Source organism: Lactuca saligna, chromosome 7 (assembly GCF_052625555.1).
Source record: "Lactuca saligna cultivar CGN05327 chromosome 7, ASM5262555v1, whole genome shotgun sequence".
Taxonomy (NCBI): domain Eukaryota; kingdom Viridiplantae; phylum Streptophyta; class Magnoliopsida; order Asterales; family Asteraceae; genus Lactuca; species Lactuca saligna.
This window is the reverse complement of record NC_136423.1, coordinates 150,939,513-151,011,601: the sequence shown is the minus strand read 5'-3', so window position 1 is coordinate 151,011,601 and position 72,089 is coordinate 150,939,513. Positions and strand designations below refer to the sequence as shown.

At 35.0% G+C, this 72,089-nt stretch overlaps 3 protein-coding genes and 1 long non-coding RNA gene across 5 annotated transcripts; 3 read left to right on the top strand and 1 right to left on the bottom strand.

The window, feature by feature from the left end:
* Window positions 1-418: 418 nt before the first annotated feature.
* LOC145005508 (uncharacterized) lies at window positions 419-2,005 on the bottom strand. The gene is made up of 2 exons (XR_013662588.1): window positions 1,277-2,005; window positions 419-934 (listed from the first exon to the last, which is right to left on the bottom strand). It is a non-coding gene; the product is annotated as an uncharacterized LOC145005508 (long non-coding RNA).
* A 30,279-nt stretch (window positions 2,006-32,284) lies between these two features.
* LOC145004788 (aconitate hydratase, cytoplasmic-like) lies at window positions 32,285-39,437 on the top strand. Its single transcript, XM_078963777.1, has 20 exons — window positions 32,285-32,750; window positions 33,278-33,382; window positions 33,504-33,664; window positions 33,760-33,852; window positions 33,981-34,166; window positions 34,340-34,501; window positions 35,428-35,572; window positions 35,639-35,781; window positions 35,876-35,932; window positions 36,021-36,100; window positions 36,180-36,255; window positions 36,358-36,543; window positions 36,655-36,722; window positions 36,823-36,941; window positions 37,179-37,300; window positions 37,586-37,684; window positions 37,774-38,253; window positions 38,362-38,460; window positions 38,535-38,777; window positions 39,095-39,437. Exons 1-20 carry the CDS (start codon window positions 32,468-32,470, stop codon window positions 39,164-39,166), a joined length of 2,979 nt encoding a protein of 992 aa, XP_078819903.1. The 5' UTR covers window positions 32,285-32,467; the 3' UTR covers window positions 39,167-39,437.
* Window positions 39,438-41,002: 1,565 nt separating this feature from the next.
* On the top strand, window positions 41,003-43,743 carry LOC145005675 (putative GPI-anchored protein At1g61900). Of its 2 annotated transcripts, none has more exons than XM_078964793.1 (8): window positions 41,003-41,261; window positions 41,785-41,924; window positions 42,015-42,602; window positions 42,683-42,928; window positions 43,037-43,048; window positions 43,131-43,268; window positions 43,349-43,387; window positions 43,471-43,743. In XM_078964793.1, the coding sequence occupies exons 1-8, from the start codon at window positions 41,224-41,226 to the stop codon at window positions 43,527-43,529; spliced, it is 1,260 nt and encodes a 419-aa protein (XP_078820919.1). In that variant the 5' UTR covers window positions 41,003-41,223; the 3' UTR covers window positions 43,530-43,743. The 2 variants fall into 2 exon arrangements, with proteins under 2 accessions (XP_078820919.1, XP_078820918.1); XM_078964792.1 differs by having other exon boundaries at window positions 41,781-41,924; window positions 43,471-43,742.
* Window positions 43,744-46,182: 2,439 nt separating this feature from the next.
* GLR5 (glutamate receptor 5) lies at window positions 46,183-50,448 on the top strand. The gene is made up of 6 exons (XM_078963631.1): window positions 46,183-46,709; window positions 46,969-48,239; window positions 48,682-48,959; window positions 49,037-49,068; window positions 49,155-49,561; window positions 49,749-50,448. Exons 1-6 carry the CDS (start codon window positions 46,454-46,456, stop codon window positions 50,169-50,171), a joined length of 2,667 nt encoding a protein of 888 aa, XP_078819757.1. The 5' UTR covers window positions 46,183-46,453; the 3' UTR covers window positions 50,172-50,448.
* The last annotated feature ends 21,641 nt before the right edge of the window (window positions 50,449-72,089 follow it).

The window sequence follows — 72,089 nt, the reverse complement described above, 5'->3', positions numbered from 1 at the left end:
TCTCTCTCTCTCTCTCTCTCTCTCTCACACACACACACAACCTTGAACGGTTAAATATTGTGTGAATGTAATGATGCTTTGTGGTCCAATCATTTTTTGTTATTTAAAAAGTTATTATACGATTTAATTAATAAGCTATAAACAATTTTAAGGGTAATTATGTCAATTTGATTAACAATCAAATAAGACATGTAAGATATTCTTGCTACTAACCAAACAATCACACCTGATTTCTATAAATTCAGGATTAAATTTGATTCTCATGATTATAGAGTTAAAAGTTGATAAAAAAACCATACATGATTTTTTTTGTTATGTATTCTTGCAAGAATGAACGTACATAACTTAAAAAATGAACGTACAAAAAAATTCGTATTCTGATAAAATAAAAATATAATATCATGACTTTACTAATGAATGAACATTCAAAACTTTTTTTTTATTATGCATTCTTACTAGAATGAACATACATAACTTTAAAAACCAACATTAAAAATACATAACTTCAAGAACCAACAATAACAATGAACATACAAGTATCAACATAAAAAAAAGTCCTTATTCTAAAAGAATTAACATACAAGAACAAGACTTTACTAATGACCATTAGTGTCATGCATGCCCTTACTCCAACAAATCCAGCACCAACTAGAGCATCAAAGGTGGCACCCATGCAACTTCTTTTTATTTAAAATTAGAGTTCATTCTTAAAGAACAAACATTATCAAATAATAGGTATTCTTAAAGAATAAAACTGAAGCTTCCATTCTCTTTCTGGTTATTTAGGGTTGATCGATTTATAGGTCTACATGTGAAGAACATCATCATTCCTAAACTATGAAAGAATATTTGCCTTCCTCCTTCTGGAAAGCATATTGGCCATCTTTATTCTGAAGTCTTCATCATTCTGAAAGAATATTGCTTGACTAAAATTCTAAAAGAATCTCCACGTTTAAAATAACATGTATTAGGTAAATCAAATAAATTACATTACTAATAAAAATTATAAAGCCTGAAACCATTGACTAGACATAAGGACGTATCAATCAAGTTTCTAGTTACCAAATTTAACTCATAAACCTGCTTTCTCAATTGCTACTATTCAAATCAATGTTGAATTAGGTGAATAGTTTTAACAAGAAAACATAAAAAGTTAGGTTTTGAACTGAAACATAATAAGAATTCGTCTTCCTATCACTTGAACTTTTCCAGTTGAAAATTATTAAACCAAAATCCCAGGAATCGGTCCTTTAAACTAATTGGAAAGGGAACATACCTGGGGAAAATTAAATTTGAAGGAGCAGCATATGTTGAAGGAGTAGAAGACATCGAGATTGGGACATAAGATTTCAATAATGAATCAGATTGGTTGACAGAATAAGAATTCGTCTTCCTATCACTGGAATTGTTCCAGATGTAAATTATTATACCAAAATCCCATGTATCAATCCTTTAAACTAATTGGAAAGAAACATACTTGGGAAAATTAAATTTGAAGGAGCATCATATGATGAAGGAGTAGAAGACATCGAGATTTCAATAATGAATCAGATTGACAATTTGACATCCTCAATTTGTGACTTTGCTTGATTTATTGATTAATTTATGCTCGATTAGAATAAACATATCTTAAAACATAAATGGAAGATGTTATTCCATATACAAAATCAGAATAGTCGGCATAATTGAAACGAAAATTGGGAAGATGTAGGTTGATTGCAATGGTCGAGATCGATGGCAGTAGACGAAAGTAGTCTCGGCTGAGAGTGTCCGATCGCACATAAAAAAGGGGTAGGGATCTCCTTTGATCGACACCATCATGGCGATACAAGAGGCAGCTTCGACCCTAATCTCTTATGCGATTGTAGGAGGCACATAGAATAAGTCGGCTGAATCTGGACCTTAAACCCTAGCGATCGTCAAGCACTGAAGCAAGAATTGTATAAATGAGTGGGTGAGAGGTGAGTTTTAATTGGGTAATTTAGGAACGAATTGTGAAAACAAAGGAATTTCAATTCTTAAATTTAGAGATATTATATATATATATATATATATATATATATATATATATATATATATATATATATATATATATATATATATATATATATATATATATATATATGGAAAAGTGAATATACCCTTGAGGGTATATAAACTTAGGTACCCAAACTCATCATAATACGTTGTTTTGTTTGATATATTTATTATAATGTTCTTCAACTTCAATCATTAACTTAATTACTTTTAGGATTTTTAAAATTTCATTATTATCTTCATCTTACATCACATCTTTTTGATGAACATCAATTAGGCTATATATATTATAGTTGAAAATGAAAATTTATGTAACAGAAAAATAAATGTGAAATTTATAGAAATCTTTGAATGAAATCAAGTTAGAAGTTGAATTATAAGAACATTAGACAATTACAATGTATATATATGATACAAAACGACGTAGTATGGTGAGTTTGGGTACCTAAGCTTATATATCCTTAAGGGTATATTCACTTTTCCCATATATATATATATATATATATATATATATATATATATATATATATATATATATATAATATTACAAATATACCCTTTTTGATTTAATTAATGATTTATTGTTTACTAAATTTTGATTGGTTCCTACAACTACACAATAGTTATCCATCCATATTTGAACCTAGCTCTCTCTCTCTCTGTATATATATATATATATATATATATATATATATATATATATATATATATATATAGGATGAGGTTCATTTGAGACCAAAGGTTTTTTGTGAGACACGAGGACAACATCTTAGCCATTGATCATAACTGATCATGTGGCACGTAGAAAAACATGATTAAGACTTATTAACGTACATCATTTGTTAATTAGGGGTAGATTAGTCATTATTAGGTTAAATATCTCATCAGCACATCTGTTACAGAAATTAGGGTCATATTCACGTAATCAAGATATTCGTCTCTATCAATCTTCAAGTCTTTGGCCAATTCATCGCTGATATAGGATCATCATTCATTGATTGATCAGTTATCCTCTTGTATCAAAATCGTCATATTCTGTATAATCATGATCTTCATCTCCTTCGATCATCAAGTCTTTCTACCAGATTGTTGTGATTTTGAAATCAAAAATCGTTGATCGATTAGATTATCCTCTCCTATCACAATCTCAACTATTAAATTCGCGATTTTAGTGATTTACCGGTTCATCTTCTTCACCATTCTACATCTGAAAGTGATCATTAGATTGAGGTTTAGTTTTCTGGCATATGTAGTTCTTTTTATAAGTTGTGGTTAGCAATTTCTGCAGATCTTAAACATTTATAGTTGTCTATGCACTTTCAAGTTTTGATTTTTACTCCCTGATTCGTTATTTTAGAAATTCATCAATGTATGATAACTTTCATCACTTTCGTTGTTTGATTTCAGCACTATTAAGCAATAGAACATCATACTGATTGATTTATTTAGTTTATGTTAATTGTTTTTAACCTAGAAGAAAAGTTAACATAGGATATGTTTTTGAGAAATATATCAACTATTTCAATGTTTGAGTTTAAACTTTCATTCAATCAACAATTTTTCAGAAACCATACATGCACTCTACTTGTTTGATGAAAGTCCTAAATGAATTAAGAATTTGATGTATCTATCACTCGCTTTTTCCTATGACTAAAGTTCTCTTTAAGAATTGGAGTATGGTTTGAAATTTGATGTCAAAATTGGTGTAATATGATTTAATGTTACTCTTACTAACTTTATGATAACTCTGTGGAAGTATGCTTTTACTCAAACACAAAATGTTGGAGATGTCCCTTTTACCATAGTTTTGTGTAAAATTATTTTTTTCTTCAAACAAAATTGTTTTTTTAGCAATATTTATTGCTCTTATAAACATGCAATAAGGGGTTGCTCTTACTAATATGCAATAAGGGGTTTTAGAAATATTGACTGCTCTTATTAACATCCAGAGATAGGAAAACTGAGTGCTTCTATGCAATATATTAATAATCAATTTTTATCATTTTCATGTACTGTAAGCTTCTTTTTTGTATTTCATACTCATTCTCAAAATTGGAGCTTTATGTGGTATATTTTAACTGAAGCAATACGATTGTAATAATATAAGTTCATCTTCTATATTAGAGCATCATATCATAGCATATTGAAGCTTTTGTTGATTTTGAAAAAAAAAATCAATAATATTTTGATTGAATCAATATGATTGAAGAAACTTATCATCTTTGTTTCGCATGTCACTAAAAATATACATTATTATTTTAAGAGAATATTCTACATACAAGAAAGGCCATCTTTGTTTCTTTTGTCACTAACATAGAATATTATTCTAATAGAATACATATAGACAAGAATATAAAATATATAATATTAGTTTAATAGGAAAGAACATAGAATATCATTCTAATAGAATTTCCTTTTGGTTCGTTTTAGTTGAAGCAATACAATTATAAAAATAAAAGTTCATCTTCTGTATTAAAGCATCATATCAGAGAAAATTGAAGCTTTGGTCGATTTTGGAAAAAATAAAGAATAATTTAATTGAAGCAATAATATTTGAGCAACAAATCATCTTTGTTTATTTTTTTCACAAAAAATATATCATATTTGTTTCTTTTGTCACAAAAAACATATAATATTGTTCTAATAGAATATTCTACATACATACAAGAACATAGAATAAAAATTATTATTGTAACAAATAATAACAAATGATACTACTCTTACGTAATTTATTTTGTAAATCAATTCATGATGATCAATAAGAATACATTGTATATATATAGTATTTATTTCAATTGATTTATGACTATATTTATAAATTATTAACTGAAAATTCTTTATTTGCAGGTCAATGTAATGATATTGCAGAAGAATCTCGTTTAATTGTCATTTTGTTGATTTTTATTGAAGCAACACGATCAGAGTTTGACATTGATCATTAATCAGTTACAGAAATTGGAAGCTTTATTAGCAATCGACCATCCATTTTTATCCTTTACATATCGTCTTATCTTTAGTAATTGCATGTAATATTTGATTTCAGCAAACAATTAGGTACTTTTAATATGATTTTCATTGTTCTTTGAAGCAATACACAAAAAAATTATTCTAATTAATATGTGGAAGGTTGTATTAATGGTAGATGTTAATGAGATTTTATACAATATTCGACATAAATACATTAACGTCAACTATGATATTGATGATGGTATTAAATGGTTCTTTATTTTGCAATCTAAGTATTGTATCTAGTTTGATTTTGTTTTCTATTTCATATTATTAGCCATTTAAAAGCTTTGATTTTGAGCATTATATGACCTTACTGTGTTTTAGTGCATCATTCTAATGATAATAGTAAAGTTTAATTTTTATTCTATTAAAATATTATATGTATAAACATTTATACTATTAGAATATTACACAAATACACATTGATTTTAAGTTAATGCCAGAAAATCTCGAATATTATCATAATATTATTCTATTTGGTTATTTTTTTTGTAACTCAAAGTAATGATGTTGTAGAGAAATCTCACTCAAGTAACATATTCATTGTAGCTAATGGTTCTTTAGTTTACATTCTAGATGTTGATTCTAGTCACACTTGATATAGATACAATATTTAATGATATTAATGATGAGGCTATGATTCTCTACAATTATATTTTAAATGTATCAAAAACATTGGAGTATATATGATTGATTACAATATTGCAAGAAAAATATTTATCATAAGTACATCATATTTCCAACCATACCTAGTATTTTATTAAACATAACAAGGAATTTGAACATTCAAAATGTAACTATTATCCATACATACTTTGTTCAAAATACAAAAAACGTAAGAAAGAAAATGATTGAATGTCATTCACAATCTCACATTTCCAAACTTCCATTAATTCTATTTTTAGATCCCTTCCGATGCATTCTTTTTCATCAATCCATTCCCTCGTCATATTATGCTAAGTTTCTTTATCAAGATTTTCATATTACTTAGGTTCTTCAATAATCTTTTTTCTTCTTATTTGATCTGCATCAAATTATATAGTATAAATATGTTGGAAAAAAAAACATATGCATTATTTCATAACCTAATATAAAATCGAATACAAAAATATGTACATTCTAAGAATAATCAACATGGTAAAAAGTAGAATATAACACTTCATAATACCTTAACTTAGAATATTTATGTCAGATCTTCATATATATTAGTGTGTTTAATGTTATACCTTGTCGTTTATTTCAAGCTTTGATGAGGACCTATCAGTTGAACTATCATTAACTTTCTTAGCTTTAGTATCAACATCATATTTTGCTCTTGACTTAGTAATTCTTGTCACTTGATTTGCATAAAAACATATACCATGCTTCAATTAGGAAAATAAATACAAGAAGATTCAGGCCACACATCATAAACTAAAATAATACATGGATTTGTTTTTTAAATACTTTACAAAAACTAGAATATTGACATTCTAAAGCATAAACTACAATATAATAACAATCAAAATCATATAGACATTAACTTTACACAATAAAGTCATTGGTGTATGATTTAAATTTCACTTATCAAAGTAGGAAATAGAGTCTAGTTAATCAATAGAATAAGATCTTAAACCAAATTTATGAAGTAACATCTAACTTATCAAATAAGAATACCTAGAATATTATATTATCAAATACTAATTTACTAATCTTTTTTACCGGACCATCTATTTAATTAAGGAAATAACATCTGAAATCAAATTATAACGTATTATATAACTTATCAAAATAGAATACCTAGAATATCAAGTTATCAAACACCATTTTACCAAATTTTACTAAATCGTCCATTTAATAAAAACATACATATAAAATCAAATTAGGAAGTACCATATGACTTATCAAACCAAAATAGCTAGAATATCAAGTTCTCAAACACTATTTACTATATCTTTACTAGATCATCCAATTAATCAAACAAAATAACATCATTAATCAAATTAGGAAGTTAGGTATGACTTATCAAATCAGAATATGTGGAATATCAAGTTACCAAACAATTATTTACTAAATTTTCACTAGATAATAAGATAAATCAAACAAAATAACATTTGGAATCAAAATATATTTTAAATACCTCGAACATCTCAACATATTTTGCGAATAACTTCATTTAGGCATAATAGCATAACATGAATACTAGAATTATCAACATTGGAATTGTTAGCAACCAAGGATGATTCAATGACATCTACTATTACCTGATGAGAAGAATCCACCCGCAACTAAGAAACATGAAAAGCAGTACTAGTTGAAGGATTAGTAGAAATATGTATGTGATGAGGAGTTTTTTTTATTTCTTAAAATAGCAACATTCATATAACATTAAGTTATAATTTTAAAATATTACATAGCCTAAAATCAAAATATGACACATAATTTCAGAATATTTCACATTACTAGATTGTTAATCAAGTACTATCAGAATATTACATATTACCTCACATCAAGGTCCAAAATATGTTGTTTCTAACAAAATCAGAATGTATAAAGTCATATATTACACATTACTTAACAAAAAGTTCAAAACAAGATGTTTTCAACAAAATCATAATGTCTAAAATCATATATTATGTATTACTTAGATTGAAAGCAATTTGTTTCTAACAAAATCATTGTATCTAAAATTAAAATATGAAACATAATTCTAGAATGATTCACAAAAGTTTATGGCATATCAAATATTATCATAATATTACATAGTACTCCACCAAGTGGTTCAAAGCAAGTAGTTTCTAACAAAATCATAATGTCCAAAATACTTTTCCATAACTGATTGTTCATTATTGACTTTATCTATTGAACCTTACAATTACATTTTCATTCAACCTTTGTCTATAACTGATTCATTATTGGTTTCCAACAAGATCAAAATGTCTAGAATATTCTTGGTATTAAAACTTACATCATTATATTTGTACTGTATCATCTAATTAAACAACTCAATAACACTTGACCTTAGATTATACTAATAAGAATACATAGAATATTAAAATGAAAAACCACGTTTTACTAAATTCATACTAGAAGATAATTAGTCAACATAATACCTTAAATAACTTGTATATGATCCTTATTGGAATTAGCTTGTTACTTTGTTTGAGAACTTTGCTTTTAATTCTTTATCCTCAACTCTGTTACTTCTTCGAAGCAGAGTAGATAAGGGTTAATATTGTTGTTTTGATTATAATCACTAGATGAAAATAGAAAAAAAAAAAAAAATACAAGATCTTTTACTGGAAACAATTGAAATCGAAAACATATGTCTGAATACGGTTTTATCATAAACGAGATTAAATCAACTTCATTTGTAATCTCATAATATTACATAGAAATATCATAATACTACACAAAATTTTAGAATAGTGTGTATCAACACATAGTTTAGTAAATAATATCACAATCTTACCAAACCAAAATGCCTACTTTATTAATATTTGTACTACCTCATCTAACTAATCAACATAACAACGTCTGGACATAAACTTTACTAAGCATAATACTTAAAATACTCAGATCTAAAACCCTATTTAAACAGAATTTATACTAGAAGCTAATTAATCAAACAATACCTGAAATAACTCTTTTATGCTCTTCATCATAATCATGTATTTCAATTGGAGATGATTTTTTTGAGAGATTCATAATGAGATTTAATCAAGATTTGATTTGAGGTAGAATGAAGTCGTGATTTCCAGAATATGAATCGAAATCAGTTTTTAGGGCTTTTTTTACGGTTTTAATCAACTGTTTGGGAAATTTCTCTAGATTTAATCAAGAAAGTTTCTGAAAAAACTTTTAATCAGAATCAAAGGTAATCATAAATGAAAATTTTAATTTTAATCGATGGACTTTTTCAAAATCGAAGATGAATCAGAATGAAAGGAATTAATTGACAAATTTCAAGGGGGTGCGAGTTCTCGGGTTTGAAAGAGAACTTTTTGTTTGAGGAAGAAAGATGTAAAACAGGATGCGACGTGATTCAGGTACCAGGTAACTAAAGCAAATTGACAAGAATAGCCCTCCGTGTCCATGAATTAATCTTCAACTTTGAAATAATTTCAAAATTGCCACCGTGTTCCACCAGCTTTTTTGTTTTAATCTCAACCCTAAATTATTTATAAAGAGTGGTTCAGATCTTGTCTTCTTGTCTTACAAAATTTTATTGTCTCATATGAACCCAACCCTATATATATATATATATATATATATATATATATAATGACTTAAAAGTGTAATATATTTATCGATTTGTACACATTTGGTCCTGAATTTTTTTTGTCTACATTTACCCCTTCAACTTGTTAAATTGTACACATTCAGTCCTTATGACCGGTTACTCCAAGTTAGCTGGAAAAAATAGCTTAATAGAATAATATATTTCTCATTTTGTACACATTTAATCCTTAATATTTTTGTACACAATTAGTCCTTAATATTTTTTTGTTTCAAAATAAGTCATTTTTGTTTTTGTACTCAGTACTTATGAATGATTTCTTTAGATTTTTTCACGAAGTTTAAAGACTAAATGTGTACAAAATTATTAACAAGTAACCAATGATTCAATCGTGAACGTCAAAATTTAAAGCGATCAACGTCCAATGGAATGAATGTACACATGTACATTAAATGCAGATACACCGAATTATATAAAAAAAACTCACATCTTTTTTCGTTTAATTTTTTTTAAGGCATGTTTTTTATCTATTAAAAAAAACCCGAATATATCGTTGTTCACAAATTTTCATCATCTTTTCATAGAGATCTATGTTGATATATAAAAAATAGTTTTTTATTTTCGAAAAAAATAACGCTTTATTTTGTTGTTTTTTTCAATATTTAAATTTATTTTTATGTAAAAAACATTATACCAAAATTTTCAATTTTTTGTTCTCTATTAGTAAACATCATCATCGATTAAAAAAAATACTCGATTAGTTCAGATTCATATTGTAAATCTAAACTATAAATATTTAAATTTTAACATTTTCAATGTGAATATGAATTACTATTATTCACATTATGAATCCAAGCAGATTCACAATGTGAATCTGTACTAAAATTTAGTTTTTTTTTAAAATCAATATAAATATATGTTTAAAGAGTACCAAAAAATATGAATTATTGATATTTCAAAAAAAAAAAAGTTGGTTTTTTTGGAAAAAAAAACTATTTTTTGTATATCAATATAGATCGCTATTGAAAGAGGATGGAAATCATGAACAATGGTCTATTCGTTTTTTTCCGATAAAAACATGGTCTAAAATATTAAACGAAAAAAAAAAGTGTTTTGTTATAATCCGGTGCATGTGCGTCCATTATAAAAGTCTATAATTGTTCCTATTGTCGTTGCGCAACAAGGTGGTATCTTTTGTTAATGTCTAGTGGCAGAATCAGAAGGGTTCCGAGTGGGCCTGGGAATCTGAGGTAGAGATGAGGGAACATTACCCATAGTTGTTTGCAACAGTGAATTTCGAGGATAAAGTCTGATTCAAGTGGGGGAGAATTGTTACATTCAGATTCTTGAAGATATTGTAATTTATTATATTTTTTAATTTTATGTAGTGTCATGTTGTGGTGAAGGAATCCCGCGACGTGGCAATGGTCGTTGTATTGCAAGTTTTAAATGATCGTCACAGCGTGGCAGCCTATGGCCACGACGTGGCAACTGTTTAATGAGAAACTCTAATTTCCGGGATTTGTGTCGTATTTAAGGGAATGTGAGGGCTAGGGTTGTTCCACCCTGAGCCTCCACCACACTCTCTAAGCCTCCAAGCAAACCCTAACCTCCATTTTTTCTCTAAGCCTTTTGTGTTGATTTTTGGGGATTTAAGATGAAGGTGGCAACTTTTAGGCCTGGATTCAGCAAGCAACTTTTCTCACCATCTTCTTGCGCATCCTATGGACTCTTGTAAGGCCCCAAGTTCCAATATTTTTCGTTTAAAGTGCATAGATCTAGGTTTCTATGCCTTAATCTTCATGTCCATGATTATTGGGCGACAAAATCTCATAAAGTTTGCAACTTTATGAATCTCCTGGTCATTTTTGACCTTAGATGCTTTGGATCTAGAATACATTAAGTTTTAGCATCATTCATGGAAGATTTAGCAAAAACCCTCATTTTGACCTAATAGAGTCCAAGACATGCGTTGGACATGCATGTCTAGAAAGTAAGGATTTTATGTTGTTATTTAATGCTAGAAACATTCTGGAAATGGGGATCTAGTTATCTTCAAGAGAAAGTGCTTAATGGGTTAAGTCAAGTTGTGTTCTTTCCCTTTTAGGTTTAGAAATAAGGATATCTATCCCTTAGAGAGTCTAAAGGGGTAAAGTTAGATACTTTATCCACTTGGACCTTAAAATGGACCAAATCTGGGCTTTGGAGCTCTTACGATCAAGGAAATCGACTTAATCCACTAAGTTGTTTAGGAGCCCAGTGCCAACGGCAAGGTTAAGGTCCCCACGACGTGGTGGTTGGGCTAAGTCTCGATTGTATTGTCATTTAGTAGCCACGGCGTGACCAAGGATGGTCAGGACGTGGCAACCAGTTGTAGTTGACTTTGGCCAAGTTTGACCTAAGGGTAATTTGGATATTTTGAGTGGTATTTGAGAATGGTCACTATTTGATGAATAGGTGACGGGTAGAGCTGAGATTTGGAGCAGAGACCTATTCAGCTATTTGTTCAAACTGAGAGGTGAGTTTTCCTCACTGTACTTGTGGGTCAAATGCACTAAAGTCGGCCCTTTGGATATCATGGTTTATTGTATGTTGTTATATGGAGATATGTGTTTACTGGTTATGTGATTAGACGGGTAGATCTGTAGGACTACCTGTGTTGCTGTTTATTGATTGATAATATCTATAGATATGTTATGATTTACCGGGTTGAGGTGGACCAGCTGGTACTGAAGGCCAAGATACCCAGGGTGGACCGAATAGACTGAAGGCCTGCGAGGTGGTCCAGTCAAGCAGTAGGCCGGAAGAGCGGTCCAGATAGGCTGAAGGTCAGTGCGTCGGTCCAGTCATGCTGAAGGCTTTGTATTTATGTTGTTGTTGTTATCTTGTGTGGTGGTACTTCGGGGAAACTCACCAATCTTTGCCTTACAGTTTCTATTTATTGTTTCAGGTACTTCAGATGATTGTGGCAAGGCGAAGGCGTGATCGTGCACATCCTTTGATTTTATGTTATTTGGATTTTGGGATACTCTGATTTCGGAAATACACATTTGAAACAATGATTTTGTAAACATTTATGGTTTTGGGTTATTTTGAAAAGTTAAAATTTGTTGTAATTTTGAGATGCATCATAATAGTCATAATTTAAGCGATGGTGTCATAAGATCTGTGGATTTGGCATGCTTTATTTGGTTCTTGTGGTTCGATTACTGACATCAATGTTCTTAATCGTTCACCTATATTTAACAACATATATGATGGTTCTACATTATATTCGTCTTTTAAAGTGCATGGAATGTCATATCAGTATAGTTATTACCTTGTTGATGGGATCTATCTTGAGTATGTTTTGTTTGTTAAATAATTTTCGTGTCCACATGGTTCTAGATGGAAAAAAGTCAAGAGAGATCAAGAAAGAACTAGGAAGGATGTCGAGCGGGCCTTTGGAGCTCTTAAGAAACGTTAACACATATTGAAAAAACCAGCATTTTTTTTGCAAGGGAATACTTCAAGAAATTATATATGCATGTATCATATTGCATAAAATGGTTATTGAAGATGAATGAAGAGCAATATGTGCGTATGACGAGCATGAAACCATCCTAGAGACACTACGAACAGAAATTGATGGCGATGAGTTCATCGATAGGAGAGTAGTGATACGTAGCACTGAAACATTTCACAATCTTCGCATGAACTTGGTAGAACACATTTATGGGATTTAACATATTAATCTCAATTTAGATCCCTTGGATGACTCAGAAGACAAGTTTTCGGATGAAGACTTCATAGAATTTTTTCTAGTTATTTTATTATGTTTTTTTTTTTTAAAGTTTTTTGTATTTTTCATTTTAAGTTTTTTAAGTTATTTTATTTGTTTTCTTATGTTTCTTTTGTTTTTACTTTTTTTAAGCTATTTAAATTTTGGTATGTATTTTTCTTATTTGAATTAATGAAATTTGATGTTTTTATTTAAATTAAATTCTAAAAAAAAATTGTGGCACCACACTTAGTGTGTGGCAAAAAAATGATACTTTTGTGTTAAGAATGACATGACAGTGATGTGGCATGGCAAAAAGCATGGTTTCAGTGATACGGCTCCCTCCAACCTAAGAGGATGCGCAAACCTTTTCAGGTCGGTTTTCTAAAAAACAAAAAGTCTGCGAATGCTAAAAAAGGACTAGGAAGATCTACGAATAAAAAACAAACACTACCTTAATACTTAAATCGGAATGTTTGAATTATTTCTTCTATTTTATGTAACACCTAGTTTTCCGTTTAATTATTTAATAAAAGATCATGGGTATAAATGAAAAATAAATAAATAAGAATAATAATAATAATAGTTAGAATGAGTATTTGAGGGATTTGTAATCGTTTTCCAGAATAGGGGCTAAAATTGGTTGCTTTGTAACTTTTGGTGAAAAGAATTGTTTTGAGGGTAGAAATTGTCGTTGATGCAAAACTAAGGGTTGGATATGTAAAATTCCAATTTACCTTGTCAAATGGACGTGAATGAGACCTTGGGTTGAATTCTTATTGCTAAAACAATACACACTAAAACCCTTGTAGCTCAAGAAAGAACATAACGTGAAGTGTGTGTGTTTGTGTGAGATGCGACTGATCGAGAAAGGATCCAAGGCAAAAAGAGAAAAGGAGGAAAAAATACCAAGTATTTATACCATTAAAACACCTTCAAGGTATGTAATCCTCCTTCTAATGCTTTTCATGAGTATGAGGGGGAAAATATGCAAAAGGGAGGAATAAGCTTTGATTTTTCAAAGTAAAATCTTCGAAGCCTATTTCGTAACTTACAAGTAAAGCCATGTTTCTGGAGTTATTGGAGGAAAAATAATAGAGAAAATATTCAAAGAGACGATGAGGGAGACAACATATCCAGAGAGATATTAGGCGGGAAAAAGAAAAGAAAAAGAAAAGAGGATTGTTTTGACCCAAGGTTTTAGCGTGGAATCTTTAATGTCGCTCATCGTAGGCAAGTACTCTTTCCCGTAGTATTTATCCAAAAATGTACTCCAATATGTTGGCTCTCTATGACTTTATGGGTTAATATTAGAACCCAAAAACCCTAATTTGGTGGTTGTTCCTAATAAGAGTGTACTTTGTTTCCTCCTTAAAGCAATGTACTTTGGAGTGTGGGATTGATATTCTTATTAGCTTTTATTCTTAATGAGTTATACTACTGTTAAGAACTTTATTTCTAGATTATAAGTTGTTCTGGTTATGACTTAATGGGTTAAGAAGCTAATTAATCCAAAATAACAAAATTTGGAATTATTAGAAAACCAACTAGTATGTCCATATATTGTACAAATCGTAGAAATCATATGGGACATCATATTGGGTCGATACTAGTGCCCAAAGTTTCATATTTGAGCCTACTCCATTTCATTAGTTTTTGACCAAAAGCCAGAAATGACTCTAATTAGGGAGAAAATGACCATTTACCTAGACCGATCCAGAATGAGTTGTTATGCGAGACAATTTTGTAAAATTCGCCATAAATTCGGTAAAAAAAAAACACCTTATAAAGGCGTGGAAATAGTCCCTGAAAAGCTAAAGACCTGATATATCTTCATGTTGTGCAATTTTGTAAAGTATGGAGTTTAAGGTGGGAAAAATAGGTCATGAACTGACCTTAATTTTTATGTAGAGATATGAAATTTAACCCATTTGCCTATTTGCATAATTAGGGTAAATGAGTAGCTAAACTTAACTTAATTTGTTATTATTAGGGAGTGTGAAGGGTGATAAGTGTGAGTGAGTCCTGAATTTATTTGTAGGTTGCTTTTCTTTTGGAGGTGATTTCTTCACTACACAGTGTTGTGTTATATTTTCTTTACGTTATCCCGTGTGTGTTATGTGTTGTTTATGCAGATAGTACTAAGCGACATAGCCAATGTGTCCCAAAGGCTCGACGAACCGAGCAAGGGGGATTAGGCATGGACAATGTGTCCCAATGGGTTTGGGTATGGGGCATCGGGCTTTGCCAATGTGTCCCAAGGGCTCGATGTACTGATCAAGGGGGACCGAGCCTAGCCAATGTGTCCCAGTTGGGGTATGTTTGTTACTGATTCGTTCTTTGACATGCATGCATAGTTGTGTGTTGATACCATTTTTATCTGTGTATAGGGGTAAAGATTATATGATATGATATTGTGTATGTGTGGACTTCACTAAGCTTTGTGCTTACCCCTTTTTCCCTTCACAACACACTTTCAGGGACACATGATGGTCGGACATAATCGTACACACTGGCTCGAAGCGAGTTTTTGGAATTGATATTGAATTGATTATGTTTTCATAAACTTTAGAATTATAACTAATAATGGTTGGAATTGAATTGGTCTTAAGCTTTTGTATTTCATTGGTTTTGAATAAAATATGTTAAATGGATGATTTATGTTATTTAAAAAAGTTCAAATTTATTGCAAATTTTGGGATGTTTCATTTTGACATGTGATTTTTTTTAAAAGTACACTTTTGGCATGTGGTTTTTTTAGCTAAAATCTGTCTAAAGATCAGAAGACTCTAGTTGATATTTGCGTGAATAAGAAGATGCTCAAATATTTTTAGGTCGATTTTCTAAAAAGCAAAAGTCTACAAATGTTAATATTAGGGATGTCAAAAACTTTCGTGGGACCCGCTTCCGTGGGACCTCGATTTCGTACGAGATTAATTTTTAATTTTTTTTTGGGGTGGGGGCGGGGGCAAGAGTGGGATTAAACCCCGTTTTATTTTCGGGAATAGGGGAGGGAGTGGGTATTTCCGTCCCGTACTCCCACGGGGGCCCTGTTTGTATATTTATATAAAAATTATATATATATATATATATATATATATATATATATATATATATATATATATATATATATATATATATAAAGAGAGAGAGAAAGACACACACACAATAACAATACATTATCTAATTTTAGGGTTTATTGACTTTCTTCCACTTCACAACATACGATGATGAATTGATCATATATTTTTGGACATGTCGTACTTTTTTTGTAATGTTGGATTTGTAGTATTATATATTTGTAAGTTTGTTGGATTTTTCGTTTCGTATTGTTGGGTTTTTATTTTTTTTTAGTTATTAAAAGACTAGATTTTAAACTTTTAAAAGTTATAAAAAAAATAGTTTTTTTAGTCCAAAATATAATACTTTTTTTTGAAAAAAAAAGTCAATTAAGCCTATAAAACGGGGGAATGGAGGGGGGGGGGGGATCGGGGGTGATGAAGGTATTCGGGGGCAAGGGCAATAATTGATTTCGGGGGCAACTATTTCCGCTCACGTTTGATCCTGTTGACATCCCTAGCTAATATCTAGCACATATAAAAAAGATCAAGAAGATCTATGTATAAAAAGCAAAAACTACCGTAATATTTTTTTTTGTAGTGGAACTTCCCTAATGAGGGTTTTCGATTCAACTTCCGTGCACCGACTAACTCCCCGCTGCAAACATGAAGTTATGACTCATGCCATGAGAGAGAGAGGGAGAGAGAGAGAGAGAGACACACAATAACAATACATTATCTAATTTTAGGGTTTATTGACTTTCTTCCACTTCATAACATACGATGATACGATGATGAATTGGTCATATATTTTTGAACATGTCGTACTTTTTTTGTAATGTTGGATTTGTAATATTATATATTTGTAAGTTTGTTGGATTTTTCGTTTTGTAATGTTGGGTTTTTAATTTTTTTTTTTTAGTTATTAAAAGACTAGATTTTAAACTTTTAAAAGTTATAAAAAATAGTTTTTTTAGTCCAAAATATAATACTTTTTTTTCGCAAAAAAAAGTCAATTAAGCCTATAAAACGGGAGAATGGAAAGGGGGGGGGGGGGGGGGATCGGGGGTGATGAAGGTATTCGGGGGTAGGATCGGGGGCAAGGGCAATAATTGATTTCAGGGGCAGCTATTTCCGCTTACGTTTGATCCTGTTGACATCCCTAGCTAATATCTAGCACATATAAAAAAGATCAAGAAGATCTACGTATAAAAAGCAAAAACTACCGTAATTTTTTTTTTTTGAAGTGGAACTTCCCTAATGAGGATTTTCGATTCAACTTTCGCGCACCGACTAATCCCCCGCTGCAAACATGAGGTTATGACTCATGCCATGGAGTCACTTGTAGGCGAACCTCCATGACCACGAGTAGTGTCAGGATTTGAACATCAATCAATAGGTTATCCATCATATATTCCACATATTTTACCAAATCACCACAACCCAAGTGGTTAACACTACCTTAATATTTAAGTTGGATTGTTTGGATTATTTCTTCTCTTTTAGCATGTTATTTAGAAAAAAAATACATTGGTTTTTTAAGCTAGATTATATCGGGAAATGTAAGAAGACTACATTTTATATTTATGCCAATAAGAGGATCCAAAAACATTTTTAGGTTGGTTTTCTAAAAAGCAAAAAGTTTGAGAATGGCACTGTCTAGCACATACAAAAAATACCAAAAAGAAATCCGGATAAAAAACAATACCTTGCTACTTGGATTATTTCTCTCTTTTAGCATGTGATTTTTAAAAAAATACACTTCTTGCTTGTCCCTCCCTTAAGAATGCGGTTTTGTTTTGTTTTCTTGTTAATAGAATCATCGACGCTAAAAAGAACTAACAAATTATGTAGTTACAAAATTCTTTATCTGGTAACCAAGGCTTTTATTTTGATTATTATTATAGCCAATAAGTTAAAAATTAATAGTGTAAGAGTAATTTTATAAAAGGGACTGAATTATATACATTTATAACTTATGTTATGTATAACATAAGTATAAATTAATCATCTTTTTTTTTCCCTCTTATGGGTATTGGTCGTGGACTCGTGGCTGACGAAGAAAACCAAAAGGTGTATAAATATGGAATAAGGCTTTTGATATTGTCAATGGACAAAGGAAATTAGCACTTCCCAAAGTGAAACGATTGTTGCATAAAATATAAGTCGTCGACTTATATTTTTGTGCATTAATATAATTTATCAAGTTGTGATATCTGTTTTTCTTCCTTAATTTTAAATTAGTTTCAAATCATATCTTTAACGTTTACCAACGTATTTGTTAATTACTAAAATTTTATCTTATTTACATGAGGTTACTATCATATTATTATTATTATTATTATTATTATTATTATTATTATTATTATTATTATTATTAGTATATAACTCGCGGGAAGCACGGTTACAAACTTCATTAAACTTTTATACTAAAAATTCAAAATTATTAATTATTTATTTTAAATAAATTATTAATTTAAAAGATATGTTTTAATTATATAAAATTATAATTGTTGATTTAAATAAATACGTGAAATTATATATCACTTTATAATCTGTATTAAATTTATTTTATTTTTTATTCTAATGTTATTAATTTAATGTAATTATAATGAAAATTTAAAATTTAAAATTAATAATCAATATGTTGACAAATGACATGACATTAATTATGAGACCTAATAGAATGATACATAACAAAAAAACTATTATTTTATTATTATTATTATTATTATTATTATTATTATTATAAGGAGAACAGAGATTATTATTATGATTATAAACTTTTAAATCTAAAATTTGAAAATAAAATTAACCTTTCATTTAAATTTATCTTTTTACAAAATAAATACTTTTTTCGCCGCTTGGATGTGTCCATGTATGTATTCTCTACAAAGATTGTCAATATATAATTCTATTTAGAGAAATTTCATGAAATAACAAAAATTAGAGGGTGTTTTTAGCAAATAACTATAAAATTATAATCGTTGATTTAAATAAAAACGCAAAATATGAATCGAAATCATGGATTTTTGGAATCTATTTGAGAATTTGAGATACTTTTTTGACGAATCGAATTCTATTTGCAACGAACGAATAAAATTTAGAAGATCTTGGTTGTTTTGTTGAAACGAGAAAATCTCCAATTTGAACATTGTACCACCCACGATGCGTGTTGTACAACTAATTCTTCATGTTCTTCTACGATCCAAGAACATCTTCATAAGAACAATCAATACTTTTGGGTTTTGACTTCAAATTGAATGCAACACTTGGAGATTGTTGCTTTGGAACCGAAATTTTCTTCATGGATTTCAGATTTACAACAACATTTGACGATTTTTGTGAATAAATCCGCTTGTTCTTCCGTTTAATCTTCTTCTTCTTTTTCTTTCTCATCTTTTTGCATCTTGAAGATTTGATTTCAAGAAAACCTTCATTATTAATAACTTTAACTTTACAAGTTTGAATCAAATCTTTTGGAGTTTGATACTTGTGAATTTCTTGGATTACCGGCTTTCGATAAGGAATCATTCCTTCAAACAAATCGCAAGAACACACAATATTATTGGTTTGAACTCCAATCGAGCAAAAAACTTTTGCATCTTCATGAAAATCAACTTGAATCTTCTTGTCATGAACTTCAAGAACATTAAGAACATCACAAACATCACATTGAACTCCATTGACTTGAAATTCAACATACTTAAGAGCACGAAGATCATTTGAGTCTTCAATAAGAGAAATAAATTTCTTCTTAAACAAATTTCTTTCTACTCCTTCCTTTTGATCTTCACAACGTCCGCTTATAGACATAACAAGGTTGATTAACCATGCAAACTTCGAAAGCGGTTGAAATTTCAATCTTCCATGATCATCTTTCAAGCCTCCATAAGAAACCATAGTATCCCATGTAATCAATCTGCCTTTCAACAATAACCCATAAAATTGATTTTCATTGACTTTGTATTTGACATCTTTAACGATCACAACCCAAGAATCATACTCCAAGAACACCATCTTTGATCAATCAACAATATCTTGAGTTTTTGTAGAGAGAGAAAGTGATTATGAATGAGTTTTCTAGAGAGAGAAAGTAAAAATCACTTGAATTCTAGTGAAGAAAATCGAATTATGAGTAGAATCAATGGGGAATTCGATTTCTAGAATCCAAACTATCTATAACACGAAGATCAAAGATAAAAAAAAATGAAGAATCACCAAATCTAGAAAGCCATCAAGGATCAATTATTGATCAAATCAAGAACACCCGCTCTGATACCAATTGTAGCGGTGTTGATTATGATGACATGTGCGGAATAAGAAAGATCTAGTGAAACGTCATACAAATCATGAACACATGGAGTAAATAAATCTTTTAAGCTCTTATTAGTTGAATTACAAAGAGTACAAATGGGTGTGTAATAATTCTCTCTCTAAAACTAATGCTCTCCAAATGGTTCATTACATAATGGGAGTCTGTAACACCCCGATTCTCATGTATTGTTTAAAAAAGATTTATTAGGTTAAGCTCCACTCGACGAGTTGGTTGACCTACTCGTCGAGTAGCAGCGGGATGGGATCGTGTGTTAAGTGACCTACTCGACGAGTCCATAGTGGGACTTGGCGAGTAGGAGTTAGCAGATGAAACCCTAAATCCCGTGGTTTGCACCTCTATTTAAAAGAGCCTCAGCCTCCTTTGGCCTCTTTGCAGTCTTTGAGAACCCCTTAAAACCCTAATACGCGTGTGTGTGTGCCCATTGTGTGTTTGAAGCTTGAAAAGAGGATCTTTGGAGGGAGAAGGCTTGGAGGAGAAGGATATTGGAGCAAGCAGAGTGTGGGAATCAACTCTTATCTCAGTTATCATCTTTTGGAGGTAACCACATCGCCTTTTCCTTGTGAATTTCTTCTGTTGGTTGAGTTTTAGGGTTTTTAGTGAGATAATAAGTTGGGAAGATGAGCCATGGGATAGATCTGAGGTTGTAACTTTAGATCTGGACCCTCCTTGGATTCTAGAAGCATAAAGTTTCAATCTTGGTCATGATTAAGGTCCCTCTTGAGCATGAAGTTCCATTAAGAACTTAAAATAGGCATTTAAAGCCTTTATAGCCATGCATGCACGTAAAGTTTGCAACTTTACATGATAAGCATGCCCTAGAAGCTTGGATCTGTGATTTGGATTCGTTGCATGGCTCAAAACAAGTGTGTATGGAAAGTGGACTGGATGGACTCGGCGAGTCGCAAGGTTGACTCAGCGAGTCACATGAAGATGGCCGTGAACTCGACGAGTTGGATGAACAACTCGGCGAGTCCGATGAAGATTGCCAAAAACTTGATGAGTCGGATGAGTTTTCTCCAGGATATGTATGCGTGTGTATCCGTAGAGTTGCAAGGAGGAAAACTCGACGGGTGGCCTTAAAGTTTGATCGAGAGTCGAAGGAACTCGACGAGTCACCCCGATGACCCGATGAGTTGGAAAGTGCTTCAAGGAACTCGGCGAGTAGCCGAGGGTACTCAGCGAGTTAAGGTCAACATGGACTGTTGACCTTGACTGAGGACTTTGACTTTTACCAGGGGTTGACTAGTGGGTTATGGAGTACCTTATAAGGTTAAGGACTTATGAGTATGTTGTACTATGATAATAGGTGGTGGAGCCCGTGTCAAGTGATCAGAGAGTTGGAGTTTACCTTTCGAGTCGACATCTATGAGGTGAGTTATCCTCACTGTATCGATAGGGTCTACGACATCAATGCCGACCCTTTAATTGTTATTGTTATGGTATGCTACATGTGGTTATGATCTGTTAGATCGGATTCAGGGTAGACAATATGTTATGCTTTTATGATCCATAGGGATTGGTATGTTAGTGACCTGCTAGGTCGGTACTCTAGTTACAGGAGAATTCTATGATTGATGATAAGGGAGATAGATATGTTTGATGTTTGTATATGCTAGTGTATGATAGTATGCGCACTTGGTTATTTGCTTGTGGTTGGGTTGAGGCGGTCCTGCTTTGTGCTGAAGGCCTATATACCCTATGAGCGGTCTGGGGAGACTGTAGGCCCACATGGCGGAGTAGTCATGCCGAAGGCTCGGGATAGATTCAGACAGACTGTAGGCCCGGTAGGGTGGTCCAGTCAAGCCAATGGCCCGGTATGCATGTTGATTGATTGATTAATCCTGATATGGTATTGGTATTTTGGAGGTAGGTCACTAAGCCCTCGGGCTTACAGTTTTCAGTTTATTGTTTCAGGTACTTCAGGAGATCATGGAAAGGTGAAGGCGTGACCGTACCGCTCCTCATCCTTATGTTATGATTTTTAGGACACTCTGATTGAAAATGACTTGAAAACATTTTATAAACAATGCTATTTGGTTTTTATTTATGATTGAAAAAGTTTAAATTTGGCGTAAAATTTATGGATGTTACAGAGTCACTTACTTCCTATTATAGGAAAGACTCAACTCATTTAGACATATAAGAGGGTAAACCACATCCAAGTAGAACTTTGCACCCTAACATATTGGGGAACTAATTCGGAAAGAGCACTAGAAACATCACTAGATTGAGAGTGAGAGATTATTGTTTTCTTCAACGAATTCGTACTAGGCTCATAATTGTTGAGAAACTGAGCAAATAAGTAAAAAGAGATAGAAAACAAGAGAAGCCATTTGAAGTATGTAATGGAAAAGGGTTTTTTGGTTTGAAAGAATTGATGGGTTTTGGTCATAAGACATCCTATGTGCTCATACAAACCCTAATGCTCAGATCTAGGTTTCTCTATTGTACATGCTTTGAATCCAAGACTATAAACCCTAATTCTAGCATACAAGTAATCATATTAATGTGTAATTAGGTTTAAGATCATACCTTGATTGTTATGTAGCAATAACAATCACAAATCTCCTTGAATTGACTTTGGAAGGCTTAGAGTCACAAGTGTCACTCCTCTAATGGTTCACAAACACCATAAGCAAGAGGATGAAGAGGAGAGAGGATGGAGGCTGCCCAAAAACGTGTAGAAACCCTTACAAGAAGCTTGGCCACGTTTTTGAGCCTTAAGGGGTCTTTATATAGTTGGGCTATTAGGGTTATCTAACAAGGAAACCCTAATTTGGATGTTTAAGCCCTAAGCAACCCATAGACTCCTTTTAATTAAGCCCATGGACGATTTCCTTATGGGTTTCCCATTAGAATTCGTCCATCCCTTAATACAAGGCAATTCATGGCCCAAATTGCAATTATCTTATAATTACAATTCCAGTCCCTTAAGTTTAATTAATCTCTTTTAGTCACAAAACTAATTACCAATTAATTATTGACTAATATTAATTAAACAATATGATTTCTCCTTTAATATATTATTCTCATAATACATTAATAAATCATATTTAATCCTTACTCTCCATAAATCATCCTATCAAGTTGCTTTGGTGAAGGCAACCCAAAAGGACCATGCACCATCGGGTCAAGTACATACCAAAATAGTTATGGACTTAGACACTAATCCAACAGTCTCCCACTTGGATAACTCTAACAACTATTCTGCGTATAACTTCAGATCCTGATCTGCAATCGTAGCTTTCCAAAGCCGCTGTCAACTCTGATCCTATCAGATACGCGTGTCCTTAGATAAGGGATCATATATTCCTCCATTCTAGATATCGTATGAGATATGATTTCTAATCATTCTCTTTGTACTATATCTCGATTTCCGATTTATGACGACAGACTAATTGAACAAATCAAATTAGCCCTAGCCCGGCCGAGCATTTACGTATGTCATCACTAAACCATCGAGGGGCCCAAAAGATATCGCTTCTATCCTACTTTGGATAAAAGGAACGGATAAACTTTGATACAATGCTTGCTTGCACTCACCAACCAAATCACACACAACAATATGTTTTATAACACCAAGTTACTAGTGCATTTACATATTATCAATGTGCAACCGATTCGCAAGATACAGCTCACACATCTCGGTTTCAAGAATATAAGATGTTATCGTCTCACTAATCACTCGAGATAGTGATCCAAGTGAGCGTGGGTTTAATCCAATGCTCAAATCATATTCATAAGCACTCATGAACGTTGCAGCAAACATTTGCTTATGTCTAACACTCTTTTAGACAATCCACACACCAATTCACGACAGTCTTCATTCATATCTACTTCCAACATATGAACGACTGTGGCCCGTTTGAATAATTCGATTATTCTTAATAAACTCAATTATTCTGGAAGTCAAAACATGCAAAGTGAAACACAAGAATAATACTAATCCCATATGGCCTCAAACCTTTGAGTATAAACAAAACACGTTTTATTTATCACCATATCGATTACTCATTATTTGTCGTTTCGGGTAATCAACTTCTTACTTGAATTATTACACTTGTCCCATGCTCCTAGCATGCACACAATGTTTACCTATGGTTCTTACTTTTGTGAAATATACAAATTGAACACATTTCCAATCATTCTCATTTTACAACTCCAAATCCATTTTCTTAAGTGTAAGAATATCAAATTCTCGCTACTTATAGAATATGCTAGATTCTAACATTTTATGCAACGATCATTTCGTAATGTCACTGCACCAAGGTCACAAAGACTATTGCCAATGATATTACAAAGTCCTCTATCGGAGATTGTTACAAGACAATTCCTTAGATACGATGTCTCTCACTCAAAGTACATTCCTTTGAACATCCTTTTGCATAAAGGTTTCTAATCTAGACATAGATTTTCAATATTTACTTCCCAATATAGATACATTTCCATACTTTCCATATGACAACTCATTTCTTAATAGAATCTTTTCTATTCATCATAATGTCAACATGGTCCATTAATACCATGCTTCCAACTACTCACAAGCAACCAATCCTCGTCGAACTTTGGATTGTTCTTTGACAGTTGTTTAATTATTTTAGTCAAAACCGATTCTAGTCCCTTTTCCCTCTAAATGCGCTAGACATTTGGAAAATTTTAGAATGGTCAAACATTAAAGCATTTGCAATCGATCCTATACCCGAAGCGTATGGGACATGATGCACAATGTTTTATTTGCTATGTTCTCAAAATTCGAGTTGTGAAGAGGAATGCCGTAATCATAATCGAAATTTTAAGAACACACTATGTACCTTTGACTAAATTTATTAACATTTCACAACCTAATCCTTTAGATTTGAAATGAAACATAATATTCTCTCCCTTAATTATAGCTAAACAACCTTTCAACTCTTACAACTTTGCAAAGTATGACTCTTGTTTTCTATAATTAATATTGCCAACTATGCAATACTTGCCTTAATAATCATACAATCATAACATTTATGCTCCCACTATCATGATGATTATTATAAAACATAACACTTATGCTCCCACTAGCTTCGACATGTATTCATCAACATCTTAACTTTCAGAAAAACAATACTTATTGAATTTCTTAAGTTCATGTTTCTAATACTTAGTGCTTTGATAATTTTTTATCAAGACTTTTTGAACTTATACACTTTTGCCTTAGATAGTTCATATGTGTGTCTTAACAATTAAGACTAATTGCCAAACCTCACAATTCAAATTATGGAAAGGGATGCCGTAACCATGATCGAATTTGAGAATGCAATTTTTTACAATCACTATCTTTTAAAATCTTTCTTAGTGAAAGCATTTTCTCACAATCATTTTCATGAAGGAGGAAATCTTATGACACTTAGATTTAAATGGTGTATGTGTTCCTATCCATGTGAATTTGTTAAAACCAAAGTTTACGACAAATTCAAACTCATATGGATCGAACTTTCTTAATCTTGATTTCTTGCCTTATGGTAGCACAGCTGCCCACCATGTCTTCCAAGTAGTTAAGCAGCTCACCTTTTCCTATCAATGTACTTTCCATTGATCAAGGCCCTTGCCTTTTATGCATTCAAATGAGAACTCATAGGAGTCACATGCATAATTAACTCGATGGGATTGGCACAGAAACAAAATAATGTCTTCACGATAGGTTGTAAACCTCAACTCGTGTGCTAGTGATGATCAATAAGGTTTATTTGATTTGTTCTTGAAACCTTTCAAGACCATTAAGACTCCCACTGACTCCTTGACATATAAGATTCTCTTGTCAATAACCATTTCTTGACAAACAATTATTCAAGAGTTAGTGTAGCTTTTATCAAAACACTTCATAAATTGGTCCAAGTTGGTCTTTGTCTTATTCAAGACATCACAACTTTCCACATTTGATGAATGTTATAAACCTTTAATGCTTTTCACTTATTGTCACAATCTTAACTTTAAGACTTGTTATTGGAACGAAGTATGATTGTCTTCTTGATTTGACCATTTCATCAATCTTTGATTCCTCTTCTTGGACATACAATTGTACCAAGACTCACTTAGAGGATCAATTGAGATATGGTTCTTAATCATTAAGACACATTATAAAGCATAAAAGCTACTCTCCCTTCTTCTTAGAATGGAGAAACTTTTATCTTTCTGCCTACTTGATTCTTCTTATTCGTTTTGCTATTGATCTAAACCCTTTAATCAATTCAAAATTACACTTAATCTTGTAAGTGTAATCATATTTACTAAGCCTTTAGTAAATCATGACGAATATCTTTGTTACTCTTATGGTGAACTTGATCAACACACAACTTTGTGTACTCGATCTCCTAGTCCTTCACTTGACACTTTGTCAATGAATTAGTCTAATTTCCAAATACATAATTTCTCATTCATCGTGCATCCACGTTGCATGATTCCAAGTTTCTGTCCAATTGAAACTTTAGGCGATGAGAAACTCTCTCTATTTGGTAAATTCTTGACAGTTCCATAAATAATATAACTAAGAATCATATCCATTCGTTGTAGAAATATTCAAACATCAATTTTCATAACGATTTCATTGCAAGGAAATAAACAAATAAATAAGTGAGTCAAAATTTATTTTATTTATAAAAGCAGCGGAAAAACATTTGTCTTTACAATGCAAAATCTATTGAAAACTATGTAAAAGGAAAATTTCTAACAACTCTATCATAACTATCTAAGCTCAAAATCCAATCTTCAAGTCCATGCGATCGAGATCCATCACTTGTGATTAGATTCATCTTGCTCTCTTATCAAGCTTCCTTTCTTTTCACCGATCCTTCAAAACATTCAAATGCAATCTTATCACGTCATGTATTAAGAATCAATGAATAGGAACTTAATGGAGTTAGATAGTGGATTCTTACCTAAAGCGTAGTCATACTTTTGACTCTCCCATCTCTTAGATCTCTTAGGTAAATAGGGCAACTTCGTCTCCAATGCCCCTTCTCTTGGCAACAAAAGTAAATTGACTCCTTTGGAACAACACATGGAACTACTTCAGACATTGTCGTTCTCTTATGATCAAACTTTTTGATCATTGCATGTCTTTCATTGCCATTGTCTATATCCATAGAGGTCTTGAAGGCAGATTCACCAATCAACTTTGCTTTTCTATTGCGCCAAACCATTGTTGATTTAGCAGCAATAAGCATGTAGGTGAGATCTATAAGGGTCACGTCGTGGTTCATCATATAGTACTCTCTTACGAACTTACTATATGAGTTGGGAAGTGACTGAAGAACCCAATCAACAGCCATCTCTTCACCGACAACGGATCCCATCATTCTTAACCTATCAATGTATGACTTCATCCCTAAGACGTGTGCACACACCGACTTGCCCTCTTTATGTTTACTTGCCAAAAGGGCTTGAGTGATATTGAACCTTTCAATTTTACAATCTTGTAGGTTAGGGAGAATAATTGGAGGAGGAGGAGGAAGTGAAGCATGATTTCTTGTTCCTCGATCGAATCGTGGAATATCATCTTCATGTGGAATGCTTGTTCCACGGGATTTGAGAAGACCATAGTTGTCGAACTTTGACATCGGGAGAAAGAAAAAAAAAACGAATTCAAGTTAGTTGATTGATTGAGTCCTTGGTAAATCACCCAAATGAAATTCCAAGGCTAGGACCCAACACAATATCCTACAACTCGGGAGAGGGATGCCATAACCCAAATTGCAGAACATTTGAAGGTAAGTGAATGACGATTCACTAGTTTCCACCATGAAAAACGAAAAAGAAATTTAAGTTTTAAATCTATGAAAACTCCTAGATCCTTTGAGATTCATTGAACATTTCAATGGCATGTTTAAATCTCGATATGCCCCTCTTGTTTGTGACTGGGATGCCGAGGATCATAAAGCGGGTGTGAATAACCATGCAAACTACATGGTGCCCTCACATGTTACAATCACCTATTCGATGTGCCGGTAAACCACACACGCTCCACTGAACTATGACAAACATTGATTCACCCTTTGCTACCTTTGCTTAGAACCATTTAGTGTGCCGGTAAACCACACACGCTCCACTAACGTCTTCGCAAGGGCACAAAGTGTAATTTCATGGAATTGCATCAATTCACTTTTGCCTAAGTAACTAAGATTGGGAATTTGAAAAACATTTAGTTACTTTGTATTTCATTATACTTATAATGGAAGGTTTCGTCCTATCCTACCCGTTCGGCTAACGACCCTCCACTAGTCAAGAGTGCGGTGGGTAAGAGTGGATACCCATTCAATCGCCATTTTATAGGCAATTTCCTTAAACACCCCTTATAGACCAGCTTCGTGAATGAGGCCTACTAACGGTAAGACTGACTTTTACTCATACATATATATAATGTTAGACCTTTAATGTTATATATATAGTATAGGGTGTATTTTACACTTTTAAAATACTATATGGTTAACTTTAACAATTACACTTTTAATTCAATTAAATGGTTAACCTAAACTTTTATGGATTTAGTAAACCTCTTTTAATTATACTCCTTAATTAATTAATAAAACCATAAGGGTGTGATTTGAACTTTTCAAAACATTACTAAGGTTTTAGAATTTAACATTTCTAATTAAACCTTTAATCAACTTTTAAATTCCAAAACTTGAGGGCAAGTTTTGAAACATTTCAAAACATTAGGGTTTTAACTATTTAAATTTCAAAACAACAAAACTTTTGGGGTTCAAATTTAAACTATAAAAACCTAAAGGGATAAATTGAAACTATTTCACAAGATAATTCAAATCTAAATTACAAATAATCAAACTTTATCTAATAAAACAAGTGATTATCTAAATTTTGACAATTATCTTCTATTTAGGTAAGGATAATCACATACTAATGAAAAAATTCGGATTTTATCACAAAAACGAGTTTATGGTAATTATCCAAAACCAAAACAGGAAGAAAATCGCGAAAACGAGCTGTCAGATACTTTGACTCGTCGAGTCGGGCTTGGACTCGTCGATATCAGCTGACTCGGCGAGTTCACCAAGTGACTCGACGAGTCAAACCTTCAAAACTAAAAAAAAATCGATTTTCAGTGCTCATTACGATCAAATATGCATCAATACAATAGAAACCAATCAAGGCTCTGATACCACTAATGGGTTTTGGTCATAAGATATCTTATGTGCTCATACAAACCCTAATGCTCGGATCTAGGTTTCTCTATTGTACATGCTTTGAATCCAAGACTATAAACCCTAATTCTAGCATACAAGTAATCATATTAATGTGTAATTAGGTTTAAGATCATACCTTGATTGTTATGTAGCAATAACAATCACAAATCTCCTTGAATTGACTTTGGAAGGCTTAGAGTCACAAGTGTCACTCCTCTAATGGTTCACAAACACCATAAGCAAGAGGATGAAGAGGAGAGAGGATGGAGGCTGCCCAAAAACGTGTAGAAACCCTTACAAGAAGCTTGGCCACGTTTTTGAGCCTTAAGGGGTCTTTATATAGTTGGGCTATTAGGGTTATCTAACAAGGAAACCCTAATTTGGATGCTTAAGCCCTAAGCAACCCATAGACTCCTTTAATTAAGCCCATGGACGATTTCCTTATGGGTTTCCCATTAGAATTCGTCCATCCCTTAATACAAGGCAATTCATGGCCCAAATTGCAATTATCTTGTAATTATAATTCTAGTCCCTTAAGTTTAATTAATCTCTTTTAGTCACAAAACTAATTACCAATTAATTATTGACTAATATTAATTAAACAATATGATTTCTCCTTTAATATATTATTCTCATAATACATTAATAAATCATATTTAATCCTTACTCTCCATAAATCATCCTATCAAGTTGCTTTGGTGAAGGCAACCCAAAAGGACCATGCACCATCGGGTCAAGTACATACCAAAATAGTTATGGACTTAGACACTAATCCAACAAGAATTTCATCTTCATGCATAATCTCTTCCTGTTCTTGGTGGATATATAAATATCCACCATTGTTGAACATCAATAAGATATTTAATAAGCATGAAAAAGTTAGTTTATATGGGTGTTTGTTCTCCAATTTGGGTTAGGAACGAGGAGATGAAAAATCGAGTTTAGGTAAAAGAAGAGATTCTTTGCAATCTCCGATTTCTAAAACTTGAATGAAGAGGGAGGAATAACCGTTGGGGGAGAGTTCGAGAGAGAAAAAAAGGAAGGTGATGGGCATTGTATGGATATAATTTATTTTTTATTAATAAAAAAACAAGGAGATATATATATATATATATATATATATATATATATATATATATATATATATATATATATATATATATATATATATATATAAAGGGTATATTTGTTATTTTAGGTTGGGTGTGGACCAAATCCACAAAAAATCAAATTTGGGAGAGACTAAATCCATAAGAAATATTATATTTTAGACCATTGATGTAAATTGGAAAGGTTTTGGACTTCATCCACATACTTTTGCCAACCACAAAGACTAATTTTGCAGTTTCCACATGTTATTTTATGATTTTTTTCCTATTTTATTAAACTCCACTATTTAAATATAAGGGAAAATGACACAAATACCCTACAAACTTTATAGGGTTGATCATTTAAGTCCTTAAATTAATTTTGTGACTTTATGAAGGAACGAACTGGTATTTGTCCGGTCGATTAAGTCCCTTTTTCAGTTTTGAAGGGGTAATCCAATAACATTTTTGCCAGCTCACCAAATATATGTTGACTGTCGCATTGACCAAGAACCTTTGTCATTAAAGCACTCCCTCACCCATTATGCGTTGTTAAACAATTTTTTTTTTTTTTTTTTTTTTTTTTTTTTTTTTTTGACATCACTGTCTCTTCAATGAAACCAATTTAGTTGTATATCAGGATGGAGAAGCCCCGTCAACGCCGCCAAGCCGAGAAGCAATGTGCTTCCGCCTTCTTCGACGAGTGATTCTTCTCTTCCTGGTTCTTCTTCAAAGCCATGGAAGCTATGGAAAACAGGTATGACACCGAACCTGGTAATCTCCAAATCGATTCAAAAATCCACAATCCTAAAGTTTGTGTTCTTATAATGGGTCTAATCAAGAAGACGAAGATGAAGATGGGGTATTGTAGAAACCCCAATTGAAGAAACCATTTACAAGGGTCACAAATTCCTTATAGAAGCCCCAATTAGAGAAGCGAAAAACCACATAAGTTCTTCAATTGGAAAAGGACATAAGAACAAACCACCGATCACCACTCAACCGGAATCCGGTCGATCGGGTCTCAAGCTAAGGAAATTCAGCAAGGTCGTTGTCCATGACGATGAAGATACTAATAATGGCGGAATGTGGGTAAAGTCCCGAGGAATACATACATGTTTAGAGGAAGATCTCAAAACGCTTTATGATCAGAAAATAAATTTGGAAATAGGCAAAGGAGCATCAAAGATTGTACACATGGCACACTAAACCCTTTACTATTTGGCTTACTATGTACAGTGGCACACTAAACCTACTACATCAGATAATAGGGATTAAAAATACAAGTTGTTCACCACTTTGTGTTCTTATAAAGCCATAAAATTAATTTAGGGATTTAAATGGTTAACCCTAGAAAATTTATAAGTCATTTGTGTTATTTTTCCTAAATATAATAATAAATACATATCAATTTTATTAATGAATTTACCTTATAATTTAAAAATTACTAAATTAAAATTTGATTAATGTTTTTGAAACTTTCACATATACTTTTATAATAATTTTAAAAAGGAAAATAGACTAAAAAAGGAAAAGTAATTTGCCCATGTTTCATTTGAAAAGTATGTTGGACTTTGGAATCGCCAGCACTACTACAATTCCCCGCAGCTTCTGCTATTTTACAACTTGCCCTTTCCACACGCCCCCTCGCTCTTCCTTCCCAAATATTCTCATCTCTCTGCTCTTCACAACCCGCCATTAATCCTCCATTCCTCAATCAATCAACCTTATCATCGCAATTTCATTTTCTGGATGCTTCTGTAATTCAATCGCAATCACCATGCATATAACAGGACCTCACTCTTCAACTCTCCTTCGTCGAGCTTCTAGGTCCTCAGCCACCAGGCTTCACTCTTCTCTTTCCGGTAAATCTTCTTCGCCGTCGCCTTCACCAGTCGCGTCTCAGTCCCGATCTCATACCACCGCATCGGCTGCTTTCCGCTCCTTCCGATCTAGATGGAGCCACGGTGTTGATTGGAAGTCTCCTGCCTCGCTGTCTTCTCAGATCAGGACTACTGCTTCTCCTGTTCTTGACCGTTTTCACCGTAGTCTCGCGACCATGGGTAATTCCTTTGGTTTTCTTCTTGCTTGCTTCTGGTTCCTGCGCTATTCATTTTGATTTCTTCTGATCTGTTATTTCACGTAATTCTGCTGGAGTGTCAACGCTTGCGTGGCTGATACTGATCGGTGGGGTGATGTTTGACCTCAAACTTTTTTTCAGTTGTGCGATATTGAACAAAGACTAATGAATTATGATTATAATCTAGTAGCGTGCAGGTTAAGCAGGATTATATTTGTCAAGTCGGTAGTGCTTTAGAATACAAGTATCAATATAAGTTACTACCACTTCTGACCCACCAAATAATATGAATCGGACTGAGGGAGTATATAAAATTATTGACCTGATCATATACTTCTATGGTTACGACAAACAGCCTACATAAGTATTGATACGAGTATAGAAGCACATATCACAACGAAAATGGAATGTTCTATGCTTTCTAGTGTTTCTTACTTTTTTTTTTCTTTCTGAAATTGCGATTGTCTTTGAGTTATTAGATCTGATTTGTATGTTTAATTGCATCTACAGCCTCTGATCATGCTTTCAGTGGGATTTTGACTGGTCTCCCCAAGCCTGGAGGTGGAGAGTTTGGAAAGTTCTATAGTTTGCCTGCGCTGAATGATCCAAGAGTTGGTAAGTCTTTTTGACTCCTCCGCTTCACTTCCCAACTTTTTAGCTGATATTTTTCATTTAAAGAATCTATAAATAAACAATCACTTAAAACTGATCAAACTTTTGTTCATATGGAGATCAGACAAGTTGCCATATTCAATCAGGATACTTCTTGAATCAGCCATCCGTAATTGTGACAATTTCCAAGTCACCAAGGCAGATGTGGAGAAAATCATTGATTGGGAGAAGACTTCTCCAAATCAAGTTGAGATCCCATTCAAGCCAGCTCGTGTTCTCTTGCAGGTTTCTTTTCTGAACCTCTTTTTGATCTGACCTGTAAACACATCCATTCTGTTAATGTGTTAAAGAACTGTGTTTTAACATTTGTTTATTCTCAGGATTTTACTGGTGTGCCAGCTGTGGTAGATCTTGCTGTTATGCGTGATGCCATGAACAATCTTGGTGGGAACTCTGAAAAAATCAATCCTTTGGTACGTATACCCTAATCCCCTAATATCAATTGCCATATAAGTGGTCACACCTATTCATTCAAGATGTTTCATTATGCTAGTAACTTGATTTTATTCTCTGCTTTTCTCCCTTTGATATTCTGGTGCAGGTTCCTGTGGATCTTGTTGTTGATCATTCAGTTCAAGTGGATGTTGCTAGGTCTGAAAATGCAGTACAAGCAAATATGGAACTTGAGTTCAAGAGAAACAAAGAGAGATTTGCTTTTCTTAAGTGGGGATCCAAAGCTTTCCAAAACATGCTTGTTGTTCCACCTGGATCCGGTATTGTGCATCAGGTATAAGACCATTTCAATGATCAAACTTTATTGGTTCTGTTATAGCTTACACATCATTTTATATCTACCTTGATTCTACCTAAATACTTTGTTTTTTAAATCTTTTTCTAATGTTGCAAGTAGATGTAACTAGTGATGAAACCAATATGAACTTTTACTTATGACAATTTCAGGTGAATCTTGAATATCTTGGAAGGGTTGTTTTCAACACTGATGGAATGTTGTACCCTGATAGTGTTGTGGGAACTGATTCCCACACAACTATGATTGATGGGTTAGGTGTTGCTGGTTGGGGAGTTGGAGGAATTGAAGCAGAGGCTACAATGCTTGGGCAGGTAATAAACAGCACAAATATTTCAGAAAATGTGAATAAATTATTAGGGGGTGTTTGGTTTGCAGAATGTTTTTAGAAGAAATGGAGTTTGTCAAAGGAATTGGAATCTGAAAGAATTGTAACTTTGAACTGTTTGGTTGGCAGGAAATGGAATGGGATATGATAATAAAAATTAAACAAATTTTAGTTTTTTCTTCTAATTAAATTTTCATCTCTGTTTATTTCAATATATATGAGGGCAAGTATTAAGAAATCCCTTATAGTTTTTTACTATTGTGTAATAACCATTATTAAAAAAGGTTATTATTATATGCATTTGAGAATTGTAAATTTTTTCATGAAAGCCCATTTGAAATTTTTTTTTTTTTAATTTTTTTAATTTTTAAGTATTAGGGAAAATGATAGAAAAACCCTTACATTGTTACCTCTTTATGGGTTTTTCCATAAAGAATAGAGAGGTCCAATATATAAGGGTTTTTTTTTTAGTCATTTATCATAATATTGAATGTTTTGAAATAGCTTTCATTTGCAAATCTCAAATGGCTTTCTTGAAAAACTTATTTTTATAATGACTTTTCCATTAAATTATCCAACATATTAAGGCTTTTCTATCATTTACCCTACATATAAAGAGGATATGTTGGTTTCTTAATAAGAAAAATGAAGAATGGAGATGAATTTGTACCCCTAGGAATGGTGAAATCCATCAAACATAAAAATCTAAAGGAATTTGACTTCCATATGCAACTAAACATGCCATGGAATGGAATCTCGAATTCCATCGCCTTTCACTGGAATCCACAAACCAAACACACCCTTCTTGATTATCTGTTTTGGATAAATCTCTTAACTTTATATTCTTGAAATATAATATAATATTCAAGATTCTTGCCCCAATTGTCTAACAATATCTTTTCATATCAACAGCCAATGAGCATGGTTTTGCCTGGTGTTGTGGGGTTCAAGTTATCAGGGAAACTCCGCAATGGTGTAACAGCTACTGATTTGGTTTTAACTGTCACCCAAATGTTAAGAAAGCATGGTGTCGTAGGCAAATTTGTTGAATTTCATGGTGAGTAATTTTTTTTTTAATGAAAAATATATTCACAGACTGATGTATTCACTTTTGTTTTGTTAGGGGATGGTGTTGGTAAAATATCACTTGCTGACAGGGCAACTATTGCCAACATGTCACCAGAGTATGGTGCTACCATGGGGTTCTTCCCAGTGGATCATGTCACTCTTCAGTATCTCAAGTTAACTGGAAGAAGCGATGATACAGTATGTTAAAATTAGTTTTCATATCTTATTCTACCTTCTGCCATCTGTCCATTTCTGTAAATCTTGATGAACATATGTCCTTTGTGAAATACAGGTGGCTATGATAGAAGCTTACTTACGTGCAAACAATATGTTTGTAGATTATAGTGAGGTAATATTTCACACAAACAATATGTTAATAAAATTACTGCATCACTGAAATATATGTAACAAACTAACAATGATGTTTCTGCTTTCAGCCACAACAAGAAAGAGTCTACTCATCTTACTTGTCACTAGACCTTTCAGAAGTTGAACCCTGTATTTCAGGGCCCAAAAGGTGTGTCTCTGTTTTGAAGGGGTCCCACATGTTGTTTTACATTATTTATATTTACTAATTTATCCTCTTCTTTTGGCAGACCTCATGACCGAGTCCCTTTGAAAGACATGAAAGCAGATTGGCATTCTTGCCTTGATAATAAAGTCGGATTCAAGGTGAGTTGCATTATTATTTATTATTACTACAAAGTTTTGTAGCATTTATTTATTAACTTGTGACTTGAATTATTTATAATTTTTTTTTTTTTTTTTTTGCAGGGTTTTGCTGTACCAAAAGAGACACAAGACAAAGTTGCAAAGTTTTCATTTCATGGACAGGAAGCAGAACTTAGACATGGGAGTGTTGTGATTGCTGCAATTACAAGTTGCACAAATACATCAAACCCTAGTGTCATGCTTGGGGCAGGTCTTGTTGCCAAAAAGGCCTGTGAATTAGGCCTAAAGGTTAGTTATCCCTTTTTTTTTTCACAATTTTTTTTATATCTAGTGTTAATGGAATTTCTAATTCCATTCCACCCACTTCAACTCTAATTTCACCTATTGCTTAATCACCAGGTCAAGCCATGGGTCAAGACAAGTCTAGCTCCAGGCTCTGGAGTTGTTACCAAATATTTGCTCCAAAGGTATTTGCTTATTAATGTTTGCTTCTTTAATTAGTTTCCCATTAATTTTGAAAAATGAAGAGTATCAATATTTGTTTTTTTTTTTTTTAAAATATTGCAGTGGGCTGCAGAAGTATCTAAATGAACAAGGGTTCAACATTGTTGGATATGGGTGCACGACATGTATTGGCAATTCCGGGGAATTGGATGAATCAGTTGGTGCAGCTATTACTGAAAATGGTATGTTGTACTATTACAGGAATGGAATCTGAGAGTGGAATTGTACTCCTCTCACTCTTAGGAATGGTGAAATCCATTAAACGTGGAAGCATTTGAAGGAATCGGATGGAATTGAATTCCATCCCCATTGCGAAACCAAACGTTCCATGGAATGGAATCTTGAATTCCAATTCCGTCAGATTCCGCTGATATTTGGTATTGATCTAAATAAATCACCTTTTGTTATTTGTTGCACAGATATCATTGCATCAGCTGTTCTTTCCGGGAATAGAAACTTTGAGGGACGTGTTCATGCGTTGACAAGAGCAAACTATCTTGCATCGCCTCCTTTGGTTGTTGCCTATGCCCTTGCTGGCACGGTAAGAATTTACAAACCAATTTTCACTGTTGTAATCGGGTAGTATAATATTCAAATAAGAAAAGAAAAGTACAATACTATAGTTTTTAAGAAAAATACTCTGAGTACAACAATGCTGTAATGTAATAAACAGAAATCAAAGTAGGACACTATAATACAAAAATAAACAAAAGTGCATTGCTATTTCTTACCATAAAAAAGGTTTCATGAGTTGTTGGATTGGATCATTCTTATTCAGTCGTATCAAATAGCTATTCATTTATTAAATGTCCCTTATGTTCCATAGGTTGATATCGATTTTGAGACTGAACCAATTGGTGTTGGAAAAGATGGAAAGGATGTTTATTTCAGAGATATCTGGCCAAGCACTGAAGAAATTGCAGATGTAAGTATTCATTCTGCTAGCTGCTGCTAAAAGACGTAAATGCCCTCCTCACACACAGCCTAACGTAAAGTTGTATATATTTATTGCAGGCTGTTCAATCGAGTGTTCTTCCAGAAATGTTCAAGAGTACTTACAAATCCATCACCGATGGAAACCCCATGTGGAATGACCTTTCAGTCCCTCAAGCCAAACTTTACTCATGGGATCCAAACTCCACCTACATTCATGAACCCCCGTATTTCAAAAACATGACAATGGACCCCCCTGGTGCCCATGGTGTCAAGGACGCCTACTGCCTCCTCAATTTCGGTGACAGTATCACAACCGATCACATTTCGCCAGCTGGAAGCATCCACAAGGACAGCCCGGCTGCAAAGTTTCTTCTAGAACGTGGTGTCGATCGTAAGGATTTTAATTCTTATGGTAGTCGACGTGGTAATGATGAGATTATGGCCAGGGGTACTTTTGCCAATATCCGTATTGTCAATAAGCTTTTGAATGGAGAAGTTGGACCCAAAACGGTTCATATTCCTTCTGGAGAGAAATTATCCGTCTTTGATGCTGCATCCGTAAGTTCCTAAACACAATACTACAAAACAGGCTGTACTGTATTTTTTGACAGACTAATAATGTCAATGAAGACAAAACAAAAATATTTTTTTTTTTCCCTTTTTTAGAAATACAAGGAGGCTGGTCAAGATACAATTGTGTTGGCTGGAGCAGAGTATGGAAGTGGAAGTTCCAGAGATTGGGCTGCCAAGGGCCCTATGTTATTGGTAAGTTTCTAGTTTCCATTTCTTACCCTTGAAGCTTCTGGAATGTTTTTTTAATTATTATATAATACAAACAGGGGGTTAAAGCGGTAATTGCAAAAAGCTTTGAGAGGATTCATCGTAGTAATTTGGTAGGAATGGGTATTATACCACTTTGCTTCAAAGCCGGTGAGGATGCAGACTCACTAGGGTTGACCGGTCATGAAAGATACACTATTGACTTATCAAGCAATATTAATGAAATCCGTCCCGGTCAAGATGTCACCGTCAGTACCGATACCGGAAAGTCATTCACATGTATCGCCCGCTTTGACACTGAGGTATGTCTAGGAAACAACCGTCTCTTTCCAAAGCTCTTATGCCAGCTACCTAGTTGGCCCACTGTACTGTCTGTGTGGGCCTGGCGGTATGCCAGCTAGGTAGCAAGCCCACTATGTCCGTCATGGACAGTGTGGGCCTGGCGGTAGTTGGCACATGGCCAACTAGCAGACCCACTGTCCCTAATGGATAGTGGGTCTGTATGCCAACTACCTAGTGGGGCCCATGTGATGGACAATCTGTACTGGTTTAGGGGTTGTTAGAAAAGTAACATTTTTTGCATATATAATATCAAGGATATTTGTTATGGTTTATGTAGGTGGAATTGGCGTATTTCAACCATGGTGGAATTCTTCCATATGTTATCCGACAACTAGCGGCACAAAAATGATGTGGTTTTAGAGAGGTTTATTGGGTTGTACAATGAGAGGAAGTGAAATAAAATGTTTTTTCATCCACATTTATGATTTGTTGCATCAAGGGAATGGAAGTTTGAGGATAGTCTCTTGCAGATGGCAAAGTGATTTGCAGTTGTTGCAACATTTTTTTTTTATGTAACGATACACTCTTATTTCAGGCTGATTTATTTCCCCTATTTATAAGGGAGACAGTTACCCTACACAGGGAAGCATGATATAATTTCGCTAAGTTTGCTAGTTTTACTTTTTGTGCTGTTGTCATGATGATCTATATTGTATTTTGGTTGATTCAAGGATTATTTGATCAAATAAACCGTATCTAAACCTCGATATACCTCATGATAATTTAACACATTACAAATCAGCAAGTATAAACAAGATTTCTACATAAAACGTATAGATCGATTAAAAAAAAGAAAAGTAATTGATCTAGTTACAATTTAATGTGTTTTTAAAGAAAATAACAAAAAAAGTTGTTTTTAGCAAAAGTAACTACTTGGTCTGAAATAGACATTACCGAGTAAGAAAAAATAATTTTTCTGACAAAAAAATATATTTCACTCGATATTTTGGAAGTCCGGATAAACATTTTAGATTCTGAACTCATACTTGGATTTCGGAAAAATAAATAAATTGCGGAATTAAAAAAAAACCCAAAATCCGATTAAAATATTTGTTTTTTTTTTTTTTACTTTAATATGATAAAAAGTTTAACAAACATAGTAATGTGAATTTTATATATATAATAAGATATATCTAAAAAACAATTAGAAAAAAACCAAAAAATAACTCTGAAATTTAAAGAGCTCATCCAGAATATAGCATTCGGGAGTAACCGTTCATTTAGACACATCAAAATAGATATTTCGAATATAAATAGAAATTTATTTGAAAAAAAAAACTTCAGAATATAAACACGTACTCTAGAATAAGACATTTCAGAATCGTGGTTATTTTTTCAAAAACTAAAAAAAGTGACAACTTTTTTTTGAAAAGTTTATTTATAATGGTTAAATCATAAAAAAAAATCTTAAACAATGAATGACTAAAAGTTCTAAACATTTTTTTTTTTGAAATGGATAAATATATAAATTGATAGGCGGATGAGATAGCCCCGAATTAAAAAAATTAACAACTCTAAAATCCATCACTTGAAGCAACCTTTTTTGTTGGAAATTTTGGGATCTATATGATTATGTGGCGAAGAAGCTTCCTTTTACTATTTTTCATTTTTATTTTTCTATAGTTGTTTTTGTAACTTGAAGCTATAGTCTTTTCGTAAAAGTCAAGAAAAATCCTTTTATGATAATAAGTACTAATAATTTAAAAATCATGAGAGACAGAAGGAACGGGTCTTCTGGTTAAAGGGCCCAAAACAATCTGTTTCTAATGCATTTAGAAATCACAAAACGTTAATGAACACGTTCGTTTACTGTTCTTTATAATCGTTAATGTTAAAATCTTTTTCATAATTATTATTACATATAATATTAAATATTTATATTATCTAACTGGTATCCATAAAATTAACTATATCCAGAGTCATACAAGTTGAAAAATTAGCCAAAATTCTTCAAGTCAAACAAATATATTCTTTAGATGAGTTAAATTGATTTAAGCATTTTTTTTACATATAAGTAACATAATAAATATGATTATAAAATTATTATACAAGAAATAATTAATCTTTTTTAAAACGATTTGATGTCCTATGCAAATCTTTTTGTTTTAATCGGCGGGAATACCGGCATACGCGTCTCACGTGACCCGTCCTTCCATTTGAAGTCATTGACCCACTGATTTCCCTCCTTCTCTTCCGTGTGAAAAAAACAAAAACTGAGGCCTTCATCCGCCATTGATGAAAATCATGAAATCAACTGCAAAAGTCCTCCCACCCTACTTGACTTTTACACACACTCACACACACATATATATAAACAGACATTGTTGGAAGCTGTAATAGTTGCTTTTGAATATTGAACTCATTGATCGTCGAAATGATGTGTGGAATTCGTGCGAGTGATTGTCAATGGCTAATATTTCAATTCGCAATGCTGCTGCTTCTATGTAAGTAATATGATTCGCATTAATCTAATAATCTTTGTTGATGTTCTGAATTAGCTACAAATGTATTTCCGATGCATGTTGTACAATGCAATAGCTATATTGTTGAACTGTGCTCGAGTATTGATTTCTGTTTTCAGTGTCGTGTGTGCTTGAGTTCTTATTGATAACGTTCTAATTGAAAAAGTAAGAGCAAATTTGTTCCGATTTCTGAAATGCTCTGTTGATCATTTTTTTAAAGATGTAGAACATACGTGTGGTTTGATCACACAAGCTAAAATCATGTTGAATTGCTCTTTAGAATCAATTGATGTGCTTAATATCAGTGTGGTTGATTCAGAATCCTCTTTCTGTTTGATTAATTCTGTGATTGTGAATGATTTGAAACATCACAGATTTGTAATTCAACAAGTTTCTTCTTCCGATGCTTAATTGCTGTAATTCAACAGATAAAAAATTTAGGTATATTGTATCGAGTATGTGTGCTTATCAATTTTTTTGGTGCTTAAATCTCTGAATCAGATAGCATCCATTTCGAGAAAGTAACTAGTTCTAATCTACCACAATCTCCGATTGAGTCTCCTTTGAATCCCCAACCTGTTCTTCCACTCCTTGCACCTTCACCATTGACGCCATTCACAAATATCAGCATGCCAAATCTATCAGGTATCCCTACACCTTCCTCTTACTGAATCAAATGCTTTAAGAAGAAACAACTACTAATCTTTGTAAATTTGATCTATTCTAACATTTCAGGAAACTGTCCACTAAACTTTTCAAATGCCAAAACTGCCCTCACCACAACAGCAATCGATTGCTGGGGTTCACTAGCTCCATATCTAGCCAACTCAATATGTTGCCCTCAACTCGATGCCACAATCAAGATCTTAATAGCCCAATCTAGTTTCTCTTCAGGAAAACTTTCCCTCAACAAAACTCATTCCAAAAACTGTCTTTCAGACATCACACAACTTCTAGAAGCTGAAGGCTCTAACCACCAACTTCTAGAAATCTGCTCAATCCACCCTTCTAACCTCTCAGATTCTTCTTGCCCTTTTGTTCATCTTGCTGATATCGAAAACACCATCAACATTCCTACAATCATTGAATCTTGTGAAAAGATTGATCCAGTGATAGAGTGTAGGGATAAAATCTGTCAAAGTGCGATTACAGATGCTGCTGTTAAGATTGCTTCTAGAAAGATTGGAAGTCGTTTATCAGGTGATGACGTGGCCATGGTTGAAGATTGTAAGAAAATTGTTCTTCGATGGGTTGCAAGTAAATTTGATTCATCATATGCTAATAAAATTCTTCGTGGGATTTCGAGTTGCAAGATTAACAAAGGTGTAACAATATCTTCAAACTACGAAACTTTAATGTATTTTAATTGCTAAATCATAATCTCTCACTTTTAATTTTTCCAGTTTGTCCTCTTGTTTTTCCCGACATGAAAAACATTTCGAATGAATGTGGAAACAAGATTAGGAGCCAAAACACGTGTTGTGATGCCATGGAGAAGTACATGACTTATCTACAAAATCAAAGCTTCATTACAAATTTGCAAGCATTGAATTGCGCACATTCGCTTGCTGAAAATTTGCAAAAACTTAATGTCTCCAATGACATATACAACATTTGTCACATAAAACTCAAAGATTTCTCCCTCCAAGGTTAACTACGCTCATTATTTCCCTTCTTCTTTTCATATCATCTCTAGAGCAATTTAACAAATTGATAGGTGGCGTTATGGCATTTTGATATTATCGATTATGGAACAGTTGGATCACAAGGTACTAATTCTTGACATAGAATTAGTTTAATGATGCCGATTTTTATCTAATAAACCCCTCTCGGGGATCCTTTTTGTTAAAGGGTCGGGTTGCCTTTTTCCAAGCTTGCCTTTTGATGTGACGTATGAGCAAAGCACAGGAATTGATTTCAGATGTGATCTTAATGATAACGTTGAAGCGCCATGGCCTTCTTCTTTTACTTATTCTCCTTCTCCAATAAGTACGTCTAGTACTTAAACATGTCTTTCAAAAGTTTTTTTTTTTTTTAAAATTAATTAATTTATGAAAATCATGCTACAGATATTCCAGCACTTCCTAAAGCAACATCTGATCAGAGTGGTGAGCTGATTTCTTCCTTATTGTTGAAATAATTTCTTATTTTTTTTAATTATTTAATTAATTTGGGAATGTCAATTCCAAAGGGCTGCGGAGTACACTGTTGCTTTCGACTTTGTTGCTGCTCAGCTTCTTCACGTGGTGATTCACAGACCTACGTACATGGACTGCTTTTTGTAGTGTAAAATAGTTATAAGAATAAAAAAATATGATTAATATTAATGTATTTCTTAAAAGAATTTGTAAATGTAATACGTACTAGTCTGATTCGTCCTTTTGGGGACATATGATAAAATTTGAACTATACAAAGAAGAGTAGTACAAACACAAATCAAGAAATGACTTTTGATCTTAAAATCATGAGAATCTGTACTTTGTTTTATTTTTTTGGGTTAAGAAAAAAATTGTATTTATTTTGTTTCATTGACATCCATACTACTAGCAATCCCAACTTACTTTACTAGATTCACCAAAGTCACCCTATAGTTACACCCTCGTATCTCGTATTGCCACATTCATGCATTCCCTTTTTTGGAAACTCATATATGGAAGAGGGACCAAGTCTTATTATATATTAAGAGCTCTCACAAATTAATGTGAAAAAATTACACACACCAAAAAACGATGTTTAATACGGATTGCTCAATAATGGGGTATGAGCTACACCTACATCTAAAGCAAACCGAAATAGACCAAGAGCCAACAATCAAGCCCAATACAGACTATACAGGCCGGACACCGCCTTACCGAGCCGACCGCCAATATAATAATCGCATATCTACCGTACAAGATTATAACACATAGCATCCCAGGAAACATGAAAAAGAAAATTTATTTTATTAAAGGGTTCTACCCTTACAACTAGGGGTTTTGGCGATGCGGTTTATCCTCAAAACCGCAAACCGCACCGCATATGCGATTTGTTATTTTCGGAAACCGCAGACCGCACCGCAAAGGTAATAAACCGCGTTATGCAGTGCGATTTTGTGCGGGCGGTTTTGTTGTTTTTGTGCGGTTTATGCAATTTCATAAACATAAATATTAAATTTAGTTTTAAACGTAATAAGTGTGTGGTGCTTTATATTCTATGAAGAAAAGATTAATTGCCTGTATAAACATCTTTTTTATGCATAACATAAAAATACTTTACAATATTTTAAAATTATAATATGAACTTATGGTACTGTAAACACATATTTTTGATATAGTTGGTTTCCCATTTTGACTCATGTTTATCAATCGAAATCTCATAAACATTATTAAGGGTATTAAAAGTGGTAAACATCTAGCGTGTTGTGTGTGTGTGTGTCTATATATATATATATATATATATATATATATATATATATATATATATATATATATATATCAAGGTTGTAAAAATCGCTCGACGGTGGCTCGACGGTCGACTCGTGTTAAAGGATTAATCGGTCGTGGCGGGGATTAATCGGGGATTAATCGGAGACCATAGATTATTAATAAACTATTAAAATTAATTAAATATTCATATATCTTAAGAAAAACAAGTACTTCAAAATTAAAAAATAAGAAAAATTGTAATTTGAAAATTTGGAAATATGAAAATATGAACATTTTGATATATTATTCGAAATTTTGAAAATTTGAAAACTTTGGATTAAAAAAAGTTGATTTTTTGAAAAAATAATTTTAATTTTTTTATATTTTTTAAAAATTTTTATTAAAATTTTTTGACATTTTTTTGACTTTTTCGACTTTTTTGACTTTTGTTGACCGATTAATCCCGCCAAACCCGATTAATCCTAAATTTCCGATTAATGCCTTAATCCCTGACGGTTGGAGAACGCCAAACGATTAATCCACGATTAATCGCCGATTAATCCCGATTTCTGCAACCATGATATATATATATATATATATATATATATATATATATATATATATATATATATATGGTATGTTGCAGTGTGGTTTGAATCGCGGTTTGGTAACTATAAACCGCAAATTGCACCGCATAGTGCAGTTTATGAAAACTACAAACCACAAACCGCACCACGAGCGTCCAAAACCGTATTATGCGGTGCGGTGCGAGCGGTTTGTGCGGTTTGATGCACACCCCTACTTTCAACCTATGGACTAACACATGACACATGCAAGAAAACCATAAACCGGACCAAGCCTCACACCTATATAAAGGTAAGTTCTTCTTACCGATAGGGGGCGGAGAACAAGAAGGTAATTTTTATAATAGACAACACAAAGCAATATCGAATTTAGGCATCCGAGAGCAATATTAGGGTCCAACCCTCGATATAACTTTCTAACCTAGTATTTGCTGATCTTGTGCAACATTACTTCCATGGTGTTCATTAGACGTAGTTCTACAGAAATAACTATCAAGACATACGAAAGACCATGTAGCAACAGTCAACGTGACTTACATCTAAATAACATGATTCTTGTTCACGAACATGAAAGCGATAATACAGTTTAATTAAAACCCTAGCTATCAGCCGTTATATATATATATATATATATATATATATATATATATATATATATATATATATATATATATATATATATATATATATATATATATATATATAATACAAACATAAACCTAATTAGAACCGGGTTAGCATGTCCATACCATATAACACATTTTTTTAATTAAAAATTATTATTTTTTTAGTTTGAGAACAAATAAAATCATCTATTTTATAAAGTTAATATTATCTTATAATAAATATTGAAAATAATCGTGTACCCGGATAATATATTTTGGTCATTTTTAGAGTCTCACAACTTTACACAATTATACCCAAACAAAACTCTCCCTTTCTCCCACAATTAAAGAAACAAAGTTGCAGGGACCATGACCACCATCATTTTCCCATGTTTTCCTTACCTTCCAAATAGGCTTTATTCTTCATCTGGCATCTGAACCCCACTCCTCACAGGCTCACACTATTCGACCATTAAACAACAAACACCCACCGTTGTTTTCATCTCCTCTCCGTTACTCAAATTTGACCTAATTTCATGCTTATTTCACCTGAACCTCTGATGTCTTAACATGTATCAATAATGGAGTCCACCATACGATTATTACTAACCCTCTCAATATCACTGCTTCTCAACACTTGTGCTTACTGCAAAAGGCCTGCTGTTGTAAATGTTGGAGCTCTGTTTTCGTTTGATTCGGTCATCGGCAAGGCTGCAAAAACAGCCATGGAAATTGCTGTAATCGATGTGAACAACGATTCAAGGATTCTTAATGGTACGGAAATGAAGTTATTCATGGAGGACACTAATTGCAGCGTCTTCAAAGGCTCCATTGGAGGTATTTAAGCATCTATACCTTTCGATTTTCCGTTAACATGAATAGAGATCAAATTCTTATGTGGAATTTAGGTCGTAGATATTATCATATAAATTCAATCTCGATTTTGGATTGAATACACATGGTACCAAAGTGGCTTTTTTGATTCATAAAGAAATTTTTTAGTTTACAAATTCCTTTTTTTTACTGTTTCTATTAGCTTGATCTTCAATTGAAAATCCAGATGCGGATAAATTTGAATTTGGAATGATTTTGTCAGCATTTCAGATGCTCGAGCAAGACGTAGTCGCAATAATCGGCCCACAATCATCAGCTGTAGCTCATATGATTTCTCAGATCGCAAATGGCGTACAAGTTCCCATAGTTTCATACGCTGCAAGCGATCCCACTCTATCTTCCCTCCAATTCCCTTACTTCTTTCGAACAACACAAAGCGACTCATACCAGATGGCAGCCATGGCTAACTTGATCGATTTTTATGGCTGGAAAGAGGTAATTGCAATATACGTCGATGATGAATATGGTAGAAACGGAGTGTTTTCTCTAGATGATGAAGTAGAAAAGAGGAAATCAAAGATTTCTTATAAGTTAGCTTTACCCACTAATTATAATCTTAAAGATATCTCCGATTTGCTTAATTATTCAATCCCACTTGGCCCTCGTGTTTATATCATCCACATTCATCCTGATCCTGCCCTCAAAATCTTTCAAGTAGCTAACAAACTTAACATGATGACTACCGATTATGTATGGTTAACAACCGATTGGCTTTGTACAACTTTACCCTCGATTACCCCAACAAATCAACCTTCTTTGAAGATCATCGAGGGCGTTGTCGGAATTTGTCAGCATACTCCACAAACGTCACGAAAAAAGAACTTTGAATCGAATGTATACGGATCGTATGCTTATGACACGGTGTGGGCGGTTGCAAACACAATCGATACATTTCTTAATCAAGAAACGAATATGTCGTTTTCGTTTTTCGATTCAAAATTCGGGAAACTTAAGATCTTCGATAACGGGAAAGATTTCGTGAAGATATTATCGGAGACAAATTTCAACGGTTTGACCGGTCAAATCCAATTCAATACCGATAGAAACTTGGTTCCTAGAGGATATGAAATCGTTAATTTCGTTAAATTATCGATTCAAAATGTTGGGTATTGGTCGAACCATTCGGGTCTCTCTATTGCCCCACCCGAATCTCTCAAAGTGGATAAAAGTAAGTTGCCCCGTTTAAATGAGAAGCTTGGTGTAATTACTTGGCCCGGTGGAAACACGGATAGGCCACGTGGATGGGTTATTGGTGATCAAGAAAGACCGTTAAGAATTGGGATACCGAAACGGGCGAGTTTTGTTGAATTTGTAACTGAATTAAGTAATCATACGATACAAGGATACTGTATCGATGTGTTTACGGAAGCAGTTAAGCTGATTCCTTATCAACTTCCTTTTAGATTTGTCCCGTTTGGAGATGGTGAAAAGAATCCAAATTATGATCTACTTGTAAAGTCCGTTACGGACGACGTAAGTATAAGATTAGTCAAATCTCGTTTTTATCATGTGCTTGATACATATTAGTATGTATCAAGCACATTGTATACAATGCGTCTGATGCATAGCAAATCAGACGCATTGGTAGTACATAATGCACACACACCGTACCTGATGCATAACGTATCATAACGTATCAGGCGCTATGCAACACTGCGTATTATATAGTGTATTTGGCAGTGACATTTTGCCTACGATCAGGCAATTGTGTCAGATACATGGTGTATCTGACGCAATGTGTCAGATACACTATGTATCTCAGATACACTATGTAGTATACATACATAGTGTATCTGGCGCGTTGTGCGAGCTACACTATGTATCAGGAACACATTGTGCCTAACATGCATTATAACAATACTCATCAAACCTGATAAGTAAGTTCTTTATAGTATTAGATTGTGGTTGTTACTAGGTTTTTGATGGAGCGGTTGGAGATATAGCTATCGTGACAAATAGGACAAAGATTGTTGATTACACACAACCTTATGCGACAACGGGTCTCGTGATTGTGGTTCCTATCAACGATTCAAAAGCGAGTGCTTGGGTGTTTCTCAGACCTTTTACTATAGAAATGTGGTGCGCTACTACAATTGCTTTTGTGTTGATCGCTTTAGTTATCTGGCTTCTTGAACATCGGGTTAACGACGATTTCAGGGGCCCACTTAAACGACAACTTGTCACTATTTTCTTGTAAGTTTCTTTTGTGCTTACAATCCATTATTTATGCTCGATGATATAAATGTGAAATTTTGCTTTTTGTTTTTTAGGTTTAGCTTTTCGACTCTGTTCAAGAGAAACCGTAAGTAGCCTCATTTTTTCCCTTCCATTTCCTTACGTATGCAATTATTTTGTTCAAAATCATTTATTATGAAATATGAATTACAGAGGAAGATACGGTTAGCCCACTTGGACGTATGGTAATGGTGGTATGGCTATTCCTATTAATGGTGATCACATCAAGCTACACCGCAAGCTTAACCTCCATTCTTACAGTCGAACAACTTTCATCACCAATCACAGGAATAGACGCGTTAGTAGCTAGCCACCTACCAATCGGCTACCAAGTTGGCTCATTTGCACATACCTATTTAGCCGAAAGTCTTTACATCCCAAAATCTAGGCTCATTCCTTTAGGCTCCCCTCAAGAATATGATAAGGCGTTACGCTTGGGCCCACATCACGGAGGCGTGGCAGCCATTGTTGATGAACTTCCTTACATCGAGTTGTTTCTCTTGGAATATGCTGACTTTCGGATCGTTGGTCAACCCTTTACTAGAAGCGGATGGGGATTCGTAAGTCCTTCCTTCATTGTTTTTCAATTCACACAATAAACAGACTCAGACTGACTCGGTCAGACTGTTTGATACCACAATCAGATATCTTCTGTATGTCTTACTGGATCTGATAAGCGTTTGAGTCTGACTCAATCAGCAACTATTAAACAGTAGAAAACTAATTTTCCTTTTTTGGAAAGAGCAGGCTTTCAAGAGAGACTCACCTCTCGCCACGACACTATCTCTAGCAATCATGGAGCTTTCCGAAAATGGAAAGCTTCAAGAAATCCACGACAATTGGTTCTGTAAAGACGGCTGTTCCAGTGCTGTGGGAGCTGATTCAGAACCTAATCAGCTACAAATGAGCAGCTTTTGGGGGTTATACATAATTTGTGGTGCTTTTTCACTCACTGCATTGGTTTTATTTCTTCTACAAACGATTCGTCAGTATATTTATTATAAACAGCAACAGATGCTCGATCCTAGTTCGCCTATGTTCCCAGCTTCTAGGAACAGGGGCTGCTATAGCGTCTTGTTTAATTTTTTTGATTTTATTGATGAAAAAGAAGAAGCTATTAAGAACATGTTCAAGAAAGACGATCTTCCGGAAGCTTCTCGTACTGTTTGATTTCATTCCATATTGTGCCTGGTACAATGTATCAGACACATTTTTTATTTTGGGGTTGTATATGAACACATGCATCTTAATGTAAATATTATATGTTGCATTTTTTTTTTTTTTTTTTGAAAATACCTGGAAAAACTAGAATTTTGTTAAGATAGGATATTTAACGAGATGTGGATTGAATATATATGTCCCACACATTGTTGTGGTGGGTTTTCATTAACGTGTAGAAATGTTTCAGGTGACCTTTAACTAATGGCTTGATGAGTTAAGTATTTAATCTGAACAATTATATGTGAATGCGACAAAATGGCTTAATATGTTAAGCCAAAAATCTTGACTTAAGATGCTAAATTTTTATGTATTTGTCATGCTTCTTTTTCATTTACAGATCCTCTCACATTGGAATTGATTAATACTGTGAATTCAGTCTAAGAAAAATAAAGACTTTATGTATATAGCATCTATCTTTACAGACATTATTACTCGTTAATCATTTTACTCGTATTTATTTAATGGGAAATTTTTTTCGTAACTCTAGAAGCTCTTATTTAATTATAGATTTCGTTAACTTTGTTGTTGAAATGTATATAAGTTTACATTGTTTTGGTACAAGAAAAGGATGGCTACAAGAAAACGACTTTTCAGAACAGTTAATTTGATTCAAATGTATAATGTCAACGAAATAAATGTTTCTTTTGTACGTTTTATGACGTATTTATTGATTTTTACCTACCAAATGAAGAAGAAAAATATGTAGTGGATTCATATTGCATTCTTCAGAATCATTGAGAGGTAAAAAACACAAATGCACAATGTCAGTTGTTAGCGAAGTCGAAGTGTGTCCATATGTAATCTCGGGACATTAATTTAGGATTTTACTCTTCAATTCATGGGTTCCCATCATGTTGGTTAGTTTACTTAGTAAATTGCATTTAAAAAGGACATGTGACCTATTTTTTTTTAAATGACAAATCTAACATATTCCTTAAATTCATATATGTTCAGATGAGATTTGTTATGGTCCTAAAAAGCTTATTTATTGTCATTAATGAGATAAATGAATAGGAGACAATTAAAATGTTGAAAAAACTCTACGCGGAGAGCTTCTAAATTACCAAGGAACGTGAAAAAAAAAATACTATGTTTGGGAGAATAAAAAAAAAAAAAACTAACTGGTAACCGGAAGTTGTAACATTTATTTGTGTGGAAGTGTTTGGAAAAAGTACATGCTTTTTGAAATATATAAAATGATATTAAGCAAGCTAAAAGCACTCAAAAGTTTCTTGAAGTAGATTTCGGATTATGAGCTTTTGTTTAAAATAGAAGTTTTTAAGCTTGTCGTAGTCCGGAACAAATATTTTTCATTAATTCAAACTTTATTTTAAATTTTAAAACGTAAAAGCTACATACTCATAATAAAACAACTCTCATAATATCTTATTTGACTTTGTCAAGCTTATTTGAAAAGTACTCAAATAAGTTTGTGATGCGACGTCAATTCCGCTAGCCCAAGTCAGCAACGGAGGAGCTTTGTTCGGAATTTGTAGTCACACACACAAAGAAGAAAACGGCGTCAATTGCTTTTTGGGAGGGCACTCTGACAATCTAGTAAGTGAATGGTCAGAAAGTGTATGAGTGAGTGTAATGTCAAAGAGGCGATCCCTATAGTCATGATGATCCTTATATAGTTAGGGTTTCTGACCTTTGCAGTGGGGACCATACAAAAAATATTTGCCGGTGTGCAGAGACGTGCATTGGTCCAACTATCCCTTGAATGATCCTTGCGGAATATGATTGGTGCAAAGGGAATATTGATAGTGGCACAAGCATTCTATTATGTTGACATTTTCCCTTGCATGACTTCTTGGTGAGTGTATAGAGCGGGTGGTTCCTTGCTCGCCAAGCTGGTTTGCTGTCTTGTTGCTTGGCTTACTCGCTAAACGACCAGACAACGTTTCGCCACATAGGTTTTCATAATTTACTAAGCAACAAGCCAACTCTGGTAATTATATGCAAGCTGCCTTTTTGCCGGGAATGAGTAGTTAATATCTTGGCTGACGCCCTTTGGGGTTTATTGTTATTCCTTTGTTACTTCACAATTTTATCCATAGGGCTACGTCATCAAGCCCCTTAGTCTAGTAATGATGGCACATACATAGTCCAATCATCATGTCCTAGACTCATACACCACGTGTTAGTTATTAAACTATTAATTGGTTGTAACCTCCCACATTGCAACTGCAATTTTTGTCTCCTTGGTTACGTCATTATGATAACCTTTGGTTTCTCTCCCATCAGATCACTTCCATAAATACACTCCCTTTTCAATCTTTGTCTTCATCCACTCTTCTCGTCTTTTCTCTCAATTTTCTTTGATTTCTTCACAATAACTCTCCCTTTAACTATGGTTTCTTATGTTGGTGTCATTCCCACTTTCGAGTACTTTGAAACTCTCTATGAGAAGTATGGCTTTCAGCCAGAAGATGGTATTGTGATTCCTTTGGATGGGGTCTTGTTCTCTCAACCTCCAGGTGAAATTGATGTTTATGTCAAGACCTCCGACGCCAGTTATTATCTTCTAACCACCACTTTCATCAATGAAGTGTTTCAGAGAAATTAGATTAACATCTATGAATTGACTCCGAATGCCATTACCAAAATCGTGGCGTTTAAAATGCTTTGTCGATCCTAATGGTTTCTTCCTGATATTTAGGTTTTCAAGAACTACTTCTGATTCTCTAATGCTGGAGATACGTATACTTTTTATGCCCAAAAGAATAGTCATGCTCTTTTCCCTAAGGGTAAAAGCAACCCTAAGAATTGACAGAATTAATGGGTTTGGGTGAACGGTTCTCGCATTAAGGGTCCTTATTATCGGACTTACCCTACTTCTGAAAATGCTACAAGATTGTTACCCATAATCAGGAGATTGTTTATGTTTAAAATGGCTTTCATGTGATTCTTGAGGAATTCCTTGAACACATCCTTGCCGGAGTAGGAATGAGCACCGAGTGGCATCTTGACAACAAGATGCCGGGGGTTCTTCGTGGTTAATAACACTATGTCCTTAACCTTTGATATTACTTTTCTCTTCCTCCCACACTCCTTTTAAAAAAAAACGAAAAGAGGAAGGTTATCTTCGCATGTCGATTATTCTTGATCTAGCAGGAGTGAAGCATGTGTTCATCTTCCCATATGTGCTACGAAAGATTTTCAAAGGAGAATTGCAACACCGTCCCATTGATTTGTTTGATGCCATGCCTTTACCAAGTTGGATGATGGCCAAGGATGTTCATGCTCCTGATGTGCTTGTGTAGGATCATTTGATTGTTGATATGGATGACCTTCTTGCTATTGCTCTTGTGAATCCCCCCTGTGAATGGTTTATCTCTTCACAATAAACCAGGTAGTTTTTAGTGTGTCGAGGATAGCAAGGAGGGTATTCTAATTGGTGTTGGGAGTCGAGCTCTCAAGAGGAGGGCATTGTGGAATGTTGATGCTCCAGTTGGGAGTTTGAGCAATGCTCATATTGTGGACCACGTGCAGAGGAGACAACTTGCAACGAGCTTTATTGCCAAAATCTTGCCTTATAGTGGAGAAGTAATAAGCATACTTGATGATGATGTTAAGGAATCTGAGGGTGTTGCATGGGCGACTGAGCAACTCTTTGTGTATGAGTCACTGTGTATAGGTGTTGTGCCTCAATCTGCTGGATTGGATAAAAAAAATACCAGCCATTTTCAACATGTCTGTGTTTGATGATGTAATTGTTGGTCTATAAAAGAAAGATTGCAGTTCGGATAATTTCTTTGTGCCAAAATGGAGTCTCATCAATGATCCTCACATCTTGTCAAGGGAAACTAAATCGATTTTTCTCGCTATTCATTTCTTGGTGGGTATGTTTCTGAGATGGAATCATTCATCGATGATCAAACTGTTGGCTATCTTGAAATTGCTTCTGTGCAGAGTGCCTTTTTCCTTGCTGCTAGTGCCCAACGTATCTGATGCCTAAAAGGGATGAACGGTAAACTCCGTGACATCGTGGAGGTGCAACTCCATATTGCTTTGTTGCAGATGAAAACTAACTCTTTCGATGTGGTTGCGAAGATGGTTGTTGAAGAACGTATGACCGATTTAATGGTTAAACTTGACAAGACTCTGCAAAAAAATTAAGCTTTGTCTATCCGGGTAGAGAGTTTGAAAAGGGAGTTGTTGGAAAAAAAAAGAATCTGCTTCTGGATCAACATAGAGTATTGGTGAAGGTTGAGGGTGATCTTGGTTGGCTTGTGAAGGAGTGTAACATCTCAAAATTTATGACCAAAAATTTCGTTTTTATAATAATAAAGTCATTAATCAAACATGTTTATAAAACCATAAGGAAAAACAGAGTATGTCAATCAAACATCCCAAAATACATCAGAGTCAAGTAAGGCGGAAATCATGGTTTGTGCGATGCGATCATCCCGAGTGCTTCCCCTTCGATTCGGAAATACTTGTAACACAAACTGAAAACCGTAAGCACGAATCATAGTGATTTCCCCAAAATACCGTATAACATACATATCTGCTAGCTCAAGGCTGTGCCGAGTCTATTTCACCCCCAAGTCTATTTCAACTCATGTGTCGGCCCAAGACCGTACCGGGTCTATTTCACCCCCGAGTCTATTTCACCCTTGAGTCTATTTCAACTCATGTGTCAGCACAAGGCTGTACTAAGTCTATCTACTCTATTGCACCCCACATACATTTAACAAACAAGCATATAGGCATATAACATATACAACAGGAGTCATAAATACTACAAGCACATAACATATCTTAGTGTCCTACAATATAGTGAGCAAACTCACCTCAGTCTGCTGTCAGTCGAATAAATGATCAGGTTACTGAACCGGAAAATCCCCGTGCTAATCAATCAAATAAAATCCCAATCAATAATTAGGCCATAAAACATAATTGGAAATCTAGTTCATTTGTCCAACACCCAGGGTAAAAGATTATTTTACCCTTTCCTCACTTGGCCTAATAACCGAGGCCCAATCCAAAGGACCAAAAGCCCAATATGGCCTCAATCTCTAAATGACACCCAAAACCCATTATGGGCCCAAATCCAAGAACGCCCAAATCCTAACAATGACCCAAAGTTAGAAAGACTAGTGGCCCAATAGGCCCAAAACCCCAATAGTCCAAATATGATCCAAATCGCAAAAGTCAACAAAAGTCAATTGCTGCTGAGTATGCCAACATACTCAGACTTACACCCTCGATATGACACCTTTGGCCAATATGCGTTATGTACGAGCTAGGTACACCCAACGTACTCCATAACAAGCCCAACTCTCCATTAAGTGCTTAATTGTTTAAGCCACTAAGTCTACTTCTCATATATGATCCTAAATGATGTCTTAATACGTAAAGTTGGAAAATTTACTCCTTTGCATGTTGTAATGGGACCCAATACTTGATTTTGACCAATAAAACCCATAATAAGAACCCTAACTCATGGATGGTCAAATATAACACATCAAGATTGCATTTTTATGCACAAGGGACCTCAAAAATGCTAAGATCTAGCATCCTTAGCTTCTGGAGTAGCTCATACTCTCATGCATGACTTAAAGGACCATAAAAAGCACAAAAACAAGTCCTAACTAGATATATCAAAATGAACCATCAAGTTAAGAGCTTCATACCTCAAAAAACTTTCTAAGTTGGTAATGATTCTCAACCCATAAGCTTCAACCACACCAATGCAACTTACAAGAGATCTTCTTCCTTCAAGATCACCAAAAACCCTCTCAAAGATCACTTCCAAGCTCAAAACACTCAAAGAACAATTAGGGTTTTGTTCTCAGGGTTTGTAAAGGTGGAGGTTGGTCATAAGAAGGTCCAAGGGCAACTTAAGGTGTTTAAATAGGGCACAAACCCTAAAAATTAGGGTTTATCCTTGATGGCCGTATGCCATGGGTAATCCACGTACGCCCAACGTACGTGGTTACCTCCGCGACCAAGTCATCAAGTCAGTACGCCCAACGTACTCCTAGCGTATGCCCATTCGGCTTGGGATCAACATGCAAGAATTTTAAGTTAAGGGAAAAAAAGGAAAAATACCTTAAATGCAAATGTTACAATTCTCCCCCACTTAAATTAAACTTCATCCTCGAAGTCTGTCGCTACTAACAATTCCAGATAATGCTCCTTCATCTCGACCTCAGATTCCCACATCTATTCTGAACCCTTGCGGTGCTGTCATTGCACCTTTACCAGATCCACCGACTTGTTCTGCAAAGCCTTTGTCTTCCCGTCAATGATGGAAATTAGTCTCTCAATATAATTCAGGCCACCATTCACGTGAATATCCTACAATGGAACTACCGCATAATCATCAACCAAACATTTCGCAGTTGAGAGACATGACACATGTTATGGATCTGACTAAGATCCTCGGGTAGATCTAAGCGATAAGCAACCCTGCCCACCCAGGCTAAAAACCTGAAAGGACCGATATACCTAGGGCCCAGCTTGCCATTCTTCCTGAATTGAATGACATCTTTTGATGGTGACACCTTTAGGAGAACCATATCCCCAACCCGGAACTTTGGATTCGATGGACGCTTGTCGACATAGCTCTTCTGCCGACTCTGTGATGTCTAAAGTCTACCCTGAACCTGCTGAATCAACTCAGTAGTCTTGAGTACCACCTTAGTACTCCTCATGAATCGCTGAACGACCTCTCCCCAACATATCATGGTCATACACTTCCTCCCATAGAGCATCTTAAAAGGTGGTCGATCAATGTTGGTGTGATAACTATTGTTATACGAAAACTCCGCCAAAGGAAGATACGTATCCCAACTCCCACTGAAATCTAATACACATGCCCGAAGAATATCCTCCAAGGTCTGGATAGTCCGCTCACTCTGTCTGTCAGTCGGCGGGTGGAAATCCATGCTGAAATGCAGACAAGTACCCAACACCTCGTGAAACCTCTTCGAGAACCTGGAATTAAACCGAACATTCCTATCTAAAACCACTAAAACCGACACTGCATGCCGTGTCATAACCTCCCTGATGTAAATGTTATCCAACCTCTCTACAAATATACTCTCCTGAATCAGAATGAAATACATGCTCATGGTCAATCGATTCACGATGAACCATATCGAATCCATTCCGCGTGTTGTCCGTGGCAACTTCGTGATGAATTTCATAGTAATCTCTTCCCATTTCCAAATAGGAATGTCTAACGGCTGCAACTTGCCATGAGGTCGATGATGCTCGATCTTGATTGTCTAACAAGTCAAGCATCTCTCCACATACCAGGTCACATATCTCTTCATACAAGGCCACCAATAGTCAAGCCAGAGATCACTATACATATTTGTTTCTCCGGGGTGAATAGATAACATCAACTTATGTGCCTCCTCCATCAAAATATGTCATGTACTAACCAAATACATAACCCAAACCCTCTAATGAAGGGTCAATAATCTCCGACAATCATAATCGATGGAAGCCAACCGGACCACTATGCGTTCACTCTTCCAGTGCTCTTCCTTCATAACCTCAACTTGAACCTCTTGGACATGATCTAAAAGTGGAGTAATCACCATCATCCTCAAAAACATATCCCTGATCGGATCCGCGATCACCTTGCGGCTGAGAACATCAGCCACCACGTTGGCCTTCCCCGGGTGATAAAGGATCTCACAATCATAATACTTCACCACATCTAACCATCTACGCTGCCTCATGTTCAAATTCGAATGATCCATAAAATACCTCAGGCTCTTGTGATCCGTAGATAGTACAACGGACCCCATAGAGTTAATGTCGCCAAATCTTGAGGGAAAACACCACAACCCCCAACTCCAAATCATGCGTAGGGTAATTCGCCTCATGAGGCTTCTGCTGCCTCGAAGCGTAAGCAATAACACGACCCCGCTGCATGAAAACTGCTCCCAAACATGTGATCGATGCATCGCAATATACCACAAAATCCTCAACACTCTTAGGTAGGGTCACAATTGGAGCCTTGCATAATTGCTTCCTTAGAGTCTCAAAAGTTGTCTGCTGCTCGGCCCCCAATGAAACATGACGCTCTTCCTCGTCAACCGATTCAAAGGAACCGCTATCTTGGAGAAATTCTGAATGAATCTCCGAGAGTATCCTGCCAATCCAAGGAAACTCCAAATATTAAAAGGAGACCTCGGAACCTCCCACCACATCACCGCCCTGACCTTGGCCATATGGACCAGGATACCAATTTGGTTGACAAGGTGCCCTAGAAACTGCACATCATGCAACCAGAACTCACACTTAGAGAACTTCACAAACAATCTCTCCCTACTCAGAGTCTCTAATACCTCCCCAAAATGCTCCTAATGTTGTTCCCGAGTCTTGGAATAGACCACGATGTCATCAGTAAATATAATCACATACCAATACAACATGGGCCTGCATACGCGATTCACGTGATCCATGAATGTGGCTGGAGCATTGGTGAGCCCGAAGGGAATCACCACGAACTCGTAATGAGCATAATGACTCTGGAAGACTGTCTTTTGTGTATCCTCCTCTCTCACCCTCATCTAATGATAAACCGAACACAAATCAATCTTGGAAAACAAAGTTGCACCCTGAAGTTGGTCAAATAAATCATCAATCCTCAGGAGTGGATAACGGTTCTTCACCATTAGCTTATTTACCTTCCGGTAGTTGATACACATCCGATGTGACCCATCCTTCTTCGCAAACATCATCGACGCTCCCTATGGTGAACTATTTGGCCAGATAAATCCCTTGTCTAACAGCTGTTGCAAATGTGTCGACAACTTCTGCATCTCATTAGGTGATAATCGATAAGGTGCCTTGCCTATCGGAGCCGCACTGGGAATCAAGTCAATCCGAAACTCTATTTGCCTCTCGGAGGCACTCCAGGAAAGTCATCCCGAAATACATCCGGATATTCCCGTATAACCAGTCCATCATCCAAAGTCGCCTTACCCTTCTTCCAGGTATCCATCACATAGGCAACAAATCCAGAACAACCCTGCTGAAGGTAGCATTGGTCCCTATCCGCTGAACACAAAACTGGCTCGCGCTGATCAACCTCTCCCTAAATCACTAACTCTCCCTCACTTGGGGTCTGGATACGCACCAAATCCTGATTGCAGTCAACCATTGCTCCATTTGGGTATAGCCAATCCACCCCACAATAACCTTGCTCTCACGTAGGGTAATATGAACCAAATCAATCAGATACCGCTCATTGAACAAATCTAAGACACAAACCCGATGAACCCTCGATACTTGCACCGGAGGATCATCAACAATATCAAACTCTAATAGACAATCCAGCTCCCTTGGAGCATCGGAAAACCTCTTGCTGAGCGAAAAGGATACAATGGATCGAGTAGCCCCCGAATCAAACAATACTAAAGTAGAGATACCGTTCACAAGGAACGATCCTAAAACAAAACACACAGATATAAGCAGAAAAATTAGCATAATTAAATAGATAAGGAGAAAATACATACTCGTCACCACATCATGTGCTGCACGAGCCTCCTCGGTTGTTAGCTGAAAATCCCTAGTCCTCACAACAGGTGCATCTGCCTTGCTTGACGTTCCATGATCCTCAAAGTCAAAAGAGCGGGCAAGGCAACTGGTCCTGCCGCTACTAGACTCGGACAATCAGCCTTTCTATGGCCCCTCTAATTGTAATAGAAGCAAATCAGACTCAATCCCTAGGTAATAGCTGTGCAATCCTGACTAAAGTGCCCAGTCTTTCCGCACTTATATAAGCCTGAACTACCATCACCCCTGCAAGCTCCATCGTGCGTCTTTTCACACTTTCCACAATGGCCCGACCCTATTGGCCTCTCGATCTCGAATCAAAACACTTGGGCCTCTTGCCCAAACCCTCCGAACCCTGAACCTGATCCGGATTCCTCTTCCTCTTTATCTCTAAGTCAATATCCCTCTCTATGGATCGCGATATCATATCCTTTAGTAACTTGCAACTAGATCAACTCACAAACTTCCTGATATCACTCCTCAACATCCCATGGTTACTCGCCTTCTTCACCTCCTTGTCCGCCGCATACTGCAGAACCGATAACGCCCTCTTACGGAACATAGCAGTGATCTCTGCCAATGTCTCAATAGTCTGGAGAAGGTCCTGAAACTCCCTCGCCGATTTTTGTACCTCAATTACAGGTGCAAACTGCCCGAAACCTTGTCACAAAATCTTCCCAAGTCATCAAATCAATCGCCTCGCCTCCCTAGGCGTGTCCAACCTCCTCCCACCAGTCTTGAGCTTTGTCCTTCAAAAGATAGTACAATTCCGACCTTTGCCTCTTCAAAACGAAGTCTAGATTGGAAGGCATTCCCAACGTCTTCCAGTCAAATCCTACTCGCAATTGGGTCCTTCTTCTCGAAGAACTCCGGATCCCCACATGCCTGGAACTTAGGAAAAGTAAAAGTGTGAGTTCCCATCTTATCCACCATCTTAGAATGAAAAGCGCCCAAGCGCTCATCCAAAATCGCTAGAATCCACTCATTACCGTGCCAAAGATAATAGGAGTATGCTTAAGAATACTACATTTCATCTCCGCTACAATGAACTCCCACATCTGATCATCCATATGTCCGGCTCCAGAGCCTGAACCCGAACCATCAGCGGAACCAGAGCCACTACCAGAACCTCCTCGAGTGAACACCATACTAAAAATAAGCCATATAAACCATCAGAATATACTCAAAGAATCCCACATTCTACAAGCTTCTTGGTATCATCGTGACTTTCCTTAACTAGGGTACGGATCGTATGCTTTCAGTAGTACGAACCTATACTACCTTCCACATCTATCCGTACTTTCCTCGAGGATCGCCTTCAATCCTCCAAGTCACTCCTTTATCAGTCCAAACAAACCTTAACAAGATAAGGCTCTCGACACCGAATTACCTCTTAGGTTAACCACCACACCACTTTCCGCCATCAACTGCAGAAGGACCTCCCCCTAACACCCTTTAACTAGCTCACAAATACAATTACATATCACTAACACCAGATAAATTTTCGAATGAAAGGTCTCACACTACAATGATTGGACTCAAACAAGAGCTGCGCAATAGAGCTAAAACCTAACCTTCTAAAATTATCTAGTATTAGTAATCTATAACTTACATATTTTCTTACTGGTTAGCTAATGTTAACGGGATTTCCTAAAAAGCACAAAGCAAGCAGCATTTGAGCATCGAGAAATCAGAATCAAGCATAACCTAAACAATCCATCCTATCACTGACTGATTAGTACTAGCATGCAAGTCCACATGCTCATAAAACAAGCGTACAGAGGCATCTCTCCTCGCATTCTATCATGCAAATAATGGGTAGATCTTTAGCCTTAATCTAGCATGCGATTCACAGATTCACAATTCAAAGCATAACATAAACATGTATGGGTATTTTGGGAAAACTTACTTGAGCTCGGTCGATTGCATGCACCATACCCCTTTCTTTTATTCGAAAAACTCTTTTTGTAAAACATTTATTTTATGAAAAATATACCAAGTCCTTAGTTTGAGTTCAGACATACCCGTGAGTATGCCTGAATCCCTCAAACCAAGGCTTTGATACCAACTTGTAATGTCCCAAAATTCTCGTTTTCATAATAATAAAGTCATTAATCAATCATGTATTTAAAACCACAAGGAAAAACAGAGTATGTAAATCAAACATCCCAAAATACATCAGAGTCAAGTAAGGTGGAAATCATGGTGTGTGCGACGCAATCATCCGGATCTCTTCCCATTCAACCGTGAAGTACCTGCAACATAAAATGAAAATCATAAACACAAAACTTAATAAATTCCCCAACATACTACATACCATATATATCTGTCAGCTCAAGGCTGTGCCAGATCTATTTTACCCTTGGGTCTATTTCACCCCTGAGTCTATTTCAACTCATGTGTTGGCTCAAGGCCGTACCGGGTCTATTTCACCCCTAAGTCTATTTCAACTCATGTGTCAGCACAAGGTTGTATCCGGTCTATTTCACCCCTAGGTTTATTTCACCCTACACATATATAGAAAACAGGCACACAGGCATATAACACATATAAAAAGAGTCACAAAGACTACAAGCACATAACATATCCTAGTGTCCTATAGTATAGTGAGCAAACTCACCTCAATCTGCTGCCAGTCGAACAAATAATCGGGGTGTTGAACTGGAAAATCCCCGCACTAATCAATCAAATAAAACCCCGATCAATAATTGGGCCATAAACCATAATTGGAAATCTAATTCATTTGTCTAACACCTAGGGTAAAAGACCATTTTACCCTTTCCTCACTTAGCCCAATAACTAAGGCCCAATCCAAAGGCACCAAAAGCCCAATATGGCCTAAATCCCTAAATGATACCCAAAACCCATTATGGGCCCGTATCCAAGAAGGCCCAAAGACTAAAAATGTCCCAAAGTCAGAAATACTAGTGGCCCAACAAGCCCAAAACCCTAATAGTCCAAATATGTCCCAAATCGCAAAAGCCAACGAGACCCAAAACCCTAATAGTCCAAATATGTCCCATTGTACTCAAACTTACACCAAACATACAACACCTTTGGTTGGTACGTGTTGCGTACGAGCTAGGTACGACCATCGTACTCCACAACAAAACCAACTCGCCATTAACTACTTAACTGGTTAAGCCACTAAATGATGTCTTAACACGTAAAGTTGGAAACTTTACTCCTACTCAGATTTGATCCTAAATGATGTCTTAATACGTAAAGTTGGCAGCTTTACTCCTTTACATGTCTTAATGGGACCCAATACTTGATTTTGACCAATAAAACCCATAATAAGAATCCTAACTCATGCATGGTTCAATATAACACATCAAGATTGCATTTTTATTCACAAGGGACCTTAAAAATGCTAAGATCTACCATCCCTAGCTTCTGGAGTAGCTCATACTCTCCTGCATGACTTAAAGGACCATAAAAAGCACAAAAAAACAAGCACTAACTAGATTTATCAAAAAACCATCAAGCTAAGAGCTTTATACCTCTAAATGCTTTCCATGTCGGTGATGATTCTGGATCCACAAGCTTCAACCACACTAATGCAACTTCCAAGAGCTCTTCTTCCTTCAAGATCACCAAAAACCCTCTTAAAGATCACTTCCAAGCTTAAAACACTTAAAAAGCAATTAGGGTTTCATTCTCAGGGTTTGGAGAGGCTGAGGCTGGTCATAAGAAGGTCCAAGGGAAACTTAATGTGTTTAAATAGGGCACAAACCGTAAAACTTAGGATTTGTCCCTGATGACCGTACGCCCTATGTACTCCATCTACACCTATCATATGTGGGTTACCTCTGTGACCAAGTCATCGAGCCAGTATGATCAACATACTCCTAGCGTATGCTTAATGTCCTCGGCTAAGGACCAAAATGCAAGAAGTTTAAGTTAAGGGCAAGACAATAAGGTGCCTTGGCGATCGGTGCTCCCCAAGGCGAACTGATCGGTTGAATTAACAATTTGCCCAACACCTCCTAAATCTGAGAGGACAACTCCTGCATCTTTGGAGGTGTTAGATGATAAGGTGCATTGGTGATCGGGGTTGCACCAGGGATCAGATTGATCCTAATTTCTACCTTCCTTTCCGGTGGTACACGAGGCAAATCCTCTGGGAATACATCCTGGAAATATCGAACAATCGGGACATTTGATACTGAACGATCGTATCTACACGAGTATCTACCACATATGCTAGATAACCTAAGCACTTGTGCTGCATAAACCTTCGGTCCCTCGCTGCTGAGCAAAATGTTGAACCAACCCTGGTATCCTCACCATGTATAGTAAACTCTTCCCTACTTGGGGTACGAACCACCACTAGCTGCCTCTCGCAATCAATCTGTGCCCCAAACCAGCTCAACAAATCCATCCCAATAATAACACTGACATCCCCCATGGGAATTGGAACCATGCCAATCAGATGTTACACCTCAAAAATCTCCAAAGTACAATCGTGGAAAACGCACGAAACAGGGACCCTATCCTTGACGACAACAAAAATCCACATAGGATGCTCCAGTGCATCTAAAGGAATGCTAAAAATCCTACTAAAAGTCAAGGATACAAATGACCGACTCACACCCGAGTCAAATAGCACTAATACATGCAAGGAGTTCACAAGAAAAGTACCTAACAACAATATGAATATTAACATAATGTAAAATAAGCAGACTGAAAAGTAAATAAATACATACCAACAACGACGTCCGGCGCCGCTCTGGCCTCCTTAGTCATCATCTGAAAAGCACACCCTCTAGCTCTAGGGGCCTCAACCCTCCCCTGTTTTCCGTCTGTGATCCGAAGAGTAGTTGGAGCCAGTGCCTGCACAGGCCTGACAACTAGCTGTGGTCATTAGGCCTTCATATGGTCCACTTGATCGCAATGGTAACAAATACGTGCACTTGGTGAGGGGGTCTGTTGCTAGGGATGTCGACAATCCCTCCCGAAATGGCCTTGCCTTCCACAAATGTGGCACCATGAAATTGATTGGTAGGCTCCCTCATGTGTCTTCCCACACCTACAATAGGTGCGACCCCTCTACCCTCCAGGGAGTAAATCAACGATCTTGGCCCGCTTCATCGTTGGCTACGACTGGACTGGTGCCTGATGCTACTCCCTAACCTAGGTCTCAATCTTAATCTCCCTCCTCCAAGCAGCAGACTACAACTCAAAAAAATTATGGTATTGTTGTGTAGACACAAACTCTCGTATCTCAGTTTTGAGTATGCTCAGATATCACGACATCTGAACTTCCTCGGAAGATGCATACTCAGGACAGAAAAGTGCCCTCTCCGTGAACTTCTTGGTGATCTCCGTCACCGAATTTGTCATCTGTCTAAGTGATAGATACTCCTGGGCCAAACACACACACACACACACACACACACTCTCTCTCTCTCTCTCCCTCTCTCTCTCTCCACCGACGACACATACTATGTACGGAACATCTCAGTAAACTGACCCCAAGTGACCATGACCATCTACACAGGTGAGTAAGTACCGGTCACTAGCTTCCACCAGTCCTTTTCCCACAAGCGTAAATGGTTCAGGGTGCACCCGACCTTCTAATCCTCTGGACAAGAACACTTGAAGAAACCACCATCCACATCAGATAACCACCTCATATCTATAATTGGTTTCATGAACCCATCAAACTATGGAGGCTTCGTGTTAATGAAGCTACGATACTGGAAAGATCCTCCTACCCCAGATGTAGCGGCAACTGCAGTGGCTACGACAGCGACAGCTTGTGTCACAACATCATAATGCTCGTCAAAGAGCTCAATCATAGCGGTCATTACCGACCCAAACATCTCCAGTATAGCACCCCACACAACCACAACTACCTCAACAACAATCAACTCATGAATCCCATCATCGAGCACAATCAACTTTGTTGGCTCACCTCTCCTGAACAGCTAGCTCTGGGTCTCGAACCTTTAGTGATCGCTATTGTAAAATCAACATAAATTCATCAGATCACCAATAGAGTAATTCTCCTCTACTCACATAACGCAACCCAGGGTCTTATGGTTCCCTTGACATGCGTACGGGTCATGTGCTTTCAGTAGTACTGGCCCATACTACCTTCCACACCTACTCATATTTGTCTCAACAGTCGCCACAAGGTCCTTGGGACAGTAGGCCCTCTATTCTTGGTGTACACACACCTTAAACCACAGTCCTAGATAATAAGTACAACTGCTAGTTCCACTAGGGCTCTACAAATCCCTCTCACAACTCATGAAACCTCCACTAACAACGCAGCCACCTCATATATATGCTAACCATACATAGTGCCAGATCCGATAGACATTCAAATAAGTGATTCTACCCTAAGACCACAACCAAACAAGGAACAGGAAGTAGGGATAAATCAATAATTCTAATTCTATAAGATCCTAACTATGTACACTTATAGCTCATATACTTAGCTAGTAGCAGCACAAATTTCGCTTCCAAATAAATAATGCAAATAAATCTCCTAGGCTATAAGTCATCATGTATCAGACAATTCTATCATGCGATTCCTAAGGATCCTTAGCCTACATTCTAACATCCAATTCTATCACGTAACATATCAACATATATATATATATATATATACACACACACATAACTGTTGGATTAATGTCTAAGTCCATAACTATAATTGGTAAAACTTGACCCGACTCGGCATGGTCCATTTGGGTTGCATGGCATCATGCACTTGGATAGACTAAAATGAGAGAAATAACACTTAAGGTTTATTAATATATTATAAGTTCTAATATATTAATAAGGTTCTTTAATTAGTATTGATCAAGAATTAATTTGGAATTAATTAAGTGATCAAAAGGAGACTAATTAAATATATGGGTTGATTGTGTAAATCATTCATTCTTATATATGTGGGCTTGTGATCCAAGATTCCTTATGTTGGACTAAGTCCATGGGGTGACCCATGGATGCTCCATGGAGGTTAAAATCCATGGAGCATAAGGAATGGGTAAAGTCATGAGTTACATGGTGTAACCCTAATAGCCACCATATAAAAGAAACCCATGGCTCAAGAAATCGACTATATGTGTGTGTGAAGGCTAAACGATTTCATGGAGTGTTCAAGTTTCTCTCAAGTTATTCGAATTGTACTTGATGTTGTGTGAACCATTTGAGGTGTCACACTTGGGGCACTAGGCACTCAAGCTTCATGAAGACAAGCACTAACAAAAGGTATGTTATTCTAACTTGTGTTATTCAAAGTTTTGTATGCTAGAATAGAACAATACCTTGGAAAGTTGATATTTGCATGTATAATAGAGAAAACATAGATCCAAGGTATTTAGGGTTGCATGTACACTTAGGAGTGTTAGATTGATCAAAACCCAACAGTGGTATCAGAGCCAAGGCTTGTTTTCTTGTTATACTTGCAAATGGAGCTGAAAATCGAGTTTTGATGCTGTCTACCCAACAGACTCGCCGAGTCCATGAATGGACTCGCCGAGTCCAAGGAAAAGTGCATCCAACTCGCCGAGTTTGTTCGTGCACTCGACGAGTTGGACCCCCAGACAACATATTTTCGAGTTTTGGTGCTGGAATTGGTCTAGAATCATTACCTTTGACTGTTTTGGGCTTATAAAACTTGTTTTGAATGTGGTAATGATTATGTTAAACCAATTTCAATGCTATAATAAAATTTTCAAGTTTATATGTGTTCATGTTATTCTTGAAAATTGTTGATTATCAATAATCATGCTTATGAGTTTTGCTAGATCATAGGAATTGTGTGCAAATAGTTTGTTGATATAATTCATGATCTTGTTGAAAATTGTATGGAATTCATAACTTGTCCTCAAGTTATGAATTTTTCAAGAATTTTATGTTTCCTTGATTTATGAGTTAGTTTAGATTGATAATGAAAAAATTATGTTTTAGTTGTTTTCAATCCATATTAGTCTAAAAGAAGTTCATAAAATATGTTTTGTAACGTGTCTTCAAGTTATGTGAAAAGTCATATTTATGAATCTTAAAAACTCATAAAAGTTTTGTAGGTTACATAAAATGTAAGAGTTTTTTCCATTAAATAGTTTAATGACTCCATAACTTGTCCTCAAGTTATGGATGTTGAAGAAACACTTCTTTAAAGTGTTTTTAAAGAATAAGGGGTTACATTAAAATGAAGAGTCTTCATTTTAATGAACCATTAAACTCATAAGTTATGATTTAAAGAGTCTTGAAATAGTTTCAAAACTTGCCCTCAAGTTTTGGAATTTGAAAAGTTACTCCTCATGTATACTTGAATTCCAAATTGAACATTGAATTTTTAAAAAAAGTTTAAAATTCAACCCTTATACTATTATTATAATTTTAGTTATATAGATATGTATAAGAGGAAGTCAATCTTACCGTTATTAGGCCTCATTCACAAAGCCGGTCTATAAGGGGGGTATAAGGTTACTGCCTATAAAATGGCAGTTTAATGGGTGTCCACTCTCACCCACCGCTTCCTTGACTGGTGGAGGGTCGTTAGCCAAACGGGTAGGATACGACTTTAAATATTCATTAAAAGTATAATGAAAAATACTAAGTAACTAAACACTTATAAATTCCCAATCTTAGTTACTTAGGAAAATGTGAAAATGCTAGCCCATAAAATTACACTTTGTACCTTACCAAGTCGTTAGTGGAGTGTGTGTGGTTAACCGACACACTAATATGGACTAGTAAGAGTGGCAAAGGGTAACTTGACTTTATTATAGATCGGTGGAGCGTGTGTGGTTAACCGGCACATCGATTAGGTAATATTGTTAAGGGTACCAAGTCAATTTGTATGGTTATTCACACCTTGTTTGTGATCCTCGGCATCGCAGTCACAAATTTGAAAGGGCACAATCGAGATTCAAACATGCCATTGAAAAGTTCAATTTATCTCAAAAGATCTAGGAGTTTCAAAACCAATAAAACCTAATAATAAAATATTTCGTTTTCATGGTGGAAATTGGTAAATCATCATTTACCTACCTTTAACTATTTTATAACTTGGATTACGACATCCCTCTTCTAGTTATAAATAGGTTATTGGGTCCTAGCCTTAATACTTCATATTGGGTGTTGTATTAAGGACTTTAAATCAACTAACTTGAATTTCTCCCATTATAGATGTCTAGTTTAGACAGTTATGGTCTTCCTAAATCTTTAGGAACAAGCTTCCTAATGAAAATGATATCCCAAATGGCAATGAAGGTGAAAGATCAATCCCTTTGTTGGGCATTTGTGGGACCAGAAATCATACTTCATTTAATCAACCTCCTCCAATAAATCTCCCTATCCCATAAGTTTTAAGACTTGATAAGTTTTAAGTCACTCAATCCCTATTGGCAAGCAAAGTCCATATGTGCTTAGATCTTGGGGATTAAGCCACATATTGACAAGTCGAGAGAGTTGGGTGTCGAAGTCTCAAGGTAGCTGGCTGCTGACTTGGTTCTTCAGTCACTCCCTGATGACAGGTCGTGACAAGACCCTTAATGATCTTACCTATTTTCTTGATGATGCTAAATCAGAAATGATTTGGAGCATTAGTAAAGCAAATTGGATTGGAAGATCTACTTTCCAAACCTATTTGGACATTGAAAATGGTGACATTGGAGGTCCAGGAAAAACTTTCTCTTCCCAATGGAAAGGGATCGGCCATAGTCAACTCGGTTGACCAAATGGTAAAGAGAAAGGTTAAGTCTGTGATAGTCCCATGTACCGTTTCCAAAGAGTCCATAAGATTCTGTTTCCAAAGGAAAGACATTGGTTGCGAAGCTGCTAAATTTACCTGAAACATCTTTAGGATGGTAAAGTCAATAGGTTTGACTCTACTTCAGGTAAAGTCCATTGTCTAACTCTATTAAGTTTCTATTATGAGATTCTTATTGCATAATGTGACGAGGTTACATGTTGATGTTTTAAGAATCAAAGAAAAGGTGAAGAAACTTAAAGGAAGTATATGTTGATTCTGATCGCGAAGATGGATTTCGATCGCATGGTTCGGTGATCAGAATTTTGAGCTGTTACTTAAGAGTTATGATAAATTGTTTAGGAATAAATAACAACAAGTTTTCCATATGGATTGTAAGGATAAATTTTTCGCAAAGTTTTAAAATAAAAGAAAAATGTTTTTGATTTTATTTATTTTAAGTATCCTTACAATGGCATTTGTGAAAAATTGTTGATTATATGTTTCCATTGATAAGCAATATAGGAAATGGATTTGATTCTTTCATTATTGGTAGTGTCATAGTTTACCAGATAAGGAAAGATTCTCATCACCCAAGTTTCAGTTGGATAGAAACTTGGAATCATGCAAGTTGTATTGTGTGATGAATGAGATTTTTCATCTTTGGTAAATTAAGACTAATTCCTTGTTCACATTCTCATGTGAGTCAAGTGAAGGACTAAAGGATAGGGTACAATTGGGTGTGCGCTGATCAGGTCCACCACAAAGTTGATAAGATTATTCATTATGATTTACTTAAGTTCAGTAAATGTGTTTATACTTACAAGTTTAAGTATAGTTCTGGATCATTGGAGAAGTTTCAATGACAAACATAATGAGTAAGAAGAATCAAAAAAAGGCAGAAGGATAAAAGTTTCTCTAATCTGAAGAGATGGGAGAGTACTTTAGTATCTTGTGTTATGATTATCTTAGTGATTATGAAACCATGTCACAATTGATCCTCTGAGGACACCTTAGTTCATTTTGTTTGACTAAGGAGAGGAATCGTGAATTGTTGAAATGGTTAGATCAAAAGATAAATTATACTTCGTTCCAAAATTAAATCTTAGAGTCATACACCAAGATTAAGCCTTAAGTGACATAATCTTAAGAAAGGTTTATAACACTTGTTAAATGTAGAGTAAAATGTGTTCTTACTCTTGTACATTTGAAATTGGTAAGTTGTGATGTTTTGGATAAAACAAAGACCAACTAAGACCAATTGTGAGAAGTGTTTAACTTGATAAGAATCTGCACTAACTCTTGAATATTCGTTTTTGTCAAGGAATGGTTCTTGACAAAGAGAATCTTATATGTCAAGAGGTCAGTGGGAGCCTTAAAAGGATCTTAAGATAGATTCAAGAACTAATCAAGAGTTTTGTTAATCACTAGACCACGACTTGAGGTTTGTAACCTATCGTGTTGACATATTCTGTGCCCATTCCAGTTAAAGTTGGTTTTGCATTGGAGTTCTAAGAGTTCTCAACTGGTTGCATAACAACTTGGAAGCAATGGCAGGCCCTTGAGCTGCCAGGTGGCAAGAAATTAGATTGAGTTCAGTCCATATGAGTTTGGATTTGTCATTATCCTTGTCTTGTGACTATGGTTTTGACAATTCACATGGATAAGAACACATACACCATTAAATCTAAGTGTCATAAGGTTTCTCTCCGATTCAAGAAAATGATAGTGAGGAAACACTTTCACTAAGTAGATTTAAGTGGATAGCAAGTGTGAAGTTTACATTCTCATGTCGTTAGTGGAGTGTGCGTGGTTAACCGGCACACTAACTAATGAGAATGGCAAAGGTTTAGACTCACATGTGAGCTATCTAAGGAAAGGTTTAGACTCCAGGTGTATGATTTGATAAAGTCTTATCAAGGCAATCTAGTATCAGAAATCTGACTGATTTCTAGGTACATGTCAAAGCTAGTGGGAGCATAAAAGTGTTATGCTAGTTAGATAATAATCATTATGCTAGTGGGAGCATGATGATTATGTTGAAAGTTAGCAATGTTAATTATAGAAAACAAAAAGTTTCAACTCGCTTTGAAAAAGTTGTTTTACTATAATTAAGGGAGAGAAATTTATACTTCATTTCAATTATACAAGCTTAGATTGAGATTTTAATCAACTTTAGTCAAGAATATATATGAATGTTATGTTGAAATGGTTCAACATAAGGAATTTCTATATATGTTGCTTTTTCAAAATTTGATTATGATTACGGCATCCCTCTTCATAGTTTGAATTATGAGAACATGGCAAATAAAAATATTATAGCATGAATCGTATCCCATATGCTTCGGATATAGGATCGATTGCATGTGTTATAATATTCATCCATTCTAAATTTTCCTAATGCTTAGGGCGTTAAGAAGGGAAAAGGAATTAGAACTGGATATGACTAAGATGATTAAGCAATTGTCGAGAACAATTTGGGGTTTTCCAAAGTTTGGTTACTCATGGACAATTGGAAGTATAGAGTAAGGATCTTATTGACATATTTTGGAAAGAGGCAACTCTTGTTCAAAAGTGATGGTCAAGATGGGAATATGGAATTGTTTCCATAGGTGGAAGTTATT

Excerpts from the sequence above, each read along its gene's own strand:
- GLR5 (XM_078963631.1), top strand. The coding sequence starts at position 46,454 with ATGGAGTCCACCATACGATTATTACTAACCCTCTCAATATCACTGCTT. Across the intron at positions 49,069-49,154 it reads GACTCTGTTCAAGAGAAACC|AGGAAGATACGGTTAGCCCA; the intron begins GTAAGTAGCCTC and ends TATGAATTACAG. Across the intron at positions 49,562-49,748 it reads CTAGAAGCGGATGGGGATTC|GCTTTCAAGAGAGACTCACC; the intron begins GTAAGTCCTTCC and ends TGGAAAGAGCAG.
- LOC145004788 (XM_078963777.1), top strand. The coding sequence starts at position 32,468 with ATGCATATAACAGGACCTCACTCTTCAACTCTCCTTCGTCGAGCTTCT. Across the intron at positions 33,665-33,759 it reads CAGCTCGTGTTCTCTTGCAG|GATTTTACTGGTGTGCCAGC; the intron begins GTTTCTTTTCTG and ends GTTTATTCTCAG. Across the intron at positions 34,167-34,339 it reads GATCCGGTATTGTGCATCAG|GTGAATCTTGAATATCTTGG; the intron begins GTATAAGACCAT and ends TGACAATTTCAG.
- LOC145005675 (XM_078964792.1), top strand. The coding sequence starts at position 41,192 with ATGATGTGTGGAATTCGTGCGAGTGATTGTCAATGGCTAATATTTCAA. Across the intron at positions 41,925-42,014 it reads CAGCATGCCAAATCTATCAG|GAAACTGTCCACTAAACTTT; the intron begins GTATCCCTACAC and ends CTAACATTTCAG. Across the intron at positions 43,388-43,470 it reads AGCAACATCTGATCAGAGTG|GGCTGCGGAGTACACTGTTG; the intron begins GTGAGCTGATTT and ends TCAATTCCAAAG.